The sequence below is a fragment of the Magnolia sinica genome, chromosome 14 (assembly GCF_029962835.1).
Source record: "Magnolia sinica isolate HGM2019 chromosome 14, MsV1, whole genome shotgun sequence".
NCBI classification, from domain to species: domain Eukaryota; kingdom Viridiplantae; phylum Streptophyta; class Magnoliopsida; order Magnoliales; family Magnoliaceae; genus Magnolia; species Magnolia sinica.
Window position 1 is genome coordinate 68017656 of NC_080586.1, and position 72089 is coordinate 68089744.

Sequence of the window (72089 nt, forward strand, 5' to 3'; positions counted from 1 at the left end):
ACACCGACAAAACAGTGGGAACAACAACGGCCATCGTTGAAACCTTCCTGGAGCTGATCATGATGTTTATATGCCATCCAAACCGTTCGTAGAAGCATTACCACTCAGATAAACTGTAGGAACAGATATCATCCTGATACAAAAATCTGACGCCGCCAACCATTCAATCCCCACCGTTTCGGATGGTACGGCCCACATGAATTTTTTATCTCCCTGATTTTTAAAATCCTATCCTATTGTAGTCATTCAAAACATATGGACGGATTGGATTTGTCACGGACATCTCTATGACCACACACAGCCCTGGTGATTGCGATCAATATGCTACCGAGTAAACTTGTGGGGTCCACCGTGATGTATGTATCTTATCTATGACGTCCATCCATTTTACGGTTTCATTTTATGGCATGAATCCAAAAATTAACCATATCCAAAACTCAAGTGGACCAAAACTCAGAAACAGTGTGAATTGAATTCATACCGTTGAAAAATCCTTAGGGTGATAAAAAATTTAGATCAAGCTGATATTTGTTTTTTTTTTTTTTGGTCCAATCATCCATGTCTCTGTGACATTATGAACGGGTTGGATGACAAATAGACGTCACTGTAGGTCTAGGAAGGTTTCAACGGTCGATGTCATTATCCCTGTCGTTTCTGTATTGTGGTTTACTTGTACACTGGATATGCTTTGATTTTGATTACATATCCTGAAATGAGCTTTCAAAACAGGTGGACGGTGTGGATAAGATATATACATCCACGGTGGGCCCCACAGACTTTATTGAGTATGATACTCAATCACGTAATCCTCTTTGGTGCTTCTACTGGTGTACATAGAGGTGGGCATCGGACTCAGTCAGATCGGATTGGGCCTAACCCGATCCTGTCCAAAATCTTGATACACTGACCCAAAATCAATGGCCAGCTCAACTTGATTCCGTCATCAGCTCGGGCCAGCTTAGGCCGAGTTCAAGCCAAGATCGAGTCGAGTTCGCCATTGAGGCATTTCCACAAACACTTGAACTGCAACTTCAAAATTCTACTGTTTTACAAACAAAGGCAATGGTTTTACAAGTATTTTCTCAAACACCTTCTAAGTAATATTAAAATAATAATAATAATAATAATAATAATAATAAGAAAATACAAAAAAACGTATTTGTTTCATGTATGTACCTTCCTTGCCACCAACCAACCTTCCTGGCCACTAGCCAAACCTTCCTTGCCACCTTGCCACCAGCCACATTTTATCAAACAGTTGGTGAGCAACATCAATGGCAAAGTAACCGCGTCATTGAACTAGTTCGATTTGAGTTCAATTCAAGCTGGATTCGATCCGAGTTGAGTTGAGCTGGGGCTTGCTCGAACTCGGCTTGAACTCATTTTCAAGCTTAAAAAATCAGCTCGACTCGACTCGAACTCAGCTTCGAATTGAGTCAAATTGAGCTTTTTCAAGTCGAGTCGAGCGAGCTAACCGAGCTAGCTCAGTTCGTTTACACACCCTAACTTCTAGCATATGGAAGCGGGTTGCGTATTGAGTAACTATGTACGGTTATGTATTTTATCCGCTTCGTCAGGGCTTGAGTCCAAAAATGAAATATATCCAAAGTTAAAGTGGACCACATCAAAGGAAATAGTGTGAATTGAACATCTATCCATTTGATTTTACGAGATAATTTTAGGGCTTAGTCCAAAACTGAAATATATCCAAAGTTAAAGTGGACCACACCAGTGGAAACAATGTGAATTGAACATCCATCATTGAAATTTTTTTGGGGCCACGTAAGTTTTGGATCAACCTTTTATTTGTGTTGTCCCTTCATCTATATCTGTGTAGTTTTATGAACAGGTTGGATGACAAATAAACATCACTATGAGCCATAGCAAGGTTTCAACGATGGAAATTATTATTCCCATTGTTTACCGTGGTATGGTCCACTTGATCTTTGGATATGCTTAAATTTTGGGTTCAACCCCTAAAAAGAGCTGGAAAAACGGATGGATGGTGTGGATAAACGAAGCAGATTAGATACTGACAGGTTGAGTGGTGAGTTGGCTAAGTGACGTCACCAAGTTCTGTGGGCCCCATTATGATGTATGTGTTGTATCCACATCATCCATCCATTTTGAGATATCATTTTAGGGCCTGATCCGAAGAATGAGGTAGATAAAAAGCTGTAGTGGAACCCACCACAGAAAACAGTGGGAAGAGTGATTCCCACTGTTGAAACTATCTTAAGGCCCACCATAATGTTTATTTGAAATCTAACCTGTTCAAAAGTTAAAAAAGACATGAAATAAGGGAAAAAACAAATATCAGCTTGATCTAAAACTTTTGTGGCCTTTAGAAGTTTTTAATGGTGGGTGTCACTGTCCCCACTGTTTTCTGTGTTGGGTCGGCCTGAGCTTTGATTTAACTCATTCTTTGGATATTGCCCTATAATGATCTATCCAAATGGATGAAAGGTATAGATACAAAACATACATCATGGTGGGATCCATGGAACTTGGTGACTTCACTTGAGTAGCGAGTCTCGCTACTCAACCTGTCAGCAGCTAATCCCTGCCCGCATGAACTACATACATTCAAGGTGGCCCCAAAAGAGTTAAGTCAGTACGCAATCCGATTTCTAAGAGAAATTGTATCTAATAAATGAGACAGCGTCTTATGTGTTACCCGGGAAACACTTAGTGGGTGTTACTCTTATGGCCGTGGGGCCTTCCTTTATGATATGTTGTATATCTACGCTGTCCATCTGTTTCTCCAGCTCATTTTAGGAAGTAGTCCAAACACTTAAGCAAATCCAAATCTCAGGTGGACCACACCACATGAAACAGTAGCTATTGCGTGACTTACCATTAAAAATTCCATAGAGACCATCATTAGTTTTTTGTAATGTATATTTCCCATCCAATCTGTTGATAATGTCAAGAAGGATTGGATGAAGGGAAAAGACAAAAATCGGCTTCATCCAGAACTCTTGCGGCCACAAAAAGTTTTTAATAGTCATTGATCACTGTTTTAGTGGCATAGTCCACCTTAGATTTGGATCTTCTTGAGATTTGAAATGGTATGCTAAAATGAGATTGAAAAGGACAACGTGGATACACCAACAATACACCAGGGGCCTCATATGGTTGGGGTAATACTAAAGTTGTATGCAAGCTCAACGAGTCTAGCTTAGTCTAACTTGGCTTGGCTCAGCCAGCAGGCTATTCCAACTTGAACTCGGCTCAGCTCTAAAGCTTGACTAGCCAACTCAGCTCAATTCAGTCAACAGCTCGAGTTGAGTTCGAGTCGAGCTTGAGCTCGATCTTCTGAACTGAGTTCGAGTTCAAGTCTACGAGTTGGTCTTGGTATCGATCCCCTAGTGGGGGTGGCTAACAATGAAGTGTGAACTGACAGTGTGTGTACTAACAAGCTAACAAAAAAAAAAAAAAAAAGAGTTTACGATTTAAGCTCAAGTTTAAATTGTCATTTTTTTTTATATAATATAATTATATATAATTTATTTAAATATATAAATATTTATGTTAAGTGAACCTGATTTGAATTGAGTCAAGTTCAAAGCTTAGACGATTCGAGCTTAGTCTAGCTCAGACTCGGCTCGAAATTTTTTCGAGCTCAAAAAATAGCTGGACTTGGCTCAAATCCAGTTTCGAGTCAAGCTTTTCCAAGTCGAGCTTTTCCGAGTTGAGTTAACCAAGCTAACTTGGTTCATGTACAACTCTCGGTAACACCCACTACGGTGTTACCCTGATAACAACTAATACGCTCCCAATTATGCTTATGATGTGTGCTCTCAACTTTTAAAAGTATACATGCGTGTTCAATTCTAAGAATAGACACCCAGATCCATAGCTCAACTGGCAGACTGAGTGGAGATACCTCGTTTCAACACTTGAGGTTTTGGTATCGATCCCTAGCGGGGGTGGCTAACATGGAGTGTGTGTACTGACATGGGTGTGTACTAACAAGCTAACCCCCCCAATAAAAAATAATAATAAATAAATAAATTCTAAGAATAGGGTGATGGTTACATAATCTGAACCATTGGCCTGTTTCAGCCCAACGCGAATGAACCATGACCCAAATCTCCCTTTCTCAAAGGTCATAGCTACCCAGGATCCTTGTGACCTTTTTAGATTCAATGAGGTCCATTACTACATTTAAATTATAAACCATTTATTTTTACCTTAAAAATTGAAAGGTTAAGATTGTCCTATTAGGGACAGGAAATGTTGCATCTGATAACAAACGAAGGGAGGCGATTAGGTGAGGCTTAGGTAACAGCTTAGTAGGTGAGGCCCTGATGATGGGCCCACCTTGATGTATGAGTTATATATCCACGCCATCCATTAGTTTTTACAGCTCATTTTAGGGCATGGTCTAAAAAATGAAGCATATTGTTGAGGGTCAAATATTGCATACTAGACCCCAGTTATTGCCTAGATTTACGAGCATGATACCGTTTAATGCCCTGCCTTAATCGTGTTTTTGATGCAAGGTATATTTAGGAGCTGGGACTGAAAAATGGTATTAAAAGAATGGATTTAGCACTTCAGAATCACCAAGGCAAGGGACGGACCCCAAGGGACTAAGATCAATGGATTTACACGTCAGAGATCCGAGAAAATTGAGAAACTGAAGCTCAAGTGGCCCTAAATTGGTCCAGAATGCAAGATCACAGGGTTCCCACCATTCATTTGGTTCGAAACTTCACATATGGCCTGAAGACCTTAAATAAGCCATACACGTTAAATTTCAGTAGTTGGATACCTGTGGAAGTGGTCCAACGGTCAGATCAGCCTGTGAATTACTAATCTGAGGCCCTCCTGATATTTCAAAAACTTGTTCACGGTTTCAATTTTACTTCTTCTTTTATTTCTTTCTTATTTTGCCTATGAAATTGTTTAGAGGTCTAAGCCTCATCATGTCTATTCTAGGCTAAACCTCTTAGCTAGGGCTAAGAGGTGAAGCTTGTAGCGTGATGGGAGAATTTATGCGTGTACCTTTTGTTTAAATTGAAGGGATTTTTGATTTAATTTTATTATGGAAATATTTTTAGTTTTTAATGGCCTGTTGTGACTGAAATTACAATGGGTTTGCAATAGCTTTGAGTATTTCTTTTTCCTTATTTTGATTATGACGTCAGGAAGCCCTGTTGTTCGCCATCGTCTCCTGGGCATGGTTGGATGGCGGTATCCTTCCTAACCTTCATAATCATCTGATTGGTTGGTAATTAGTTTAATTATGTTGTTGACTTTGTCTCCTGGGCATGGTTTAGTGATGGAATCCATTCTAATTCATATACCTTTCATCTCTTTAAAATTATATCAGAGGAAGTTCAGTTTAATTTCCATGATTTTTGAAGCAGACATAAGATCTCCCTGATCTATACAAGTGGATCCTCTGAATCCCTAGTTTCGTATCTCTGATTTCTCTTAAGTTTTAGATTAATATCTCACCATTATTCATCACTTTATATTCGATTTAGATTTCATCTCATTCTAGTTCTAGTTCTATTTAGTTTCAGATTACGTACAGGTATTAGTCCCTTGGGATTCGACCTCGGTCTCACCGAGTTTATTACTATATCACAACCCTATACTTGGGGTGTGAATAAGTTTTTGGCGCCATTGCTGGGGATTGACGGTTGCGATTCTCAGAAATTAATTAGGTTTAGAATTAGTTTAAGATTATAATTTTACTAACTTTAGTTTTAGATTTTTAATTGATTTTTAGAACTAACTTGTTTTCCTGTTTTGTAGAATCTTGACATAAACTTCTAAATTGGTAATCCCTTTCTAATTCCTCTACTTTTTCTATTTTTAGAATTAAGGTTTGAGTTTTAGAAATTTTCTAATTCTAGTATTTTTCTATTTTTAGGAAATAGTTTATTTTTAGAAACTTTCCTCTTTTGTTTTTAGAAACTAGGTTAGTTATTTCCCTTTTTAGAAATTCTTTTTGATTTTAGAAAGTAACTCATCTTTCCTTTATTTTATTTTTAGAAATTTTCTAATTTTAGGTTTGAATTTTCTATTTTAGAAACTTTCTAATTCTGGGTCTTATTTTTAGAAACTAACTTTCTATTTTATTTTTTTGTAACTGTCTAAGTCTAACTCTTTTAGAATCTAACTTATTTTGTTAATTTATCTTTAGAAATTCTCTACTTGTAGACTTTTTGTTTAGAAACTAACCTTCCTATTTTGTAGGCTTTTAAGATAGAAATTTCTAATTCGGTAAGCTCTTTATCTATTTTCTATTTTTCAGATCTCTTTTAGGAACTTACTTTCTAGTTTAGGACTTTCCTAATTTATTTTAGAAATTTTCACTTTCTTTTAGGAATTCCTTCTTTTAGAAATCAGTTTACTGCTATCTTTCTTTTTAAGTATTTTTCTTCTCTTTTTAGAATCTAACTTATTTTATTTTATTTTGCAGGTTTTTAACTTAGGGACTTCAATTTGGTAACTTCTTTCCATCCCTCTCTTTCTTTTTAGATTTTCTTTTCCTTTCTTAGGATTAGGTTTCGAATTTGATTGAGGGCTGCGAGTGTTTCATGCCCAAGTGGGCCCGTGACAACACTCGACGTCTCTTGATTGAAGGAGGATTGGTTGAGGGGTTAACTATCCATCGTAGGACTAAATACCACTCGAAATCCCCTGAGTTAATTGAAGTGATGGCTGAAAACCAACCTCTTCTACCCCAACCTAGGGTGGAGGACATTCAGGATGAGAATGAGGTGCATCAAGCACCCCCGCCACGTACTTTACGAGATTATTTACAACCAGCGGGGGTGAGTACGCCCTCATGCATGATTTTTCCTGAAAATACAGGACATATGGACATCAAGCCAGGGGTTATCCAACTCCTTCCTAAGTTCTATGGGCTTGAATCTGAAGAACCATATTTACATTTGAAAGAGTTTGATGAGATCATAGCCACTTTATATTTTCAAAATGTGTCTGAGGACACAGTCAGGCTGAGACTCTTTCCTTTTTCCTTAAAGGAGAAGGCTAAGACGTGGTTACATTCACTGCGTCCTAGATCCATTGGCACATGGAATGATATGCAAAGGGAATTTATAAAGAAATTTTTTCCACATCATAAAACGATTACCCTTAGAAAAGTAATCATGAACTTCACCCAAAAGGAGGATGAAACATTTTACCAATGTTGGGAAAGGTTCAAGGATTTGGTCAGTTCATGCCCACAATACGGCTTTGAAACGTGGCGCATTACAAATTTTTTCTACGATGGACTGACATCTTCCTTGCGCCAAATGGTCGAGACAATGTGCAATGGAGAATTCCTTAATAAAAATGTTAACGAGGTATGGGATTCCCTCGATAGTCTTGCTGAAAAAACACAATCATGGAATTATTACCCAAAGTCGAACACCACGTCTAGGCCGACTCAATTAAAGGAGAAAGGTGGATTGTATCTCTTGAAAGAAGATGATGATCTCAAGTGTAAAGTGACTACGTTCATAAGAAAAGTTGAGGCCATGGAAGAAAAGAAGGATAAGGTTAATAAAAGTGTTTGCGGCATATGTGATTGCAACATTCATACAACTGAAAATTATCCTACGATACCCGCCTTTCGAGAAGTATTGAATGAACAATCCAATGGCGTAAATAATTATCAAAGACCTGTCAATGAACCAACCTCTAATACGTACAATCCTGGTTGAAAAAATCATCCAAACTTTAGTTGGAGAAATGGACAAACTGCTACCCCTCAAGGTTTCTTCAATCAAAATCCAAATAAGGGGAAACCTCAAGAAGAATCGGTTCAAAATTCCATGCAAGAGCTGACCCATGCAATGCGAGACTTTATGCATAAGATGGATTCACATATGACGGTTATAGAAAAGGGGATGCTTCTTGCACAACCGCTCCCCAATCCTAAACCGCAATACGAGATAAGTGATCCCAGCTCTTCAAATCAAATGGGGCACGTTAAATCTATCACCACTCTTAGGAGTGGGAAGATCATTGATAAAACCCTCCCGGTTAGGCCCGAAAAGCCTCAAAGAACCAAAAGAGGACAATAATAATGAATCTAGTGAGACCCCACAAAAATTAGAACCGGAACTTCTAGAAAGGCCAGTTGCTCCATTTCCCCAACGGTTGGTCGCACCAAAACCTCTCTCTAACTCTCAGGATATCCTAGAGGTGTTGAAACAAGTGAAAGTCAACATTCCTCTACTTGATGTCGTAAAACAGATACCTTCATATGCCAAATTCTTGAAAGACTTATGCACGACCAAACGACGACAAAATATTCAAAAGAAGATCTTTTTAACCGAAAAAGTGAGTGTCATCCTAAAGCAAGACGTGCCATAGAAATTCAAAGATCCCGGTAGCCCAACCATATCATGTGTAATCGGGGACCATCGAATTGATCATGCACTTCTTGACTTAGGAGCGAGCGTCAATCTGATTCCCTACTCGGTATACAAACAGTTAGGTTTGGGTGAATTAAAACCCACCCTAACCACACTACAACTTGCTGATCGCTCTGTTCGTGTACCCAGAGGGATAATTGAGGATGTGTTGGTCCAAGTTGATAGATTTTACTACCCTGTAGATTTTATCATCCTGGACACCGAACCCATCAATAACATGAGCACTCAGATTCCCGTCATTCTTGGTCGCCCATTCCTTGCCACTTCAAACGCAATTATCAATTGTAGGAATGGTGTCATGACTATGTCCTTTGGGAATATGACATTGGAGTCAAACATCTTTTTCAATAACGGCAGAAACTTAGAGGATGATGACGATTTCCACGACATTAACATGATTGCCTCTTTAGTGGAAGATACGACACCTCTGACCTTATCCTCTGACCCTCTAGAGACGTGTCTGGCCCACTCCCATGATTTTGATGATGACATGATTAAGGAGACATGTGCCTTGCTTGATACTGCACCGGTACTTAAAGTTAACCGGTGGAGGCCACAATTTGAAGAGTTGCCCCAAACTGATGTAGTGCCTCTATCGTCTAACCTCAAGCCATTGAAGCTTGACCTAAAACCTTTGCCTTCTGATTTGAAATATGTCTATTTAGGTCAAGATGAGACATACCCGGTGGTGATCTCTGCCCACCTGGAGAAAGAATAGGAGAGTATGCTCATATCTACTCTCATTGAGCATAAGGGAGCCCTTGGATGGACGAAAGCAGACCTCAAGGGAATCGACCCCTCGATTTGTACTCACCGCATTTATCTTGAGGATAATGCTAAGCCTGCTTGGCAATCACAACGTAGACTAAATCCAAACATGAGGGAAGTGGTTAAGGTCGGGGTTCTTAAACTATTAGATGTGGGTATCATATACCCCATATTCGATAGTCAATGGGTGAGTCCAACTCAGGTGGTTCCTAAGAAGTCCAAGATCACCATCGTAGCCAATGCCAATAATGAACTCGTGCCAACTAGAGTTACTACTGGTTGGAGAATGTGCATTGACTACAAGAAGCTAAATACCGTCACGAGGAATGACCACTTTCCTTTGCCCTTCATTAATCAAATCTTGGAAAGGCTAGCTGGTCATTCCTATTACTATTTCCTTGACGGGTATTCGGGCTACAATCAGATTGAAATCGCCCCTGAGGACTAGGAAAAGACTACATTTACATGTCCCTATGGCACCTTTGCTTACAGAAGGATGCCATTCGGATTATGTAATGCCCCTGCCACCTTTCAGTGATGTATGATGAGTATATTTTCTGACATGGTGGAAAAATGTCTAGAGGTCTTTATGGACAATTTCTCTATTTTTGGTTCATCTTTCAGCGAGTGCTTGGAGAGTCTTAAATATGTGCTGAGAAGATGTGAAGAAAAGAACTTGGTACTTAATTGGGAGAAGTGTTATTTCATGGTTCATAAGGGAATTGTCCTTAGACATATTATCTCGTCCAAAGGAATCGAGGTGGATAAGGCAAAAATCGATCTTATCTCTAACCTACCTCCACCCAAGAACATTAGAGACGTGCGATCCTTCTTAGGACACGCAGGATTTTACAGGCGATTCATAAAGGACTTTAGTCTCCTCTCTCGTCCTTTGTGTAATCTACTTCAAAAGGATGCACCATACGAGTGGACTGAGACATGTCAGGAAGCTTTCACTAAGCTTAAGGGCATGTTGACTAGTGCACCCATCATACAACCACCCGACTGGGGCATTCCTTTTGAACTTATGTGCGACGCGTCTGATTATGCTCTTAGGGCCGTTCTAGGCCAGCGAAAAGATAAAAAACCCTACGTTATTCATTATGCGAGTAAGACTCTAAATCCTGCCCAAGTGAACTACTCAACTACGGAAAATGAACTCTTGGCCGTAGTGTTTGCTTTGGACAAATTTCGGTCCTACTTGATTGGATCCAAGATCATTATTTACACTGATCACGCGGCACTCAAGTATCTTCTGTCTAAAAATAATGCTAAGCCCCGCCTGATACGATGGATTCTCCTACTCCAATAATTTGACCTAGAAATAAAAGATAAAAAGGGAGTAGAGAACGTAGTGGCTGACCATCTTTCTCGCCTTAATCCCTCTGATTCCCTTGAAACGACACATATCAATGACATGTTCCCTGATGAACAATTGTTTAGAATCTCCCATTCACCTTGGTTCGCTGATATTGCTAATTATCTTACCACAGGTTCCATACCGACACATTGGACTGCGCAAGATAAGAAGAAATTTTTCACCAAGGTACGCAACTTTTTCTGAGATGATCCATATTTGTTTAAATATTGCCCAGACCAAATCCTGAGGAGATGTGTGCTAGACGATGGGCATCAGAGTGTCATCTCCTTTTGTCACTCGCAGGCCTGTGGTGGTCACTTTTCTGCCAAAAAGACCACAGCCAAGATTTTGCAGTGTGGCTTTTACTGGCCCACTATGTTTCGGGACACTCATGAGTTTTATAAAGCTTGTGAATGTTGTCAGAAATTGGGAGCATTGTCCTGTCGAAATATGATGCCCTTGAATCCCATTCTTATCATCGAGGCATTTGATTGCTGGGGCATTGATTTCATGGGACCATTCCCCTAATCTTTTGGAAATCTATATATTTTGCTCGTTGTAGACTATGTCACTAAATGCGTTGAAGCGATTCCGTGTTGGAATAATGACCATCGCACGGTCACTAAATTCCTAAAAGAGAACATCCTTTCCCGATTCGAACGCCTCGAGCTATCATTAGTGATGAGGGCTCACACTTTTGTAATAGGCCATTTAAGAGTTTAATGAAGAAATACGATATCTCTCATAAGGTGAGCACCCCATATCACCCACAGACAAGTGGGCAAGTTGAGATTTTCAATAGGGAGATCAAACACATTTTGGAGAAAACAGTTAACCCTGACTGTAAGGATTGGTCAATCCGATTGACTGATGCCTTATGGGCTTACCGTACTGCGTTTAAAACCCCTATTGGAATGTCTCCCTTTAGACTTGTCTATGGGAAGGCTTGCCACTTGCCTGTGGAGTTGGAACATAGAGCCTACTGGGCAATAAAAAAATTGAATTTCAATCTGGACAACGCTGGCTCACTACGCAAACTTCAGTTGAATGAACCCGAAGAAATTCAGAACGATGCATACGAGAACTCGAGAATTTATAAGGACAGAATGAAGGCGTTTCATGACCAACGTATTCTACGAAAATCATTCACACCTGGTCAGAAAGTCCTTTTGTATAATTCTCGATTACATCTCTTTCCAGGAAAGCTTCGATCTCGTTGGACTGGCCCTTACATTGTGGTCACTACGTGTCCTCATGGGGCCGTTGAGATAAGAGATCCAGACAATAGAAAGGAGTTTAAAGTAAATGGACATCACTTAAAGCCATTTGTCGAGAAAGTTGATTCAAAAGACATGTCCATACCTCTGACTGATCCTGTTTACCAAGATTGATCTCCTAGTCTGATGGAGGTATAGGTAGGTTTCCTGCTTTCATAGGACTAGGGTTGTTTGTTTGTTTGTTTTATACTGCTTTAGGATAGATGGTAAACTTCGCACTCCTGGCAGGCAACTCAGCTTTTCATTCCATTTCATTTTCCTAGTTAGTTAGTTCAATGTTTGTGGGTAACAATGCTGCAAACCCTCACGAGACTACAACTCGTCCACTAGGGGCAACCTAGGGGTTTAAAGGCTTGTTGCATATGCTAAATGCAATCGAGAGCACTTACGAAAGTGGTATAGGTGAGATCTTCTTTTTGTAATTTTATTTTTGTTATTTTGTTTTTATTGATTACTCTCTTGTGCTAACTCCCTTTTACGTTGATATTTTTGAGAAAGCCTCTTGATTCCCCGTTCAGGTTCTATTTTTCCATCACTCCTCTTTTATTTTCGTTGTCCCATGTGCATTGTATGATTATTTCTTTTACATTGAGGACAATGTAGGTTTTAGGTTGGGAGTGGGAGATTAGGCTACCTAATCAGTATTTTTATGATCTTGAGCAAAAATTGTGAAAATTTTTAAATTTTTTTGAAATTTCTTATGAATTTGAAGTGATTTTAATAGTTATCTTAGATTTAGAATTAAAAGAGACGTAATGGTGGTAATTTATGATTCTTAAATTCAGTTGTCTGTTAGATTTCACGATTAAGTTGAAGTGTTAATCCAGAATTAGAAGTTATTAACATTGATTGAATCATGATTTCACATGTCGCATCCCGCTTTCATATTAAGGTTTCAGTTTGATATTGAAGGGTTAACTTGGTGATCATTAAGCATGGAAGGAACCAACCTAGGGAATTTGCCCGTCATGATCAATTAAAAAAAAAAGATACTTTTGGAAAGGGTTGGGCGAATAATCTTCACCATAGGTTTGCTCCCTATAGGTGTAGATTTGATTCCCCATGGATGATATGTGAAAAGGGTTGGGTGTACGATCTTCACCATAGGTTTGCTCCCTATAGGCGAGGGTTTGATTCTCCCTCTTGACGTTACTTTTAATAGAAAAAATTAAAAGTTGGAAGAGTGAAAAGATGATCTGTGAGGCAAGTTTTGGTTATCATGAATTCTCTCATTGGTTACCAATGATATCCTAAAATAGAGAAGTGAATTTTAATGATGATAAGCGAGATTACACTATACCCACATGGAACTCAATATTTAGAATTTTTTCTCATTGATGGATTAATACTTTGAACTTGATTATGAAGTTTACCGTGTGCTTGATCTAGGAGTGAGTAATGCCCAACATTCATGAATCTTAAAATTCTAGTATCTGGTTTGTTTTTCAAAAATCACTCGAGTACATAGAAATTTTCCTGTAGTTCTCAACTTATCTTTCGCATACTTTGCTCGGGACTAGGAAAATGCTGGTTGGGGGCTGTGTTGAGGATCAAATATTGCATATTAGACCCCAGTTATTGCCAAGATTTACGAGCATGATACCGTTTAACGCCCTGCCTTAATCATGTTTTTGATGCAAGGTGTATTTAGGAGCTTGGACTGGAAAATGGTATTAAAAGAATGGATTTAGCACTTCAGAATCACCAAGGCAAGGGACGGACCCCAAGGGACTAAGATCAATGGATTTACATGTCAGAGATCCGAGAAAATCGAGAAACTGAAGCTCAAGTGGCCCGAAATTGGTCCAAAATGCAAGATCACAGGGTTCCCACCATCCGTTTGGCTCGAAACTTCACATATGGCCTGAAGACCTTAAATAATCCGTACACGTCAAATTTTAGTAGTTGGATACCTGTGGAAGTGGTCCAACGGTCAGATCAGCCTATAAATTACTGATCTGAGGCCCACCTGATATTCAGATATGCTTTAAACTCGGGATTTATCCATTAGATGATATGAGAAAAGACATGGACGGAACGGATTTCTCCCGACCATTATGATGGTGGCCCATGAGCATCGTGTGTATAGAGAGTATACGTGCACTCAATGTGCACCGGATGGAGAAACCCGGTCAAAGTCGGTATTGACCGACTCCTTATGCAAAACGGCAACTGCCGTTATAGCGAGGATCCGCACCAAACGTTGGTTGATGTTGTGGGCCCCGTCCATTGTCCATATGGACAATCCAAACCATTCACCAGATTCGTAAAGTCCTGCTCACCAAGTCATAGGTGATGATTTTTGAGGAAACAAGGAGGATGGGATCACAAACATCCAAAAGGAAGACGGATGGTGGAATGAAATCATCCATGGGCCACCAAGAAGCTGATCCAAAATAGGTCATGTCCGACCGATTTTTCGAGAGGAAGCTAATGAACGGACTAGATCTCCCCACCGACGCTGTTCATGGGTCCCACTGACGCCGGAAGGATCCCTTTCGGATTCCTTATGCGTTACGCACCTCCGGAGAAACACGGACGATCCGGGCTGTTACAGGATCTTGGAAGGGATCGGTCTGTCCATCTGGACTGTCCAAAATATTCCCAAGGTGGGATCGACCATGCTCAAGGAGACTGAACCGACCAGATCCTGAAAACAGGTCGGCTATTGGTGCCGAACGCGAGTCGAACGTAGGTTTGCTGCGCATGATGCGAATTGCATTATCCACCAACTTCTCCACTCCACCGCCTCCAGATTGTTATAAAGAAGAAAGAGAGATACGTGGAGGGGGATCGGTGGGTCGGAGGTGCATCAAAGAGAGGATGGTGAAGACGGTTTCAATTTTACTTCTTCTTTTATTTCTTTCTTATTTTGCCTATGAAATTATTTAGAGGTCTAAGCCTCATCATGTCTATTCTAGGCTAAACCTCTTAGCTAGGGCTAAACGGTGAAGCTTGTAGTGTGATGGGAGAATTTATGTGTGTGCCTTTTGTTTAGATTGAAGGAATTTTTTATTTAATTTTATTATGGGAATATTTTTAGTTTTTAATGGCCTGTTGTGACTGAAATTACAATGAGTTTGTAATGGCTTTGAGTATTTCTTTTTCCTTATTTTGATTATGACGTCAGGAAGCCCTGTTGTTCGCCATCATCTCCTGGGCATAGTTGGATGACGGTATCCTTCATAACCTTCATAATCATCTGATTGGTTGGTAATTAGTTTAATTCTGTTGTTGACTTTGTCTCCTGGGCATGGTTTGGTGATGGAATCCATTCTAATTCATATACCTTTCATCTCTTTAAAATTATATCAGAGGAAGTTCAGTTTAATTTCCATGATTTTTGAAGTAGGCATAAGATCTCCCTGATCTATACAAGTGGATCCTCTGAATCCCTAGTTTCGTATCTCTGATTTCTCTTAAGTTTTGTATTAATATCTCACCATTATTCATCACTTTATATTCGATTTAGATTTCATCTCATTCTAGTTCTAGTTCTATTTAGTTTCAGATTACGTACAGGTATTAGTCCCTTGGGATTTGACCTCGGTCTCACCGAGTTTATTACTACATCATAACCTTATACTTGGGGTGTAAACACATATCCAAATCTTAAGTGGACCACACTACAAGAAACAGTGGTCATTGAACGCTTATCATTAAAAGATTCGTTGGACTCACCATAGTATTTATTTGCCACTAGACCTGTTAATAAGGTCACGCAGACCTAGAGGAAGGGAAAATACAAATATCAGCTTGATCCAAAACTTAGCCCTGTGAACTTTTTAATAGTAGGCATTCAATCCCTTCCATGTGGTCCGCTTGAGATTTTTAGATTTGCTTCATTTTTGGAACCATGTTCTGAAATGAGCTGAAAAAATTGTTGGACGGTATGGATATATAACACGTACTTCAAGGTGGGGTGTGGATATACAACACATACATCAAGGTGGGCCTCATGGTCAGGGTTTCACTTATTAAGTTGTTACTCATGATTACTAAACCATGGCTGAGATATTAATTAAAATAACCTTCAATTATTACGTCATAAAGGCACTGGCATCATAATATAAAGTTATTATTATTTTAGTAACTTGGACACTTTTTGTGTTTTTAAATAACAAAAATGTCCCGCTGCTAACCATCCACTCGTAGGCGTTAGCATGTCGCGGAAGTCGAGAGCGCTTTTTGAGAATGGGGTATGAGCCCCACTAAATCAATAATTGAAGCCACTCCTCAGCCAATCTAATTCATTTACCTTAATCTGATAGTCGTGAACCCACAGTAAGATTATTTCAAAAAAATTTAGAGTTCTTTGGGCCCACAACTACATGAGCGTTGTACTTTAATTCTGGAACGTTTCCACTGGTTTGAACGATCGTTCATGGGTTCTGCACTCAAACTTCATCATATAGCATGAAATTAAAATCTCTTTTCATGTGGACAACTTAGAATTATTCCGAGACAAGCCAGTGGACCCCACATAAAACTCAGGATGGGTTTAATAGGTAGGGCCCTTGGGTGGGAAAGGCCAAAATGGCATTTTCTTCTCTCTCTCTCTCTCTCTCATTCTTTAGATCATGGACCGCACGAAAAGGGGACCACCACGAAGTGTCGAATCACCATCGATGGTTGATAGTTATACGGACAGGACAACCCACTCTCGGTGATAATGACAAACTCCGGCCAATTTCCGCGAAACGACATGGAAGTTCTGGGTAGAAAAGAAGGGTTTTTTTTTTTCTTTCGAAGTTATTCGGTCACATTCTCTAAAAGCTATAGTGCCCAAATATATATATATATATATATATATATATATATATATATATTTGTTTTTTTTATTTTTTTTGTTATTGTTGGTGGCTATCAATGGTAGGAGTTTGTGAAATGGAGGAGGGTGTGGTGATACCCATTGTAGTTGTTTTTTGTCTTCTTTTTAAAAAAAAAAAAATCTTTTTCATGTTTGAATAGTTGGAGTTTATGAAAGGAAGGAGAATGTGGTGTTTGTATAGATAATATGTGTATGTTAGAGAGTTTAGTGGTCATCGATAAAGACTGTGGATCATTAATATTATATGAGGTTCGTCGATAAGTTCAGGGGATTGCTAATACACAGTGACTATCGACAATCCATAATTAATATCAGCGATCCACATTTAATATTGACGATCCACGGTCCTTGCACATTTAATAAATTACAAATGATGTCTTCGTGTAAATTGGTGTGATTACATATAAATCTATTTATTTGCCTTTTAAGCACTACAAATCCTTGTTCTTGGAGAGAAAACCCAGTGCTTGTTTAGAATACTCCAATACAAATGTACTTTAGATCGTTGATACACACTGGAGTTCGTCGATGCTCATCGACGATGCTCATCGTGGTTCATTGATACACAATGTGGATTACTAATACTCACTGCAGTTCTCCTATACAGGATACAATATCTAATTTTAAAAAGACATGGTCTTTCGACTACCTTCAGTAGTTTAGAAAGACTGAAAAAATAAAAGGTAAATCGATAAATACTAAAGAGGTGGAAGATGAGGTACATATTGCTGAAGAGGTAAGAGATGAGGTTTAGGTACTAGTTGCAGTACCACCCATTAGGAAACTGTTGAGTGTCAAATATTGCATATTTTCCCCTATGTATATCTTGGTTTTATGAATATGATAATGCTTAATGGTATATTTTATACATGTTTGTGTTGCAAGGTGAGTTTAAGAGCTTTGATTGAGAAGAATGTTAAAAGTATGGATTTAATGCTCAAGAATCACCAAGGCAAAAGAATGGACTATTTGGAGACCAAGATTGAAGATTTCAAGACCCTAAGAGTCAAGAAAACCAAGTGAAAAATGAAGGAAGTACAAAAATTAGTGTAAAAATTCGTAGGATTTGAGCTTAGATGACATCGAACTAGTTTCAATGACATCGAAGCCAGTATTCGATGACATCGAAGTTAGTCTTAGATGACATCGAAGAATTACAGGATCAAGTTTGGTTGCTGGACAAATTGGATGTAGTCTTCGATGATATCGAAATCAGTTTGATGATATCGAAGCCAGTCTTAGATGACATCGAAAGCAGTTCGATGTCATCGAAGGGTTTACGCGAAGCCTACGCGGAGTGAGAAAATTTAAGACAATTTTCGAATTTTTCAAGTCGGTTTGAAGGAGAGAGTTCTCCACTTATCAATAGGGCTTTCCAGGGCATTCCTAAGCATCATTCAGAGCATTCAAGGGCAAGATTTAAGATTTTTAGATCTTTACAAGTTTTTTTTAGATCTTTCTTAATTTATTTTCTTGCTTTCTTGTTGCTTTTCTATTTTGCAATTTAGTTATGTTTTTCTAGTTCCCTCTAGCCTAAGCTAGAAGGGAAGCACATTGGTTTAATGATTTTATAAATTATGATGATTGATTATTTTTAATGATGAGATAATGGTGTATACATGTTATCAATTATCTAGGTTTAGGTTTTTGATCCTCATGTGAGATCCATATTAATAAATAGGCTTAACTTGAATCAATTAGATTTCTTAGATGAGAGATGTTCTCAACTTACTACATTTCTTTGATTTATTATCTCATGGATATTGAATGCTTAAAATCACTGGCGTTTGAGAATATATGTTAATGGTGCTAATCCATGATTCTCTAATCTCTTATATCATTTACTAAAAATATTTGAACTGTTTTATTTTCCGATTAGGCCGGCCATAGTGCTCAGATCCTAATTGTGTTATCAAAGTCATCATGATTTATGGATTATTAACCTATGTATGGAACTTTGAAGCTTGGGTATTGTTTTTAATTTAATTGAATTCCATTTAAAAGTCATACATTTAAAACTTTTAAAATCATGGCATCCGTTTAGTTTCTATTGCTTAGTTTTGCATTTGATTTTCTCATTCTCATAAATCATCTTCCTATGGGATCGATCCTGTATTCATAGGATATTACTTACGAACCTATATACTTGGAGGCAAGCAAACAGAAACCAACCTCATAAAGATTCCGCTTTCGAAAGAGGGTAGTAGAAACCAGACCCGTGAAACTAAAAACCCGATATATGAATCCAAAACGTGATTTTGTCAAGAAAAATTACAAATTTAACAAGCCAAAATGCACCGATGTATTGTTATTTTATTATTTTTTTAATTTGAGTGACAAATGTTTGTATGCATGTTGTAATAATTCATTCATTTATATTTAATACTTCGTTTTTTAATTTGAGCAATAAATGTATATATGAATGTTGTGTAAATGACGAATGTTGAAATGAAAGAATATTGTGATCATTGATACAAACTTTGGATTGTTGTTAAACATGGTGGTTCGTCGATACATGCTGGGGATTGTCGATAATGACTGTGGTTCGCCTATAGTGATTGTAGATTGTCAACAATGATTTTGGTTCGCCGATAGTGACTATAGTTCACTGATAGTATCTACGATTGACAATCGACAGTGACTATCGATGATCAACGATGTTAATATCAGTGATCTACTGTTTATATCGGTGATCCTCAGTGAACATCTATGAACTTTATAGTTTATATCTGCGTTACACATCCACATTCATTTAATTAAAACTCAATATTCACATTTACCCGCACATCTTCAATCATTCAACTCATTTTCACATTTTTCAAAAAATAAAATATGCATATACAAGAATTATATATAAGTGATGAACATTACTTTACAAAAATCCTTATAATAAACATATACACGAAAAATCAATTTTCATTTACGATAGGGAAAAGGTGCATGTCGTACGATTATAACTCGTTCGCTTGCACCTTGAGCATTTTACGGTTGACCTGTATTCTCCTTGGCTACTAATTCTATTCTTTTCCGTGTTCTCATTTTTCTCTTTTGACTCAGGGGATGAATTTTATCATATATTACCCTAACATCTGTAATGCCCCGACTTTTCAGGACCCGAGTATATGACCCGTTTCCCAAAAACTCGAGTGTTAACTTATAAAGAGTCAAAGTCCACATATATTTTTTTTCCTTTCATCAGAGTAAGCAGATGAGCGTAGTATGGACAAATCAGACATAAATGAAAGTTGCATTATCATTTAAATATATAAGAAGCTGCTCATAATGACTTATATAAACCAATGTCCTCATTCTTATAATACAAAATGAAATAACATTACATGTGAAACAAGGTAAAATGCAACAATCTTGAGCTATGAAATCTTGTAGCGGACCTTAGCAAATACAATCATGCACACTTGTCAACCATAACCTGCTCCTCACCAATATGAATGTGAACATCATCTGGGCCACCTGTGCTACTTGTACAGTTGTATATTTGATGGATGAGTGGCTAACTCAGTGTGAATTTTCCTCAAGATTACACACCATCGCATTAGGTAAGCATAATTATAAATGAAAGCATACAAAATAATACATGATACAGGTCTTATTAGATGCATGGATGCGTGAATGCAGTCACGCCCCAAGGATGCTCATCTGTGCAGAATTTGGGCTCGTCACCCATGCAAATACGCAATCAACGCCCCGGGGTCAATTGTGCAGAATACAATCATCGACCTGGGAAAAACATCCAGTCGGACAGGGACTAGTCGTCAGCGAAAGCATACTAAGTGCGACGTAACGACTGCTTAGCGTACATCACGTACGTTAGCGATAGACGCTGGTCTGTGCCATGCATGCATGATTAGCCAAACTATTATTACTCCAAGTATAATCAGTCATTTTAAGTAAGCTCAAGGTCACTATGGGGGCTTAACACCAGCGTAAGCTGACAGCTCGGGCATAGGTCCCATACCACCATCCCCTGCTCATGAGACTACCATCTTAGAATGTTCAATAGAAACCTGTCGACTAGTGGTCAATCATATTACAGTATATGGGGCTTACCATCGCATGCTTGCATGATATAAAACATCGAGCACATATAGGAAAAATACCAGAACAAAGCCACATAGGGCGATATCGAAACAAGCCATATAGGGCAATTATCAAAATAGGCTACATACGGTGAGTATCAAAACCATGCGATAAAATACCAACCTTGAAAACCATTAGACACAACAACCCTGGATGGTAGGCCCACATCAATGGTCAATTTAAACCACCATTCAATAACCACTAAGCCGAAGATCTATTACAATCACAACCAGTCGGGTTACATCCCAAGTATGGGTGTACATTTATAGGTGGGGGTTTTCCACTGATGTACTAGTTTAAATTCCATAAGCAATCCACAAAAAGAAATCCACAAGCTGAATAATTATACAGGATAATCATTAAGCATGTAATACAACAATTCAATTTCCACCAGCTAACACATGTGATTATAAAATGGAGAAATTAATTATAAATTTAAAATGCAAACTATAACTTAAGCTAATGGAAAGATGGAAAGCTCAAGGGGAAGAATCATCACCTTGCTTATCCACTTGCCTTCTAATGTTATTAGGAAGTGCGCACGCCCTTAGACTTGGGTCCTATCTTAAGTTATGAGATTGTACCATTAGATCCAAATTTAACTTTACCATTTATGTTCAAAGTATTGTCCTAGGGTTTAGATTACTTAGGGTTTTAATGCAGAACTAGGGTTTTAGCCCTAGACTTAAATTTCTAGGATTTGAATTGTAATGGGTGTACACTACATTACAGCGTTAGTTTTAATAACTATAAATGATCATTAACCTTAGTTCATAATCAATGTTAGTTAACATTGTGATAACAATAATTACGATTAAGGATACTATTTATGAGAGTTAAATAAAATACTAGTAATTGATAATTATAATTTTGTTCATAGTGACTAGTTTCAACATAAATGACCTAATAATGCCTAAGCATATACAATATCAAAAGTCTCCATAATAAGGGTGATGTCAATAGTAAAAGGAGCCTAAATATTTAGAGAATAAACCCATCAACATAGTTCTCAACCTGATGAAAGAAAGTGAATCAACTCGAAGGGTCAAATTCAAGTTTTATATACTATCTATGGTTAGGATCATAACCTATGGTTTAGGTTACTTAGATTTAGAGTGTATCCATTAATCTAGTTTTAGGCTTCGCCTTAGAGTTCAACTCTAGGTTTAGGTTTTTAGGTTATAGAATTAATTGATAAACGATTGATCGAAATGTTAATTACAAATTTGCTATTAACATTAACAACGTAAATAATATTAGTTATCATGGTAATAATGATCATTTTTATGGTACCAAGTAGCGTGATCTATTATTAATGATAATATTTAGGAATAATAAATAAACACTAATATCTAATATATAACAATTGTGGTTTTGATTTTAATAACTAATATTATCATAAATAACATGCTAATGGCTAATTACCTTTAATAATTGAATGTTTATAGGAACACAAACGATAATACCAAATCAAACCATTTGTTTTGGGAGAGAAAACTTACTCACCTTGCTAACTCGGTTTGAAACTGAGTTGACTCGGCCTTCTCCCTCTCTCCCATCTCCCTTTTCTTTTCTCTTTCTCCCATTTCTTTCTCCTCTATTTCCTCTCCTTTCCCTGGGCCGAACCAGCAACACCCTTGGTCACATTGAGTCCCCCAACGAGTTAGCGGGTTGACTTGACAGAAACTAAGTGAAGGTGGCAACATCCTTCCCCTTTTACTCTCCTTTCTCTTTCTTATTTTCTTCTCTCGTATCTTTTTCTCTTCCTTTTACTGAAATGTCCAACCACACATGGGCTAGACTCAAGCCCAGCTTAACCCCAACTCGGCCCAACCGAACTGGGTCTCAACTGAGTTGACTCAGTTCTAGCCGCAACCACCCACCTATCCTCTTTCACCCCTTCTCTCTCTCTCTCTCTCTCTCTCTCTCTCTCTCTCTCTCTCCACATCCCTTCCCATTTGCTGGAAGTCCAGCCGGCCTGAACTCAGCCCAACACGCTGTAAGACTCGACAGTGAGTCGGGCTGCAAACCACCAGCCCCGACCCGACTCAGTGCGGCAGCACAGTCACTCTCTCTCACTCTCTCTCCGATTCTTTCTTCCTTCTTTTATCATTTTCTCTTTTTTTGCTTCTCTGCCCCTCTTTCTCTTTCTTCTAGCTGGGAACGTCCAGCCATGGACGTCCGGTTTGGACAGACTCGGTCCGATCGGCGGGGAAGATAACGGCCATTAATGGCGTCCTTGGACATGGAGCTCCTTTCTCTGAAATGAAGGCATTGGAGGGCTTAAATCGATGTGAGAGAGGTAGAGGACGCTAGGTTTCGAAGTTTAGATGAGGTTTGAGTGGTGGGTTCGGAGTGAGGAAGAAACGACTGCTCTCTCACTCTCATCCTCTTTCTTTCTCTAAAAACTTAGCTGGGACGATCAAGATCTCTCCGTCGGTCTAGATCGGCTCTAGCTGGCTCACACGGATCGCCAAGCTATCAAATGAAAGGAGAAACGGAAGCTTTCCGTTTCGAAAAGTATGTGTTTGTAGGACTGTTTTGCGCCGGTTCTCGTGTGCCCACACGTACCGGGAAAACTGTTGTAATAGTTGGGTTTTGGTTGAGCCCATCGTATGAATCCGATGTACTGTTCAGATCTTGAATATGGGACCACGTGGTGGGCCATGGACATTTTAAACGTTCGTCTGCCCGTCTGCTGTTGGAAGACAGAAACAGGGGTGTTTCTCTGTTCTGGGGAATTTTCATGCCAGCACTGGTCGGCCGGGCTGGCACGTCTGGTCAGCCATGGTATACGTGCACTGCAATATAGGGCCCACAGTGATGTTTTAAACTAATCCATACTGTCTATTCATCTTGGAAGGCCTCATTTGACCAAAGATCAATCCGATGAAATGCCTAGGTGGGCCACATGTTGTAGGGTCATGAGGGTGGAAACCGCCATCACTTTCGATTTCATTGTCCTCTGTTTCAGCGTGCGAACGAATGTTTCTCCATGTTGCCGTTCAAAATAGGTGGGGTCCATTTGTGGTTGCATTCTTAAAAATCTACTCCCTTCACCACCTTTGTCATAATGTATTGGCACATGGGTCAAAGTACGAATCAGATCTGAGTCCTACATGCGCCACACCTTCAATAAGTGTGTAAATTACTCACACTGTTGAAACCTCATGCACGTCTATGTGAGAATTTGTAATTCCACGTGAATTAATTTATTTTGTGTGGAGTGAATTTTACTATTTTTAGTCTCACGATCCGCTCTGTTCATTGTGTCAAACGCACCCTGATAGGATAAGGGTCTAAAAATATAACAGATCCGTTGATCGGGTGGGTTGCGTGGTATGTTTTAGCTTCAACGGTGGTGTGTAATGAGATTGAATATTTACAATCTTACCATCCATTTCTCAGCCAGCTTCCGACGTCTATTACGTCAGAGTGCGCCGCCCAAATTTCTTGAAATTTGGCGGGCATTCTTCATTTTTCGTGTTCTTTCTATTTGTCCAGTTTGGGCCTCGATCTCCCAAGGATGTCCAGGATGCTCCTTTAGTGGCTTACACACTCTGTAATTCAAAATAACATTTGTACACCTCCGATTGACAAGTTATCAGGTAGTTTGGACTTAAACCCGAAGATCTTCATAATGACCGATTCATCCTGATATTCGGATGGCCCATTTGGCGGATCCAAACCTAATGGATGGTCAGGTGACTTGTTAAAAATAAGGAAGCTTTATGGTTAGCACTCTAACCATGTATATGGGTGGATGTATGGTCAGTTTTGTGAATGGGTGAACACAAAGTGGGTTTTCGGAGTGATTAGGGGTATAGGTCAATGGCATTTTCGTATTTATTGCTAATCTGTGAGTTTTGAAAAATCTAATGGCCCCACGTGGTTATAGGTACGTTTCTAAGCAATTCTTACAAAAGAACGTATATCTAACTCATTATGGATATGGAGTTTATTCATCATTTTGTTCAAGGGAAAGTACTTAAGTCAAATCACGTGATGAATGGCCTTGTTTTGAAATTCAAGGGTCAGATTGCTTGATCTATAAATGGAGATCATTCCCAATGGATAGATTCGTGTCGGGGAATGGATGTAAGGTTAGGATAGGTAGGTTGGTGTCGTACACATGTATGTATCAAGTTAAACTTCATGGTAACACTCGAGGACTTTCAATACTTGGGTATTGAAAAGTTCGGAGTGTTACAACATCAGTCGGCGTATCTCATTGGTTAACATCAGGGACTGGATACAGGGATTCTTGTTATATATCAGTAAAATGGTATTGAGTAGAAGGGGGAACAATAATTATAACAATCTTTTTCATACTTATCATAGGCTGCAATTACATGCATGCAAGGCAACATCATTGCACTGAACTCATCACATCCGCAGTTTGCTTCTCAATTTCACAACGTCAGTACACTCCCCTGTCGTTACTTGATACTTATCTGCAGATATCACTGTACATGATGTCCTCCTCGCCTCTCTTGATAGTTTCAATCATATATGCATCCGTCCACAGAGTTGTTTTTCCACAAAAATCCTTGGCATCTTCTCTTCTAACCACAAAGGATTCTCTTATTTTATGTCTCACATCATTCAAAAGTTTCTTAATTGAGTGTTTTTTAGGGTGTTTCTACAACGCATTGCCACTCTCAATTATATTTATTATTATGATATTGTTGCTCCTAGCCGGAAAGAATGCAGATGCCTATATTTCTCGATCTATATTATTGAGCCAGTAATATGCGACAAGATTGGCCAATGCCATACAATGCATGAGACCTTCAAATCTGCTTCTCCTGCATGTCTTAGTAGTTGCCCAATAGTACTTGCACAACATCTGATCCTTGCATGCATGCATCATTTTTGTTTATATATAGTTGCATAATATCCATGCACTGCAGAAGGAAATACGAATTTCACTCCGTTGATCAGATCTGCATGACTATCTGATATAATAATGAAATCGTCAACTTGTTCAACAACTTGTCACAATTTTTCAAGGAACCAATTCCAACTGTTGTTATTCTCCGCCTCACCAATCTCATAAGCTACCATTAGGATGTAATTATTCCTGTTTGGAGACATACTGGTGAGCAATACACCTTTATACCTCCCCTCCAGTTGAGCTTTGTCCATAGACAATACCTTTCAAATATAGAGTCGAAAGTTTCGAACGCATTTTTTGAGTGCGATGAAGCATCTCTTAAAGCAGTTAGTTTCACTATTTATTTGTAAATCCGTTATCGTTTCCTAGTTTGCCTTTGATAGCTCATGTAGATAGGTCGACAGCACAATGTACGAATATTTGAATGAACCCATAACCTCAGTATTTGCGATTCCCTTGCCCATATATGCCTTTATATAACTGATATCAATCATGAACTCCTTGTGCATTTCATGTTGTATATCGCTTCTCTTACATGCTAAGCCCTTATTTGACTAACGTCAATCTCGTTAAATATCTCACCGGTTGCATGTCGATGATGTTTTCATGTCCCTTTATAAGCTGCTTTACGTTTACCATTCTCATTCTTATTCTCTGCAAACTGTGCTCGGAAAACTGGCTATATTTGTTTTTGGTTTGGTATATCTTTATTTTGAACGTACCAACGTCTTTCACCCTTAATGCATGTAACCTCCAACCACAACTTTCAACTAAACATTTAATCGTGTATCTCCACTTGTTTGATTTCAATATCTTATATTAGAAGTGGTTTCGCATCGCAAACTTACAAAGCGTCAACTTTAGCTCCATATACATTTGTCCAATGACTATTTCACTAGGATTGTTAATAAAAGCCGCATATCCATGAAATTCCGTATTAACAAATGCAGTGTTGACTTCGTGAATATTAAGCGGTGACATTTCAGATCGCGTGAATATGACATCCACTATAATAAGACTCCGTGAAGTTAATGGGCGCTCCCAATTGTCGAATCTTGGATCTCAAATAGGTGAATTGGTTAATGGGTTATGGATGTCTACACAATCCTATGAAGGAAAGTTCGTGCAGTCTTGTCTATCAATCCATTTGAAAAGTTGGTGCATCAAAACTGTTGAATATTAGATCTGGAATAGGTGAATTGGTTGATGGGCTAGAGATGTCTACATGATCCTGTGAAGGGAAGTTCATGCAGTCTTGGCTATCGATAAGTTAAAAAGTTGGAGTGTTAAAACTGTCGAACCTCAAATCTTGAATATGTGAATTGGTTGATGGGCCAGAGATATTTGCACAATCTTGAGAATGAAAGTCCATGTAGTCTTGGCTATCTATCAGTTGAAAAGTTAGAGCGTCGAAACTGTCGAACCTTGGATCTTGAATATGTGTAGTAGTTGATGGGTCAGGGATATCTGCACAATCCTGAGAACAGAAGTTCGTGCGGTCTTCTCTATGTACAATGGTATCCACAATTGTTTCTAATGCATTTAGATATATCACCATGAGCTCTTTTGTAGTCTGACTTTCTCCACAAAACATAGATGTCTAAATTTTGATGTTCTAAGCAGAGATGACATCATCATTTTCTATCATAATTTGTAGACCAACTAAGATTGTGCCATGCATAGGGTAAATAATATTCATTCTAACATCGCATTCATTGAGTGTTGTGTCATAATCTTATGCACTGTAGATAGTAGCTCATCACATCTAATTTCGTTGCTCACAAGTACCATCTTATTCTTGCCACCTTGTAATCCAATTTTCCTTGTTCATATACTAGCTCCCCATCATAATGGCATTATATGAGCTGAATAGGCATGATGTTCAAACTTTGTTATACTTAAAAGGAAAATTGCTTCGTCTGTTAGCGTTGGAATTACAATATCCACATATTCAATGGGCATCTCTATTTTGTATTTAAAGTAGGATCGCCGTTGGTTAGGATCCGCGTATACCAAAAAACATAAATACATGTTACCCAAATCCCACAGAAACTATTTAAAGAGTTGTCGAAAACTCGCCAAAATGGAAGTAATGACGACGAATGCACGCTGTCAGCTTGTTAGAGTAGATCCCACGAAGGTGGCACCAACTGTCCTAATTACCTTCTAAGGTAGTGGTCTACACTCTCTAAAATAACTTCTGCAATAATTGAAATGGGGCCTTCTTGTCTTACATGCACCTTTTGAGATTATTTTGTTGGGGGCCATCATGCATCTTCATTCAAATCCACACCAACCATTATCTCGTGGAAATAGTTTTAGGGCATGGCCTAAAGCTTGAGGGAATAAGACATCAAGGGTGTAACACATCAAAGAAAATAACTCCGATCAAGTTCATCGATCTCTATTACAACATCAAAGCCGACTTGGATGAAGATGAAATCAACATGCACCGATATCCCACGATTCTCTGAAAAAAGTTAATGGATCAGATCAAGTAAGGAGTAGGACCTATAATCACATCTTTTATTTTACTTCCAAGGCAAGCCAATGCATTAAGGAAGAATGAAAGAGAGATAGAGAGAAGTCATGACAAGTGGATCACACCAGTGGAAACAGTCTGAAATTAGTACACAATACTCATGCAGTTGTGAGCCACGGACAACTCTAAAAAATTTTAAAATGACCTTACAGTGGGTTCAGTGTTGTCATGTGTGATGGCACATTCGCATATGTGCACATTGAAGCATAAATCGCATACACGACAGTGGCATATGTGATTTTTACACATACTCGATCGCATACACCACATGCACGAGAATATGTGATCATATATGAGATGTATGCGATCGCATACAACATATGCCGTTGCATATTCGCCAACGGTCAGAAATCTAGCTGTTTTCTGACCATCGGAATTTTTTTTAATCTTGATTTTTTGTCTATAAAATGAGATTTTAAATACTCTTATGTGCACTTAAAGTTCAAACTCTCTCTATCTCTATTTTCTACTCTCTTACATAATTCCAAGCCCCAAACTCCACTCCATCCATATTTATTTCAAGTTTGAAGTCTCAATCAAGGAACAACTACAACTATAAGGATTCAAGAATCAAAATTCAAGAGACAAGACAACCAAGCTCCATCCATTGAACTCTCTTTCTAATTTTTCCAAGTTCTAAAGATCATAAATTCAAAATCATATTCACACACCCACCACTCTCTCTTTTAAAGTTTCTTTACATTTAAGAGACTCAAGACAAGAGTCAAGAGATTTAACTTACATTACAAGTTGCGAGTTTAATTTATTATAGTTTTAGTTTCTTCCAAGTTCTAAGTTCTAACATTTTTTTCTTTTAGTTTGTTACTTTGTTACTTACAAGTTACAAGTTACAACACAACTTACAAGTCTACAATATTCTAGAATCAAGAGTCAAGACTTAAGGGTCAAGACAAAAGTGAAGAATTTATGTTTTTGTAAATTTGTAATTGTAACTGTGTTTGTGTGTAAATCTCTCTCTCTCCCTTCTCTTTTACTACAAGTGTAAGTGTAACTCTCTCTCTCTCTTTCTCCTTTTCTTTTTCCTCTTTTCCCTTTCTATACTAGTGTAAGTGTAAGTGTAACTCTCTCTCTCTCTCTCTCTCTCTCTCTCTCTCTCTCTCTCCCATCTTTTTAGGTCCTTACTTTACTTTAGTTTTTATTTTATTTTTTAGTACTAGTAAGTAGCAACTTACAATCAATACACACCACCAACACAATGTCTTCTTCCCAATCTTTCTCTTTGAAACCCAAGTTGAATGACCCGGTTAGAAGTATGGGCACTATCAAAGTGTTTTGGATAAGACTCACATAGTATGTGAGTTATGTGGGTACGTGGGTTCTGTGTCATTGTAAGACATAAACAACATCTTGCACATTTACCAGGGTCAAATGCAAAAGCATACGACAAAATTACTCCACATATCCGAAGGGAGATCATAGAGTATATGGAAAAACAGTCAAGAAAGAGATGCGATTGTGCCCTACGTCACAAGAAATATTTTGAACAAGACGCATATGAAGATATAAACGTAGTTAATATAGATGAAGCTAGTTTCACTCCCCCTACTTTGACAGGCCGGTTTAGACCACGAGTACAACCAACGATCTCGAAAAGAGCCTGAGGACATGAGCCCATGGATATATGCCACACCCCGAGGATGTGATCGACCAAAGGGGTCAAGGTAAAGAGCAGACTCAAACAACTTTAGAGAATCAGTATAAATGAAAAGATAGAAAAATCATTATTCAATATATTGCTAAGTGGTTTTACCAAACCGACATTGCTTTCAACGCCGTTAAATCGAGAAACTTCAAAAGTAATGGTTGAGGTTATAAGTCAATTTGGACCTGGGCTTAAACCTCCATCATATCATGAAATGAGAGAGACATGCTTGAAAATTGAAGTTGAATATACACGATCCTTTATAGCTGAATATAAGGAATCGTGGAAAATATATGGGTGTTCGTTAATGGCCGATGGATGGACCGATAGATCCGGTCGGTCTCTTATTAACTTTTTGGTAGATTGTCCACTTAGGACAATGTTCTTGAAATCCGTTGATGCATCGGGTCATTCACACATAGGAGAATACTTATTTGGCTTACTAGATAATGTAATTGAGGAAATAGATGATGAATACGTTATACAAGTAATTACAGACAACGCAACCTCGTATGCAATGGCCAGTCATCTTCTCATGGAGAAGAGGCGTTGTTTATTTTGGACCCCCTGTGCGGCTCATTGTGTTGATCTTATGTTAGAATATATAAGTAGGTTATTTATAAATGTGATTGCAAGGGCTAGAAGAATCACAGTCTTTATGTACAAACATGACATTCTTCTTAGTCGAATGAGAAAATACATTGGGGGTAACTTGCTACGTTCAATAGTTACCTATTTTGCTACAACCTTTTTAACACTACAAAGATCATATAAAAAAACAGAACTTAGAAGCTTTGTAGTGTTGGCCGATTTTACAAGTGGGACTTGGTCAAAGATGCCTAAAGGGAAACAGGTTCAATAAAACAATTCTTTCACAAAGTTTTTGGACACAAGTGGTAAATGCGCTAAAAGCATCCAATCCCTTAATTACTGTATTGCGATTAGTGGACGTGGACGAGAAGCCTGCAATGAGTTATATATATGATATGATGGAGAGAAGGAAAAATAAGATAATGGATCATTTTAACTATAAAGACCATGATTACAAGCCAATTATAGATATTATAGATAGAACATGGGGCAGTCAAATGTCATCTTCATTGTATTTGACTGCTTACATCCTTAACCCAGCATGTTTATTCACTTTTACTGATCCAACAGAAGCACTTACTATGCATATGGTTGGATTTATTGATGTGTTGGAAAGAATGATTCTAAATAGAGAAGAATAGGATAGGATATCAACTTTATTGACTTTTATACAAAGAATGAGGTGATATTCTCAAGGGATATCGTCGTCAGACATCGGACAATAAAAGTACCCAATAAGTACTAAATGTCAGTCTGAGTATCTTACAAATAATTATACACACACACACACACACACACAATCTAATCTACAAAGTGACCCTAACTTACTTAAATTGTTTTTCTCAGCTGACTGGTAGGCTGCTTATGGAGTGAACCCGAATAGGAAGGATGCAGTTCTAAAAAATCTGGCTATGAGGATTTTTGGACTCACGTTTCTGTTAGTGGTTGCGAGCGTAATTGGAGCACATTCGAGGCGGTAAGTTTAATAATTGTAAACTTTAATTTTTTAGTGTAAGGACTAAGACGCAAGCTAAATTAATTACTTAAATAGCTAATGCCAAATGCGCTTTCTTTCATACAGATTCATACCAAGAAAAGAAATTGCTTGAACAAAAAAAACTCAACAATTTAGTTTTCGTCCAATACAATAAAAAATTGCGAGAACGATTCTAAACTAGGAAAGAAAAGCCTGATTTCATTGACCCTATCTGCTTAGATGAATTGAATGCAGATAACGAGTGACTCGTAGAGACGAAGGACCCGATATTTGTTGGAGAGGACCTGACACGGGCGCAAGTTGAAGATGTTGCACACAAATTGATACCTGGAGAAGGTACCACTTGAAGGCAAAGGATGGGGGAGCCAGGGGGCGAGTAGTAACCATCAACTCGTTGAAGAGATTGAGGAGATAGAAGAAGGGGATGATAATAATCAAGCTAAAGATCCACCATTAGTTAGATGTTGATGAATTATTAGTACATACAGATGACGAAGCAATGGAAGAAGAAGAAGTGTATGTGGAAGAAGGAGATGACTCGATGATGATAACGATGGTGGTGGTGATCAAATGCCATAATGGCAAATAGATCAATATATATAATATATGATTAGATGAATAATAAATAAATAACTTCTTCATTTTGTTTACTTACTAAGTGTGTTGATGTTGATTGTTAACTGTACTGCTGAATGTTAAATGCTGATATTTGTTAACTATATTGTAGAATGCTGAATTATTGATGAATGATGATTTAATATTTAATTCATTATATAATTGATTTTATTTTACTTAAATTAAATGTATTGCAAGAGCCAAGGGCATATAAAATTATTTATCTATTAAGTTAGGAAAGTTCCCTTACTTTTTTAGATTTCTTTTTCTTAATTTCTCCCTATTTTTCTTATTATTATTCTTTTTAATTTTTCAAAAAAAATTTATATTAAAAAAATAAAATGCGACTGCATATGTGATTGTGCGATCACATATGTGCACAGGCATATACAATTGCATACGATCCCATATGCGATTTGACAACATTGAGTGGGCTCACGGTTATTAGATTAATTTTGAACGAATTAGATTGGTCGAGGGGTGATCCCAGTAGTTGATTTAGTAAGACCCAATACCACATTTTCAAAAAGCCTTCTTAACTTTCACGACACGCTGTCACCGTGCCAGGAGATAGTTGGCAGGGGTATTTTCATCCCGAAAATAGTTGAATAATGCATCTGGGCTAGAATAATAATAGTTGGGGCATATTCATTCTGAAAATAGTTGAATAATGCATATGGGCTAGAATAATAATAGCTTTAAATTCAGATGTCTTTACAATATTAGAATTGAAAGTTATTTTAAGTAATATCCTACCATACTCGTCACACCAACCCACCTTAGACAGTGCGGCCCTTACCATGGAGCCTGCCTTGATTTATGTATTCTAAATCCACGCTCTCCATCTGGATCATTTCAGGGCATTATTCCGAAAATAAACTAGATCCAATTATCAGGTGGGCCATGCCACAGGGAACAATGGTGATTGACCATTAATGGGATACAAAGGTTTTGAATCAAGCTGATATTTGTTTCTTCCCTTCCCCCCTTCCTCCATTCTGCACTCGGATTACGTGGCTCTGTGGGGCCCAAAGTGATGTAAGTGTTTTATCCACGCCATTAATCATTTTTCTCATATCATTTTAAGGTATGATGAAAAATATTAGGTAGGTACAATTCTTAAGTGGATCACAAAGTGGGGATTGAACTTCCACCATTAAAAAGCTCCTGGGAGCTAGAGAAGTTTCGGATCAAGCTTATATTTGTGTTTTCACTTCATCCACCTCTACATGACCTTATTAATAGGTTGAATGGTAAAAAACATTACAGTGGCCCTCGTAACGGTTTCAACGGCGGGTGTCATTATCACTGAAGCTTCCTTTGGTGTGGTCCACTGGAGTTGTGGACCTGCCTCGTTTTTTTGGTCATAATTTAAAATGATCTAATAAAAGCGATTAACGGCGTGGACAAAATACTTACTTCCCTTTGGGCCCCACAGAGCCCTGCCCAGACGGATTACGGTCCGGGCGGGGGTAGGACGCAATCCGCGTCCATTCTTACGTGACCTTATCGACAAATTGGATGGAAAATAAACACTCCGGAGGCATGAAGACGCTAAGCAGATTTTAATGATAAAACGTTCAATTATCATTGTTTCCTATGGCATGGTCCATCTAATGACTGGATCTGCTTCATTTTTGGAATAATGTCCTAAAATGATATGGAAAAACGGATGGACGGCGTGGATTCCGTATTGGGTGAGTCCGGGGTCTCACCTAATCCGCTCCTGAAAGCTGGAAAACCCGCGTATAACGTGCATATCCTCGGTTCGAGTTTCGAATGTAAATAAATTCCCATCCTCCGTCGTGGAGTCTCCTCGCTTGCTCCCCGGGGGTCTTCAACACGTTAGATCTGCTGCAGAGAAGAAAAAAGAAAAAAACGAAAAAAAGAAAAGAAAAGAAAAGAAAAATGATGTCGAGCGGCTATACCAGTCTCGACAATCAAAAGGTTTCCGGATCCGTACCTGTAAGATCTTCTTTCTCTGTCTATCTCTGTCTCTGTCTCTGTAATCAGATCTCATCAGATCGAGTTTTCTATGTATGAATTCCTTCAGATCTTAGAGATGTGGTTCTTTTATCGAAATTGATTATTTATTTATTTATTTATTTTTGCAGGCAGTTTCGGGTCAAGATCACGTCGCCGTGAACTTCACAGGTTGGGATTTCGTTTCTGGAATTCTCGATTCCGAATGGTTGCCTTTGGTTGGTTGTCTGTTTTGTGATTTTTGTTTTGTTTTGGGAATGTGCAGAGTCGAATCTCCAGACGTTTCCGCCTTCTTCTGAAACACAGGGGAAGATCTCCGGTGCATATCGACCTCCAAAGGATGCCGACGGTATTTTGCATTCTCCTTTTATTTTTTTTTTTGTGATTCTTTTATTTTCCCTTAAATTTAGTTGAGCGGATCTTGAATTATTGGAATCTTTTAAAAAAGAAGAAGAAGAAGAAGAAGAAGAAGAAGAAAAGAAAAGAAGAGGGAGACTTGTTTAATTGAAAATGTGTGGATGTTGGATCTGTGCTCTTGGAAAGCTTTTAGTGTTTGTTTTGGATTCTTAATCGAAATGAATGATCAAAGTGGAGGTGGGTCACTTTGATTTGTAGCTATCATAGAACACTATACCATGCTTTTCAAGTTAGATCAGGAAAGGATGTAATTCCAGTTCAGGTGGGTAGTCCTTGATGCAACCCAAAAGGAAATGCAAATGGATCAAAGAAAAATAAACAAGATACGGAAGAACCTTGACAATCCTTTAGCGAGATCATGGAAATTCCCTCTCCAAAATCTCTACCGAATCAAAGAAACACCAAAACTAAAGAGCATTTCTTTCATCATCATAGTAAAATAATCCGATACACCCTCATATAGGTGTAAACTAAATAGTGAAGTCCTAATAATAGAAAATGACTAAACTGCCCTTGAATTCTGTTACTACCATATTAATCGTTGTGTAAATGGGCCATAACTTAAACACCCTTACAATTACATGATCCTGGGCTTATTTAAAAGTGGACTCAAGAGGCTATCAAATTGGACCAATTTCATGTCATTCAAACACCATTTAGTGCCCCAAAAGTGACCAACCAAGAAAGTGATCACATTCAAAGAGTAAGGATCACTCTCAAAGCATAAAAACTTCAACTATTCATCAAAGGCACTTTCACATGTATATATGCTTTACCCTAAGCAAAAGACATCTACTTGAATCATTGTTATTCATTAATTCTAATCCTAACCACCTATTTCAATAAAAAAAAAAAATAATAGTGACTAAGGGGTCGTTTGGATGCCTGTAAACAGGTGACACTCTGTGTTTGAATGACCTTTTTTGCCTGTAAACCGCCATCTCATTTACAGGCAAAAAGTTCGGATTTCATTTATAGGCTCTCCATTTACAGCCTAACAGCTATAAATGGAAAGATTGGCTCTCCATTTACAAGACTTAAACAATTTATAGGCTATCCAAACACAGACAATCATTTACCTGTAAATCATTTACAGCTTAAAGCCAAATAGGACAAGCTGAAAATGATTTATACCTGTAAATTATTTACAACTTAAACCATTTATAGGTATCCGAACGACCCCTAAAATACACCTTAATCCTCACAAACACACATCACTTCTTTAGTTGGCCATAATATTGTTAATCATGTTGAAATCATGGTTACATAGATCTGGATGAAGGAAAAACACAAATATCAGCTTGATCAAAAACTTCTGTGGTCCTCAAGAAATTTTCAACGGTAGGCGTTCATATCCCATTTTTTCCTGTGATGTGTCCACTTGGGCTTGGGATATACTTCAACTTTGGTCTCATGCCCCAAATGAGCTGGAAAAACGGATGGGCGACATGGATAAAACACAAACATCACGGTGGGTTCCACATTTCTTTGAATGCTTATTTAATAGGCCTTCAAATTCAGACCACTTTCATGTTCATTCCGATGTATTTTAGCACCTAGAAAAAGTGCCCTAAGAAATAAATGAGGAAAAAGATAGGATCACAAGAAGTTGGCACCTTAAAGCTTTCTCCGCTTGTTCTCTTTTGCCTCTTTAGTGCTCTGGCATCTTGCTATGCTTGTCCTTGATAAGGCTCATATAATGCCTTCCTGTTGGATATTCGTTGTAGGATCTTCCAGTTGGGGAGATTTTTAAGGCATGGTTTGCTTCAGGTGGGGGCCTATCATGGCAACAAGTGTATGGATTGTTAAACCATGGGCTTGCATTTATGTAAATGGAAAACTCAAGATCTTATGCATAGGGCTGAGGATCATATAATTCCTCTTTGCTGAGTGGTTAATGTGGTTAGTGATCCGATGTAGGGTGGATGGAATTTCACAGGAAACTAGAGAAGAGAAGAAGATAGACTACTAGTCGCTAATATCTTCATTTGTGTCTTTCCTTGCTGCTGTTGCCTTCCGTCACTCTCCCTCTGGTTAGTGAGACCTTATATTGCACTGAAAAAACAAAAGGAAAAAAAAAAAAAAAAAAAACAAGTGCCTTGCTAGATAGGGCTATTAGGAATGCCATATGAAAAACTACTGAGCATGCTAACGCGTTTTACATTAGAGGCCTGTTTGATTTTCTAAAGTAAACGTAATTGCATTGTAAATAGGTAATAATTATTTACGTGTAATTACGGCATCATTTTCTAGGATTGATTTGACTCTTACTTTTCTCAACGCTAAAATCAAGGATACTGCCAAATATTTGTGGGGCCCATCGTGATGTATGTGGATTATCCACACCGTCCATCTGTTATGCCAACTAAATTTAGGGCATGAGCCAACAAATTAGCCAGATTTAAAGTTCAAGTGGACCACACCACAGGAAAAAGGGAATCGAACACCCACCGTTAAAACCTTCTAAGGGCCACTGTTTACTTTGGTGTGGGCCACTTCAATGTTGGATTTGCCTCATTTTTCAGCTCATGCCTCAAAATGTCATAGTAAAGCAGATGGACAACATGGATATGTCATATACATCATGGTGGGGCCCACAAATTTAAGTTAATCCTTTTGGACCGTTTTCTCAGGCAGAAGTACCTGCCTATTTCCAAATAGGGTGAAATTGTAATAAGTAGGTATTTACAGGGCATTTACAATGAATTTAAAAATCAAACAGGCCCTAGTAATAATGATGTAGGACAATTAACCACTTGCTGTAAAAGCTCGAACTTTTAAAGCAAGTGGTTAATTGTCTTACATTAAATTGGTATAAAAAAAGGATGTCTTGTGTTTGAGACTCCTCATCGGGGGTGATTAGTGCGGGGGCATTTTCACACCGGGCTCGAGTAGGGTGGCTTGTGGGATGCATGGGCATACTCGATGTCGATGGCCCACGGAACTCATGGATTTGGGGCCCATGTGAGGTGGAACCCATGGATTTGGTGCCCACGAGGAGGGTTCGTCTGAGGACTTAACCAATGGATTTGGGGCCTGGGTTATGAGATAAAGGGATTAAATCGCCATGCTCTATCAATTCGAGCTTTTAGAGTGAGTGGTTAATTGTCTTGCATCAAATAAGCTTTGAAGCTAGCTAGCAAGCCTCAAAATGTATGTGTGCACTAGCGTGTTTTACGAATAGGCTTTGAAGCAGCCAACAAGCAATGACTTGTGAAAAGCCATTGCATGCTAGCATGTTCAGTAGTTTTCAACATGGCTTCAAAGCTGTCATGCGCTAACATGCACATGCAGCTGCAGAAACAAGTGAGGTTTCAATTATTGTACATTGAGCCCATATTGGTTATGGATGAGTTAACGAGGAATTTAAAGGAAGAGATCCCGTGGTGCATATTGTTTGTAGATGACATAGTTTTGATTGACAAGACAAGGGGTTAAAAGCAAAGTGAGAACTATAGTAGGATGCTTTAGAATTGAAAGGTTTTAAAATTAGTCGGACAAAGACAGTATATGGAATGCAATTTTAGTAACAATAGGAGTGAAAGTGAGGAATCAGTTAAGATTGCTGACCAAGAGGTAGCCCCAAAATGACTATTTTCAATATCTTGGGGTCGCGGAGAGATTGAGAAGGATGTTGCTCATAGAATTAGGGCTGGCTGGATGAAGTGGAGAGATGCGCCTCTGGAGTTTTATGTGCCCGCTGCATACCAATGAAATTGGAGGAAATTTTATAGGATAGCTATAACACCAACCATGATTTATGGGACAAAATGATGGGTGGTCAAGGAACAACATGTTCATAGGACGAGCATAGTAGAAATGATGATGTTTAGATGGATGAGTAGCAAGACAAGGATTGAAATTTGAGAGAAACTAGTAGTACCAATAGGTAATAAATGAGGGAAAGTAGACTTGGATAGTTTGGCCATGTGCAACGGAGACCGAGAACCTCATCGGTTAGGAGTTGGTTCAAGTTGAAGGCTCTAAAAGGGCAGGGGGAAGAGCCAAAAGACTTGAGGCACTACAGTTTAATATAGGATATGAAATGTGATAGAGAAAAATGGCCTAACAGGATTTGTGTAGCTGATCCTAGTTAATTGGGAAAAGACTTTGATGATGATGATGATGATGATGATATAATAGAGGAATTGATAGATGGGTTTTCACACCCTCTGCAAGAGAGTAAACTTTTGTAAAAAGTTTTTTTTTTTTTTTTTTAACTTGTTCATTCACTAGTGAAAAAAAATTCCTATGGCATTTATGGAAGTCCCTCTTTATATATGTATTTTCCTTCCACAATGCACATGAATACAAAAACTGCAAGATATCATATACATACTCTACTTTTCTATTTCAGTTATGACTTAAATAGACTAATGCACGACCACAAAAAAGGTTAAAATACCAACTGTGTAGCTATAACACTTCAACTTTTCCCTTTTCTTCTTCTTCTTTTTGTAGACTACTGCGTGAACACAAAAAAGGTTAAAATACCAAATGTGTATGTATAACACTTCAACTTTTCTTTTTCTTTTTATAGGCTAATGCATGAACACAAAAGGTTAAAATACTGTGTAGTTATAACACTTCAACTTTTCTTTTTCTTTTTAAATATCAGTATTAGGAGGTCTATGAATTGGACCCAAAAACGATGTGAAGGGGGGTGTATTGGACTTTGAACCATTATAGGATGATATAGGCCCACATTGGCCAATTTTTTATTTTTTTATTTATTTTTGGCCCAAAAAAACTTGAAAATTTTTGGAGAACAGGAAATAAGAAAAAGCAGGTAAAACACCAAAATCTACCATGTTTGCGTTTTTAATATGCATTCGGTGGTCCATCAGATAACTTTTTTATAAGAATGTTGTTTGTCAATTTGACCTATTGAAAGTCAAATAGATAGGTCCTCAATTGAACACAAATCAAGCATTATTTTGTGGATTATGGCACATTACATTGAAATACAAAAAACGAAAAAGAAAAAAGAAGATGATTTTGCTAATTTGTAGATTATTTCCATGATGGTCCAATTTCATTTTGATTTGTTGTGTCCCACTTAAATCTTTTGTTGTGATCTTCAAAATAGGCTTATGTTGATGTAGGCCTATTGTCATGCCCCAAACTCGAAAATCGGGCTCCGAATCCGGCACCGACAGCCTCCGTAGTACCCCATTTTCGGCTCTCGGCACCCATATACCAGGTTCTGATCCTGGGATCATACAAGGAGAATTTTCAAGATAAATTTGTTTCATAACAAGCATAACCCACGAACAATAACCAGAACACCATCACAGAATCTACTATAATAAAAAACTTTAGATACAATGCGCATAAAGGGAAATACAATAGATAACAAAAGGCTTTGGAAGCTCTGTTGCACACTCCTGCTCCTGCTCAGCTACGACTGCGTCCTGGCATCACCTGCATCAATCTATCATGCATAAGCTTGTAGAAAGCTTAGAGGGTGGTGAAAGTGTGTGCGTAATGTAGAAATGTAAGTATGCAATATCAGAGTAATGCGGAAACATGCTAATTAGTCTATGAATATTATCAGCCGTATCAAGGTTATGCGATGCAAGGCATGAATGCCATCGGCCATACCAAGGCCATGCGATGCAAGGCATGAATGCTATCGGCCACACCAAGGCCATGCGATGTGAGATGTAACTCAAGCATACCAATCCTCATCTGAATCCACATATCAATACGGCTCATCTCTGGGATATCACCGGGGTCGAATACACTATACACTAGACTGCCGATCTAAACCACATGATGCTATGCTATCACATACTCATAATCGGCAACGATAATCGGCCTATATACAAGGCGGAGTCCATAGAAGGACAACCGATCTAAACCATAACATAAAGATCGGTCATCAACTGTGGATATACTAAATCCGATAGCACGGATCCCTTCGTCTACGGCGATGATGAACTTTCCTTATATCAAGGTTAGGCCTAGGTGGCGTACCTGTAATCCTAAGGATCTGGAATGGGTTTCCTGTTCGGTACTATCATATGGCCTACTAGATGCCCTAGGGGGTCCAAATAAGTCCTAAATGGACTCCAAGATTAAAACAATCCTATTAGCAACCAAGGGGGGCCCATTATTAGACCCCGGTGATATCTTCCGCTTACATGGTTGTGCGTCCAGTGTGGGGTGACAATCTGGTGTATGTTGTATTAGACTCCGGTGATATTCTAGAGATGAGTTGTATTGATATATGGTTTCAAATGAGGATTGGTGTGCTTGAGTTGCATCTCGCATCGCATGACCTTGGTGTTGCCGATAGCATTTATGCCTTGCATCGCATGGCCTTGGTATAGTCGATAACATTCATGCCTTGCATCGCATTGCCTTGGTACGGCTGATGGTATTCATGGACTTATTAGCATGTTTCTGCATTACTCTTATATTGCATACTTACATTTCTACCTTATGCACACACTTTCACCACTCTCTAAGCTTTCTATAAGCTTATGCACGATAGATGCATGCAGGTGACGCCAAGACGCAGTCGTAGCTGAGCAGGAGCAGGAGTGTGCAGTTGAGCTTCTAGAGCCTTTTGTTATCTATTGTATTTCCCTTTATGCGTATTGTATATAAAGTTTTTTATTATAGTGGATTTTGTGATGGTGTTCTGGTTATTGTTCGTGGGTTATGCTTGTTATGAAACAAATTTATCTTGAAAGTCTTCCTTGTAGGATCAGAACCCGGTATATGGGCAATGAGAGCCGAGAATGAGGTACTACAGAGGCTGTCGGCGCCAGATTTGGCAATCGGGAATTTTGTAAGCCCGTTTTTCAAGTTTGGGGCGTGACCCCTATAGTCCATCATGGGGCCAACATGTGTTGATTTTGGGCTGTTTGTGTCGAGAACAAGATATGGAGCCTAAAATGTCAAAGATCACATTGCCATTTATGGAAGATATGATTGAAGAATTTTGGGGTATTTAGGGATTTTTTTTCTATTTTAGGCCAAATATTTGTTGATGGAATTTTTATTATCATAAATAAATTATAAATTGATTTGAAATCAATCTAATGACTTTTGTGGATTGTCTTTAAGGCCTCTTTTCCCGGGGTTGTAAGGGAAGAAGTTCGAATATCAGTTTAAAGTTATTTCTCTCTACTCAAATATTTCTTCCCGTGTTGGTCTATATTGGACTTGTATGAGGCAAGTTTTTTTTTTTTGAAGGGGGGGAGGGGGGCGGCTATTGAAAAATAGGAAAAAAAAAAAAAAAAAAAGAAGGTAAAATACTAGAATCTATCATCTGTGTTTTTAACATGCATCCAATGGTGTATAAAATCATTTTTTGATAAGAATGTTGTCTATTGATTTGACCTACTGAAAGTCAGCCAAATAGGTGTTAATTGAACACAAATCAAGCATTATTTTGTGGGTTAGGGCTCATTACATTCAAATTCAACAAAAAGAAGAGAGAGAGAGGGTTTAAAGTTTTCCCCTTCGATTTTTCTAGGACGTTCCAACTCCATTTTGCTTCATTAAATCTCAGTATGAATATCATTATAAAGTTATTTCTTCCTCTCTACTTAAATATTTCTTCTAAGTGTATCTGCATCGGACTGTATTAGACCTGTATCAGCTTGGTTTTTTGGCCTAAAAACTATTGAAAATGTTTAAAAGATAGGGAAAAATGTAAAATACTAGAATCTATCATTTTTGTGTTTTTAATATGCATCCAATGGTGTATCAGATCCTTTTTTGATAAGAGTGTTATCTATCGATTTGACCTACTGAAAGTCAGCCAAATAGGTCCTAATTGGACACAAATGAAGCTTGATTTTGTGGATTATGGCTCGTTACATTCAAATACAACAAAAAGAAATCAAAGAAAGAAAGAAAAAAAAAAAGTGATGGTTTATGATGCAAGGACATGTGATGGCCTAACCATATATGCATATATAATCAGGTTGTAAAGATTCAAATAATAAAATTAACTAACTAACTGTTATCAATCACGTCAATTAAGCAAATCTCAATACAAAGATGAAATCATTTCGTCAGGATCATGCCCGTTAGCATAAAATCATGTAAACAGTAAAAAGAGAGGACCTAGAGATAGGAGGATATCCCTAATCTAGCATAAACCAGTCCACAATCAAGTTTGGATCCGATTCTCCTGACTAGCCATCCATCTTTTTTGTTCAAACCAAAAAGGAATATCCCGAGAGGAATGAAAGAGATGAAGAAGAGATGGGTTCGAGATGAAAGAGAGTACAAATTCTAGGGCATCAAAGAAAAGAAGACGGTTGATTCTTACATTTTCCTGCACCTCAAAGATCTAGAAATAAGAAATATCTGAAACTGGAGTGGAATCCTCAACACCCAACGGCCAATCCTGAAACCCTAATCTCTTTGGTAGAAGATGAATAAAACATACGAATTCTCATTCATTCACTAAATAAAATAGGGTTTCTCACAGTGTGTATATATAAATCACGGAAAAACAAAAAGTACACTAAAGCCCCTAAAAACAAGGAAAATAACAAAAAGACGAAAAAAAACAAAAAATACACTAAAGCTCCTGAAAACAAAGAAAAAGAACAAAAAAATGCCTAAAACTAAAACACCCGTGTGACAAGGTGTGAAATCCGCCCCATGGGCCTGCGGTCACTCGTAGCGCATCAAAGAATACGTCCAATGAACTTGACATCCATCCACATCAACTCCTCTGCGTTGGTACTCTGTCGGCGACGCCTCCTCCTCTGGTACACTCTAAAGGGTGCATTGATGTCTGCATCAGTTTACCCCTTCTTTTGATTTTTCTAGGATGGTCCAACTCCATTTTGCTTCGTTGAATCCCATTTTAAATCTTGTGTTTGGATATGCATAATAGACCTAGATGTAGTCTAAAATGACTTTATAAGTTTCTTCTATGGTTGAAATAAAGAAGTGAAAGAAATTTAAAATACAAAATTTAAATGGCGCATCTATGGCTGTATGACTTCCCCTCCCAAAAAAAAAAAAAAAAACCCACCCCCAAAAGGAGAACAAACTTCTCTGTGAAATATAATTGATTTACTGATAATATATATATATATATATATATCAATATCATATGGCATTTAAACTGTGTAGCTATAACACTTCAACGTTTTCCTCAGATATATCCTAAAATATAACTACTAACCAACCCAAAAGTTACAACTTTCAGCTAACTAGCTAACCAGTGCTTCAATTGGTAAGTGCATAGTACAAACCAAGTCAGCAAGGATCTTTACCAATACCATCAAGGTTTTTAATATCGATATCAGGTGGTCGATGGACTGACCCATAAATGATATGAACAGGGTGTACGGGACCGTATTGGACCTGCATTGGACAACACGGCCCATCGACCAGATTTTTTTTTTTTTTGGGGCCTGAAAAACTCTTGAAAATGTTTGGGAAATAGGAAGAAAAAAAGGTTAAAAGTTAAAACTAGAATATATCTTTCTTTTTTTGTGTGATTTTAATGTGTATCATATCATTTTTTGATAAGAATGTTGTCTGTCAATTTGACATACTGAAGTCAACCAAATAGGCCCTAATTGAACATAAATCAAGCATGATTTTGTGGTTTAGGACCCAGGATGGTCCAATTCTTTCTTGAATTGTTAAATCCCACTTAAATCTTGTGTTGTGATCCTCAGAATAGGCCCAGAGATTTTCTCAAATGACTTTCAAGCTTCTATGGTTGAAATGAATAATTTAAAAGTGAGAGGCATTGAAAATATAAATTTCAAATGGGGCATTTATGGCTGTACCAGCCTGATCAGCCAATATCACACAATTGATCTTTCTCAACAATAGTGAGGACTTCTATTAAGATTTTCTGTTAAGTAATGCTTGAAATGGTTGAGAAATCTTTTGCTACACCCTTCGTTATTGTTTATTTTACCTACCTGTTATATTTAATTTATTAACAAGTCAAAATAACTGCATACTTTTTTTTAACATCTGGTGCTAAATGCCAGATGAAATGTTGTTTCCCCTTGTATTTTCAGTGTTTTGGCTGTAATTGCAATATGTTGAATCCTCTACAGATACATTCTCAAAACCAGCAGCTGGTAGTCCTGATGAAGCTCAACCAACTGGTTGGATGCGAACATTCACAGTAGCAGCTTACAAGCCATACTTTGATGTGGACACTTCAGATGTTCTCGAAAGGATTAAAGACTCACTTTTTCCTTTTAAAGGAACCTTCTCTGAAAAGACTGCTAACAATCCAGACTTGTAAGTTGTCTTTTTGTAAATTATCTTTGTTTTGATTAAACATTTAATTACATCTTTCATTCAACCCATATTTGGTATACGTGAGGTCCACCTTCTCAAAATTGAATCCATTCACCCCTATCCAATACCAGCCATCTGATTGGTGGCTTGCAAATGGGGTGTTACAACTAATGGTCCACATTTAACAGGCTGAAAGATGGGCCAAGCTGAGAGGATTATCAGATGGGTGAGATTTTTTTGGGTAATCTCCTGTCCAAGATGGGGTCTAACATTCAGAAATTTGGGTCACTATAATATGGAATCCAAATGTACAGTTTGTTTGGCTGAGCAAAATGCTTGAATGAACTTTTTATATCTCCTCACACATTACATGGATGGAGAACATGCCTCACTGTTTTTATTACAATCAATGGAATGCAGGTATGGTCCATTTTGGATATGCACTACGCTGATATTTGTTGCCGCATCTATTGGCACGTTTGTCACATACTTGGCACACAAGCTGCAGAAGAAAGCGTGGGACCTCGACATAAACTTGGTCACATGGTCAGCTGGCTTGTTCTATGGCTATGTTACAGTTGTTCCTCTTGGCTTGTACATCCTTCTTAAGTACTTCTCGGTACCATCTGGGCTCGTCCAGCTCTTTTGTCTCTACGGATACTCACTCTTCATATTCATTCCTGCCTCAGTAAGTTCTGAATTCAACTCAATATGCATTGTGGTTTCTGTTAGTGAATCATTATGGGTTGTTAAAAAGGTGAAATGAAGCCACTGACTTCTTTACATTTGCTGCAGTGTCTCTCTGTTGTGCCATTGGAGATCTTTAGGTGGGTCATTGTGGGTGTTGCAGGGTTCATGTCAGCAACCTTTGTTGCCCTTAATCTTCGAACCCACATCAAATCGGCAGGGGAAAGATGGTTCCTGATTGTGGCAGGGATCTTTCTACTGCAGTTGGCTCTGGCCGCTGTGCTGAAGCTCTATTTTTTCACCATAACGGTTGGGAAGTAATAAGGAGGAAAATAGCCTTCATCAGTGGCATGAAGAGTATTGTAGATCATAATACAAAGAGATAGAGGGAGGGATTATATTCTTTGCTGGTATGTTTTTTTGTACTTGCAACCTTAATAGAATCCATGACCTGTATTCTTTCAATTTTTGGCAACGTTACAAAAACTCATGTATTCTGTTTCTCGTTGATAGTTGCATATCACGAGTCTTGTTTCCCAGCAACCATACTTCATCCTCTGCGATCCATGAATGATGATTGGTAATTCGGTAGTGTTCATACCTGGGCCAAGCAAAATCAAACTTTTGTTTAGGTCCAGCCCACAAACAGTTCAAACATGCGGCGTAGCCCACGTGTAGTCTGGGTGCAGCTGGTCTTTGGTGTCCTCCAAACAGGACAGGTTACAACCCTTGTTGAGTGTATCCATTCCTCTCGCAGGTCTTCTGCATCAGTAGTAAATATCCTTTGTTAGCATTTGTTTGTACGTGGCCTAAGTTGAAATCACACCAAGGAGCCATTTTCATCTTTGTTGTGTTGAATACATTTTCATCTCGACCTCCATTTTTTTCTAAATACCACCCACCCCCTCCAACACACACACACACACACACATTACATGGGCACTCGATCACATGATCTTAGTGTTGAAACAGAGTTTGTCTACCATTGAGCCATGGAGCTGGACCCAAATCTCGACCTCCATTTGAAGATCATTGTCCATATCTATAGGATCATCCACTGGCATAAGTTTCAACCGTGGGCTGTGGATGGACTGGACCTCTTGATGGATGTTCCGGAACCACTGTCCCACCTGCCATGTGGCCGTTATTGGGTGATGGAACATACCTTGCTGATCCAGCATGTTGAAGGCAAAACACCTCTTCTCAGGAGGGAAATAAAAACTCTAGAGCCAGAGGCCCTGTTTGGTAGGCGCCTAAAAATCTCATTCTAGCTAACTCTAATTATACATTAGAGATGCCAATCTCTAAGGGGCCATTTGGGAGTAAATGGAGGTAAATGGTATTTGGGGTGGTGTTTGAATGGAAGTAAATGCAAGTGAAATGAAGTAGGAGTAAATGTGTATGTAAATGAAATCCTCTCTTGATTTGGAAGTAAATGGGGTGAAATGGGCATGAGTTAGTTCAAATTTAGGTTTTCATACACACACACACAAAAAATATATTTATACTAAGTGAACCCGATCCAAGTCGAATCAATTTGAACTGCGCTTAGATCTAGTTCCGAGTCGAGTCAAGCTTTTCTGAGTCGAGTTGAGTGAGTTAACTGAGCTAACTCGGTTTGTGTACATCTCTAGCTAAGGGCATCATTTGGTATAATAAAAAAATTTGATGAATATTTTGGTAAAAAATTAGCAGAATATATTAGGAAAATTAGGAATGTGTCCATCTTTGTCACATGAGCGGAACATTCAGGGTGCCAAAAAATATGGGCAGATGGTCGAGTGAAAAGTTCATGCTGGTTCATTCATTAGGTGGGCCACGCTTGTACATTGTGTATCCATTGGTCATCCTTGTTTTACCTTACAGCCACATGGCGAATGGATCAGCATGTTTGCAGCCTCCCGGGCATCATGGAATTTGTTGTATGACTTTGGGAATTGCATGGTATTAGATGGGATGGAATTGCATTTGTAACATCTTAATTTCACCTAACATTTGACATTTGGGGAGGATGGGAAAGGTTGGGATCAGGTGGGATGGAATTGCATTTGGGATTCCACATTCATGTGAAATCCAACAAAAAGGTGTTGTTGCTATCATCAAGACCTATGGGTCCCACCATGATGTATGGGCTATATATACACCATCCATCCATTTTTTGAGGTCATTGTAGGGCATGATCACATGATCACAAAAATCAGGTAGATCCAAAACATCCAGTAGACCACACCTAAAAAACTAATGGGATTTGAAGGCCAACCATTGAAAACTTCTTGACGGCTAGAGAAGTTTTGGATCAAGCTGATATTTATGTTTTCCCTCTATCTAGGTCCTTATGAACAGGTTGGATGGCCAATAAACATCAAGGTGGGCCCTAGGAAGGCTTCAATGGGCGTCATTGTCCCCACTCATTTCCACGGTGTGGTCCATGTAAGCTCTGGATTTGCCTCAGTTTTGGGCCCACGCCCAAAATGAATGGATGATACAGATACAAGATATGCATCACGGTGGGGTCCACAACAGTTGTTAACTCATAACACTAAAATGGTCGGTTGCGTCATCACAACATTAGAAAGGTTGGTTGCCTGTGATTTTTATAAACACCAGTATACTTTCTGGGATGGTGGTGGATTTTCATTGCATTCATTTGGTCAATCCAAATATAGCACGCAATGGAATACAATGTCCTTTGAAATCAGAGATTTCAAGATAATTCTTGACAGTAGATAATAACTGCATTAAAGCAATTTTATTCCACCAAATTACAATTAAATACATGCACCAAAAACCCCATTGTCCACTAATGAACTTGAGCCATCTTGTTCTTGTCAATATCTCAGCGTGGGAATTTCTAAAGAGATCTTTAGATTTATTATTGTTATTATTATTTTATTAATTTCTCACTGTATCAGTGAAAATATAATATTAAAATATTTATTATAAATTAATGAAATAATTTTAAAAATATTAAAATTGGGTAAGAATGAATTTGTTTAAACTTTTATTTATTTATTTTGTAAAAATTCAATAATTTCACGATAATTTTACCATGTGAAGTTTAAAACTGTCAAGATTTTTAAAATTTGCATTATTCTTCTGACAATATTGTTTAATGATTTTTCAGTGATAAGAAAACATCAGCCATATTTGTGGGAAGCAGATTGCTTACTGAGTAAACCCTGTGGGGCCACTGAGGATGTATGTGTCTTATCCACACCGTCCATCCGTTTTTCCAGATAATTGTATGGCATGAGCTCAAAGTCGAACCATATCCAAATCTCAAGTGGACCACACCACAGGAAACAGTGGGGATAATGACGTCCACCATTGAAACCTTCCAAGGCCCCACGGTGATGTTTATTTTTCATCCAGCCTGTTCAAAAGGTCATACAGACATGTATGAAGGTAAAACACAACTATCAGCTTGATTTAAAATTTCTGTGGCCCCCAAGAAGTTTTCAATGGTAAGTGATCAATTCACATTGTTTCCTATGGTGTGGTCCACTTGATCTTTGGATATACGTCGATTTCAGGAAATTTCCCTAAAATGAGCTTTTAAAATGGATGGACAGCATGGATAAGAAGCATACATTACAGTGGGCCCCATATTTGTCTCTGCTCTGTCTTTGGGCGCCATTACCGGCAAGACTAATCTATCAGCTTTTGAGTGGTTGATCGACAGTTACGAATCATTTCATACCAAGCTGGTGATCCGGTAGGTACCGTGATTTTAGGAATAGGTGATGATCGGAATGGATGATTCAGGTGGGCCACACATACAAAAGGTGGGCCAGGTCATGAAGATCATCTGGATTTAAAAACAAGATGTTTCATGCATCACACGGGTTGCATCTATAAATCAGCCGATGGTTTGGCTTAATGAACGGTTTCCAGATTGTTACAATTCTCACTCTACCTAATCTTCATGGTGCGGTCCACATTTTCGATGGGTGTACCATTTACGTGTGGTCCACATTTTTAATGGCTCGGATGTATCACTCGATGTGTCACACCAGCTAAAGTAAAAAAAAATTAAAAAATCAGCTGTTAAAGTCAAAATACAGTTTTTTAGAGGATGAGATGACTGTCATGCCAAATAGCTGCACGTACAGCTAGTTGGCATGTGAGCCACCATGCTTTTTGTATGACATCCGGCCAGTAAGGTTGTCCTACCCTGAAAGATGATGCTTCAAAAATCAGGTCCATCCAACCATTAAAGGGCCCCACATGAGTGTAGAGATTTTTTTTTTTTTGGGTGATTATTCATTATTTTCTATGGTGTGTGCCTATAACTGGGCATCGAGTCAAGTCCGACCGAGTTAGGGCTGATTTGACTTGATCCGGTTTTGAAATAGACCTGACCCGAACTTGATCCGAGTCTAGTCTGGCCTGGACTGATCCAGACTGAGTCTGATCCGGTCAGAAGTACCGAGTCGGGTCGAGTTGGCACCAAGTAGGATTGAGAGATGAGGGAGGGAGAGACAGGGTGGAGAGGAGAGAGGGGAGGATGAGGAGGAGGGTGATGGTGGTGGGTGGTTGCTAAGCTTGGAGGGAGGGAGGGAGGGAGGGAGGGCTTGGAAGATGAGGAGGATGAGGGAGGGAGACAGATTTTGGGATTAGGTCGAGGTAGGGTGCGGCGGGTAGGGTTAGAGAGTTAGGTTTTGGATCGAGTCAGGTCTAACCGGATCGAGTTTCGGGTTGAGTTAGGTCGAGTTACTAGATAACTCGAACTCGACTCAGTTTGAGTTCGGATTGGGGGAAGCCTACTGGGTTTAGACTGACTCACCCATTCGGTTCGGGTCGAGTCGGATCTGAACGAGTCCGACGAGTCGAGTTAGCCGGATCGAGTTATCCGGTGCCCACCTCTATGTGTGCCCCACTTGCTATTTGGGACATTTTAGATAGGGCAAGATGTCATATAAACATTATGGTGGGCCTCATACATTAGCTAGTTGGACTTATAATTAATTATGCATAAGCAACTCTTATTTAAATAACCCATTTGTCTTTAATGTCACGCAGACGTCACGGTGGGACTGAACATGCGTGGGGCATAGCATGGTGACATTCGAAGAGGATAGGAACGAACGTGTGTGGGGCCCAGCATTTATTATTTATGTTTGAAAATTCACACCTATTAGAAAATTTTATCCATCTGATCTGCGGCCATTAAAGGGACCGTGTCAAATAAAGAAAGCTAAAGGTCAAGTTAGGAGTGAGATAAATTGCAGAAAAAAGCAAAGGATAGGACTGTGGCAGGTTCTATTTTTAAAACTTAAGCCATCAAGGGCATCCAATATCTCCAAAAGCCTTTTCAAGGAAGATAGGTGGGGTCCATCATAATGTTCATGAGAAATTTATCTGATCCGTCGGTTTTGAGAGCTCATTTTAGAATATGTGATAAAAAATGAGTCAGATGCAAAACTCAAGTAAGCCACACGAGGAGAAATTTTGAAAAAAAAAATAAAAAATTTACTAAAGTTGAAACCTTCTTGGGCTCTATCTAGATGTTTATATACCATCCAAACTATTTATAAGGTCATTCACTCTGCAATGAATTGAAATCACACACACAAATATAGCATGGTACAACACTTTTGTGGCCATATGAATGTGTTAACGATGGGCCTTTAATCCCCACTGTTTCCTCTTGTGTGGCCTACTTGAGTCTTAGATCTGGCCCATTTTTATCTGGATGTCTTAAAATGAGCTCATGAAACAAATGGATGGGATGGATTTCTCACAAACATCACGGTGGCCGTACCTAGCTTTCAAGCGCAGGACTTCCCGGGAAAGGGTTTAGGAGGAAATCCACGTCCGCCTTGTGTACTGTGTCCCATTTAGATAAAGAGTGGCCATAGCTCATTCATCTCGATGGGATGCGGATTGCCTGTCAAAGGCTTTTGCAAGAACTTGCTACCGTCTGAAGCTAAGTGGGCCGCTATGATGTTTGTGAGAAATTCAATCTGTTCATTTGTTTTTTCAAATCATCTTAGAATATGGGTCCAAAAATAATGCAAATTTAAAATTCAAGTGGGCCACATGATAAAGGATTGAATGTCCACCATTGAAAAGTTTGTGGGGCCACACAACTTTTGCGTAAGGCTATTTTTTTTTTTGTTTCAATTCATGCCTATAGGAATGACCTTATGAACAGTATGGATGGCATATAAGTATCACGGTGGAACCTAAAGAGGTTTCAACCCTATGCATATACCTATGCCCCTTTTTTCCCTAGTGTGTCCACTTGAGTTTTGGATTTGCATCATTTTTTAGCTCATTTCCTAGCTTAATCCTGGAAAAATGCATGTAGGGTGGATTTTCCACAAACATCACAGGCGGTCCCATGTAGCTTCCATCCTCATAGGGAATCTACTTAGATGTTATTTTAATTGATGCAGATGGGATACTACCCCCACTAGGACCTAGCTACAGACGGACAGTCTTGTTAGGTCTTCATAGAATCCACTGTGGTGTATATGTTTCATCACACATTTCAACTATTTTGATAGATAATTTTAGGGCATGAATCTAAAAGAAGGTAGATTGTAGGCTCAAGTGAATCACACCACAAGGAGTAGTGGGGATTAAATTCCTACCATTGAAAATTTTCTAAGGCCCATGTGTGATGTTTATTTGCCATCCAACCTTTCATTTATGAAGGGAAAACATAAATATTAGCTTGATGCAAAACTTATGCGCCCTCCATGAGGTTTTTGATGGTGGGCTTTCAATTCCTACTGCTTCCTATGGTGTGGTTGATGGTGATTTTCTCCTCATGGGTCGAGGGTGGTGCTCGACCAGTCGAGTGGCGCTTGACTCAAATTCCAGCGACCAATTGTGTTTATTCTTCCTCGCTGTTCGACTAGTCGAGGAGTCTGCTGAACCGATTGAGGACTCTACTCGACCAGTCGAGGTTACACAAATTCATGTCCGGAAGTAAATTGCCTAAACTATAAATAGGAGTCCCTAAGGCTTTTCTAAGGCATTGAGAAGGCTTTCTAAAGCTATTATGTTAAGGGTTTTTGATGGCCAAGGTGAGAGAGAGAGAGAGAGAGAGAGATGAAGCTTGTGAAATGGAAATTATGCTCGTAGTTGTGATCTACTTCGCAGTCGACGTCTTAGCGCTTTTACGTCCTCGTGATCAATGAGATTTCTCTGTTTTCTTTTATTCTTTTATTATTTATCCACTCCTACATGAGTGAAGAAGGTTTGATCCAAGTGGTGTATGCTTGTGATTCGTTGTAACGTTCTACTTCATAGTGGATTGTTGCTCTGGACGAGGTCCCGTGGTTTTTACCTCTTTGAGGGTTTTCCACGTAAAAATCTCTTGTGTCGTGTGGTTTGTACTTTGATTTATTTTATTGCTTTATTATCCCATAATTCTGGTGTTTTTGGGAGGCTAGATCCTAAGGTTTTGTGCAACGGCCCCAGGCAGTGGTCCACTTGATCCATTTGTTTACATCTATTTTTAGCGCATTGATGTGAACTAATCAAAGGTTGTCGCATGTTGACATTACAAGGTTAGTATCAAAAAAAATTATAAGACCCGTAACCTCGTGAGACTTTCTGTATGCTTCAATTTTGACATCGGCATATTCTAGGTGGACCAAATTGACGAGTTTTGATCGCAAGCCTATTGCAATACTGCAACACCCCGAAACTTGTACCATAGCAACTGTGCAGGCGCTATGATTCCAACGCCGCGTGACATGCCCCATTATGATACCCAGATTAGAAGTTGCAGTTTTGACACAATTTGAGGTAGGCCGCTCAACACATGCGGGCCTCATTTGCACAAATTCCAAAGTTGTCTAATCAATCAATCTATCTATCAAACCATCAATCAATACATCACCCCTCTCTCCCTATTAGTCAAAGCAACCCATGCCCTTACCTATGCTACCCTATTTTACCCCTCCAATTGCTCCTAATCCCCTATCTATCCTAAAAATTCTACCACAAATCCCTTAACCCTTCTCATTTCCAAATATTTCCTAGCAAGAAAGTAGAGAAAGATTAATAAAAAGAAAGAAATTAGAGATATTAGGGAGAGATCAAGAGAGAGGGGGGGAAAAGAAAGAAAGAATAGAGAGATGATTTGAGAAAGAGAGAGCTCGATAGAGATTAGGGAGAGATCTAGAGGTTAAGAGTAAAAGATAAGAGAAAAGAGATATTAGAGGATATTAAGAGTAGAGATGAGCTTGTTGGACTGTCCGATCGTCAATCCAACCATCCATCTACGTTGTGAGTGCATGGGAGGATAAAAATCCTCTAATTCCTTTATGTTATCCCATTTTGGTCGGTCCACAAGGGCGAGACCCACCTTGTTCATCTATGGAGTGTATGGTGGACCCAATAGTAGCGGGGGACACCTCGATGGTTGAATCTTCCTTCCATTGCTTTTTCTTTCCCTTTCTTCTTCTTTTGATGGTGTTGTGAGGCCCAGAAGTGGGTCACGCTGTTGAAGAGCATGCCCTGCATGCTATGACAGCCAGCGTGGACCACCTTGTATGGCCCGCTATGATATTTATTTATCATGCAACATGTTGATTAGATCACTTAGATCTGGATGAAGGAAAAATGCAAAGATCAACTTGATCCAAGCTCCTTGGGCCCATCCCGAGATGGCCAAGTAGATGGATGGAGTGGATTGTCTAATCGTGGACCCACTTGTATAAAAAAAAATGAAATAAAAAAGGAAAAAATATATGGTTTCTGGTGTCTGGATGCTGACTGTCCAACGACCAAAGGCGAACCAAGGGCCCACTTCATAGGGCCATCATGATGTACATGTTTCATCCATTCCGCCCATCTACTTTGCCATATCATTTTGGGCATAAAGCCCAAAACTAAAGCCGATCCACATCTCAAGTGAGCCACACCGTAAGGTGCAAGGGGCTGGAAAGCCCTAGCATCATTGATGTTGTGCATGCAAGTAGCTGGGGAGTAGGTTCCCACTTGTGGGATCCACCTTGATGTATTTCCTTGATCCACACCATTCATTTGTTTTCCCAGGTTATTTTAACCCTTGAGCCCAAAAATGAAACTAATCCAACCCTCGGGTGGACCACACCATAGGCAACGATGGGGCTGGGAACCACTACCACACTATCAACATCTGACCATGCAATGTGGCATGGTGGCGTCCCATCCGTGGGCCCCACCTTAATGGATATGACCCATCCATGCTGTCCATCCTTTTCTATAGGTCGTGTTAGGCCATAGGCGCAAAGTTTCGACCAATCCTCACCTCAGGTGGGCCGCACCATAAGGAACTATAGGGGTGGAAACCCCCTTAGATTTGGAATTTCTGGATTTCGGAATCCCTTGGATTTGAAAATTCCTAGTTTAGGCATCCCTTGGATTTAGAGTCCCCTGTATTTGGGATCCCTTGGATTTGGAGTTCCCTTAGACTCGGGATCCTTGGATTGCTAGAATCCTTTGGCTATGTTTGACACCCTATATTCAAAATCTCTATAATCTTAAGGTAATATGTGTAATATATTTACAGGGGTTTGAATTTAATTATTAGATCAATTTTATATCTCTAATTAGTGTACGTATGTAAAGTTGACACTATGGTTGTAATAAATCTGTTGAAGCATATACTTTGCCTGAAATGATGAAATCCCATGACTCCGATGGGCCATAAGCACAGGATCACATCCTAGTGATTAACCAATGATCTGTAACCATCGATTTACATCAGCAATGTTCACATGGTGCAAATCATCCGATTACAGTAATTATAGTGATGCAGTTGAAACTCTAATTGTTTCGGGATATCGTTGGTGGGCCATGTGCCCAATAGATTGATAACCTAGTGGCACACATGTTGCACATACGGGTGTCTACCCCAGGTCATTCCTAGAGGGCCCCGCCTTGACATATGTATTTTATCCATGACTTACATCCGGTTACTAGACTTTTTACATACATGATACACGAGGAGCCGATGTTAGTCTAATATGGGCCACACCACATAGACCTCTACATTCCTGGTGGGGCCTGTCATTCAGGTCTCACTCTCTGTATATGATGTGCCAATTAAGGCCGATTATCACATAATATGTCTGATAATATGTTAGTGTACTTGGCCTGATAGGACACAAGTGTAATGGATATCATGCCTCGTTATATGCCCATACACATCATTTGTATGCCTGATGTGGATGATGATTGTTCATAGCATATGCCCTTTGACTTGAGACACTTAAGGGACTATATGAGATAGGGTCGCCCCACATGATTGCACGATATGCTTAGTTTTGGTGCATGACTTGGATAGCATGACTCATGTATTTCGCATCTTATATGTCACAATCACTTTTACACCCTAGCGACATTGGGGTTGTGGCCTCCATAAGCATACCGTGGATGGCCTAATTGGATACCAGAAATATGTGTTTTAGCACTTGGGCACTATGGATGTCTTTAGGTAAAAGTCGTTAAACCTTATGGTACAAGTAGACTGCGTCTCTCTCTATTACAAGGTCAATTGGAAAGGTGTGTGACCTTATCCGCCCGATGGTAGGGGGTTATAAGCTAGGTTGAGTCTGACCTGCTCGTGAAATGGGTTTGCTATCGACAAGTCGGGTGGGCATTGGCATACCATTGACGAGGTGGATAGTGAGGTCTTCTCCACTCACTTAGTCATGCACGCGATGGGTGGAAGCCATTGTTGGAGTGTTATAGACCCCAGTGATGTTTCCAGTGACGAAGCGTTCTAATATGTGCACTAGTTGAGGATCGACATATTTGTGTTGCATCTCTAGCATATGACACTCGGCCACGTGGGCCTTACATTGTATAGCTTTGGTATGGCTAACAACATTCATGGACTTGACAGCTTAGCCTTCCATCATCTTCCGCATACTCTGATATATGTATTCTTGTCATATGCATTACGCGCGCACGCACACATGCACTCTACTAAGCTTCATAGGAGGTTATATACATTTGTTTACACTTCAAGTGATGCTAGGGTGTACAATAGCAATGAGATCGGAGCATGAGTATGATCTTTTGAGTTTTTAATTATATCTTATATTTCCCTTTCCAGCATTGTACTTAAAGATTTATTAATGGATATGTGATGATGATGTTTTTGTGACTTTGGTACACTTATGGTTATGCTCCTTTATAAAAATAAAAAATAAAAAATAAATTACCCTGGAAATCTTGCTTGTAAGATCCCAGCATTGGAACCTGGAGTATACGAGGTAGGAATCGAGAATGGGGTACTACGGAGATTATCGACATCAAATTCAGCAGCCGAAAATTTAATGAGCACGGTTCCCAAGTTTAGGGCGTGACGGAAATCCTACTCTCGCATGAAATATCTTCGTTTGATCTTTCATCAGTGTTACGCATTATGTTATTAATGCGGAGGCACAAACCTTTACACTTGCCTTTATGAGAGTAAATCGATGGATGCTACATGGCCACGTTTATCGTGCAAATTAATAAGGAGCGTGCCTAGCATGTCAATAAGAGAGCCGCCGGGAGAATGGATCTTATCACGTATCTAACTATTATACATTGTGCAAATCCATCTCTCACGCTCCTTCCAAAATGATATATATTTTCGAAGGCATTTGGAGAGCTTGTAATGTTTATCGTGTCAATTAATAAAGAGCCTGCCCAGCACGTCTGTAAGAGACCCGCCGAGAGAATGAATCTTATCACATATCTAACTATAATATACTTGGAAAACTCATCTCTCACGCTCCTTTTAAAATGGGAGATAATTCCAGAGGCATTTAGAGAGTTTGTAGCATTTATCGTGCCAATTAATAAGAAGCGTGACCAGCACGTCTGTAAGAAACCCGCCAAGAGAACGAATCTTATCACGTATCTAACTATGATACATTTGGCAAAGACATCTCTCACGCTCCTTCCAAAATGGAAGATCTTTCCAGAGATATTCAGAGAATTTTTAGTGTTTATCGTGCAAATTAATAAGGAGTGTGCCCAGCACATCTGTAAGACACCCGTCGAGAAAACGAATCTTATCGCATACCTAACTATGATACACTCGGCAAAACCATCTCTCACGCTCCTTCCAAAATGGGACATCTTTCGAGAGACATTCAGAGACACCCGCCGAGAGAATGAATCTTATCACGCATCTAACTATTATACACTCTGCAAAGCCATCTCTCATGCTCTTTCCAAAATGGGAGATCTTTCCAAAGGTATTCGGAGAGTTTGTAGCTTTTATCATGCCAATTAATAAGGAACGTGCCCAGCATGTCTATAAGAAACCCACTAAGAGAACGAATCTTATCACGTATCATACTATGATATACTTGCTAAAGTTATCTCTTACCCTCCTTCCAAAATAAGAGAACTTTTCAGAGACATTCAAAGAGTTTATAGCGTTTATTGTGCTAATTAATAAGGAGTGTGCACAGCACGTCTGTAAGACACCTGTCGATAAAACGGATCTTATCACATATATAACTATGACACACTCGGTAAAGTCATCTCTCACGCTTCTTCCAAAATGGGAGATCTTTTCAAAAATATTTAGAGAGTTTGTAGCGTTTATCGTGCCAATTAATAAAGAGCGTGCACAATACGTTTGTAAGAGACACGCCGAGATAACGGATCTTATCACGTATCTAACCATGATACACTTCGCAAAGTCATCCCTCACGCTCCTTCGAAATGAGAAATCTTTTAAGAGACATTCAGAGAGTTTGTAACATTTATCATGACAATTAATGAACGTGCCTAGCACGTTTATACGACACCCATCGAAAAAACGGATCTTATCACGTATCTAACTATGATACACTCGGCAATGCTATCTCTCACACTCCTACCAAAATGAGAGATCTTTCCAAAGACATTTGGAGAGTTTGAAAGGTTTATCGTGCTAATTAATAAGAAGCATGCCCAGCACGTCTATAAGACACTCATCAAGAGAACATATCTTACCACGTATCTAACTATGATACACTTAGCAAAGCCATCTCTCATGCTCCTTTCAAATTGAGAGATCTTTCCATAGACATTCGAAGAGTTTGTAGAGTTTATCGTGCTAATTAATAAGGAGTGTGCACAACACGCTTGCAAGACACCCATCGAGAAAATGGATCTTATCACATATCTAAATATGACACACTTCGTAAAGTTATCTTTCACGCTTCTTCCAAAATGGAAGATCTTTCCAAAGACATTCGGAGAGTTTATAACATTTATCGTGTCAATGAATAAGGAACGTGCCCAGCATGTCTGTAAGACACCTGTCAAGACAACGAATCTTATCACGTATCTAACTATAATATACTCGGTAAAGCCATCTCTCACGCTCTTTCCAAAATGAGAGATTTTTCCAGAGGCATTCGAAGAGTTTGTAGCGTTTATCGTGCCAATTAATAAGGAACGTGCCCAACATTTCTGTAAGAGACCCGTCGAGAGAACGGATCTTATCACATATCCAAATATGATATACTTGGCAAAGTCATCTCTCACGCTCCTTCCAAAATGAGAGATTTTTTCACAGATATTCGATGAGTTTGTAGCGTTTATCGTGCCAATTAATAAGTAGCGTGCCAGCATGTTTTTAAAACACCTATCGAGAAAATGGATCTTATCACGTATCTAACTATGATACACTCGGCAAATTCATCTCTCACGGTCCTTCTAAACTTGGTTGTGCCACGAACCATCAAAAAGTTTATTCAATTTGAAAAGAACTCCGTAACTACTCTTCCCATTGTACACAGTACTATTACTGGAGTGAGAGAATATATCTTATCGCGTGTCTAATTATGATACACTTGGTAAAGTCATTTCTAACGCTCTTTCCAAAATGAGAGATCTTTCAAGAGAAATTTAGAGAATTTGTAGTGTTTATCATGCTAATTAATAAGGAGCGTGCCCAACATATTTTTAAGAGACCAGCTAAGAAAATGGATTTTATTACGTATCTAACTATGATACACTTAGCAAAGTCATCTCTCACGCTTCATCTAAAATGGGAGATTTTTTCAAAGACATTCGGAGAGTTTGTAGTGTTTATTGTACCAATTAATAATAAGCGTGACCAACACATCTATAACACACTCGTCGAGAAAACAGATCTTATCACGTATCTAACTATGATACACTCAGCGAAGCCATCTCTCATGCTCCTTCCAAAATGAGAGATCTTTCTAGAGACATTCAGAGAGTTTGTAGCGTTTATCGTATCAATTAATAAGGACCGTGCCTAGCACATCTGTAAGACACCCGCCGAGAGAACAGATCTTATCACGTATCTAACTATGATACATTCGGCAAAGCCATCTCTCAATATCCTTCCAAAATAAGAGATCTATCCAAATGTATTTAAAGAGTTTATAACTTTATCGTGTTAATTAATGAGCATGCTCAGCACGTCTGTCAGACACCCGTCGAGAAAAGAGATCTTATCACGTATCTAACTATGATTCGCTTGGCAAATCCATCTCTCATGCTCCTTCCAAATTAGGAGATCTTTCGAGAGACATTTGGAGAGTTTGTAACATTTATCGTGTCAATTAATAAGGATCGTGCCCAACGCGTCTGTAAGACACCCGTCGAAAAAACGTATCTTATCACGTATCTAACTATGATACACTCGGCAAAACCATCTCTCACGCTCTTTCCAAAATGAGAGATCTTTTCAGAGACATTCGAAAAGTTTGTAGCATTTATCATGCCAATTAATAAGGAGCGTGCCCAGCACGTTTGTGAGACACCTACCGAGAGAAAAGATCTTATCACGTATTTAACTTGATACACTCAGCAAAGGTTTCTCTCAATCTCCTTCCAAAATAAGAGATCTTTCTAGAGGCATTCAGAGAGTTTATAGCGTTTATCGTGTTAATTAATAACGAGTATGCCCAGCACATTTGTAAGATACCTGCCAAGAGAACGGATCTTATTACGTATCTAACTATGGTACACTTCGCAAAGTTATCTCTCACGCTCCTTCCAAAATAAGAGATCTTTCCATAGACATTCAGAGAATTTGTAACATTTATCGTACCAACTAATAAGTTACATGCCCAATACATCGGTAAGGCACCCATCGAGACAACAAATCTTATCACGTATCTAACTATGATACACTCGGCAAAATCATTTATCACACTCCTTCCAAAATGGGAGATCTTTTAAAGAGACATTCAGAGAGTTTGTAGCATTTTTCATACAAATTAATAAGGAGCGTGCTTAACACATTTGTAAGAGGCCCGCCGAGAAAATGGATCTTATCATGTATTTAACTATGATATACTCGACAAAGTCATCTCTCACGATCTTTCCTAAATGAGATATCTTTCCAGAGACATTCAAAGAGTTTGTAGCGTTTATCCTGCCAATTCATAAGAAGCGTGCCCTACACATCTGTAAGAGACCCATCGAGAAAATGGATATTACCACGTATCTAACTATGATACACTCGGCACAACCATCTTTAACACTACTTTCGAAATGGATCTTTCCAGAGATATTCAGATAGTTTGTAGCGTTTATTATACCAATTAATAAGGAGCGTGCCTCGCATGTCTGTAAGAGACTTGCCGTGATAACGGATCTTATCACGTATCTAACTATCATACTCTCAGCAAAGCCATTTATCATGATCCTTCCAAAATGAGAGATCTTTCTAGAGGCATTCGGAGAGTTTGTAATGTTTATCATGCCAATTAATAAGAAGCGTGTCCAACACTTCTGTAAGAGACCCGACAACAGAACGAATCTTGTCACGTATCTAACTATAATACATTCGGCAAAGCCTTCTCTCACGCTCCTTACAAAATAAGAGATCTTTCCAGAGGCATTCGGAGAGTTTATAACGTTTATCATGCTAATTAACAAGGAACGCGCCCCCACATCTCTAAGAGACCCGTCGAGAGAACGAATCTTATCACATATCTAACTATGATATACTCGACAAATACATCTTTTGTCACACCCCAAATTCGGAATCTGAGTTCATAAAATTCCCGATCGCCGAATCCGGCGCTAACAGCATCCTGAGATCCTATAAGGAGAATTTTCAACATCAATTTGATTCGTAATAAGCATAATCCACAAATAATAACCACAAGAACACCATCACAAAATTCACTATGATCGTCTGTAAGAGACCCGCCGAGAGAATGGATCTTATCACGTATCTAATTATGATCTTGGCAAAGTCATCTCTCACACTCCTTCCAAAATGAGAGATCTATTCCGAGGTCATTCAAAGATTTTGTAGCGAATGAATGCCCATATCATGCCAATTACGATAAGGCAACATGCCATCGACACGTCTATAAGAGGTCTGCCGAAAGAATGATTCTTATCACGTATCTAACTATGATACACTTGGCAAAGTCACATTTCACGCTCCTTTCAAAATGGGAGATCTTTCCAGAGATATTTGGAGAGGTTGTAATATTTATCATGGCAATTAATAAGTAGCGTGACAGTATGTCTGTAAGACACCCGTCGAGAAAACGGATCTTATCACGTATTTAAATATGATACACTTCGCAAAGTCATCTCTCACGCTCCTTCCAAAATGAGAGTTCTTTCCAGAGACATTCAGAGAGTTTGTAATGTTTATCATATGTAGCATTTATCATGCCAATTAATAAGGAGCGTGCCCAGCACGTTTGTGAGACACCTACCGAGAGAAAAGATCTTATCACGTATTTAACTATGATACACTCAGCAAAGGCTTCTCTCAATCTCCTTCCAAAATAAGAGATCTTTCCAAAGGCATTCAGAGAGTTTATAGCGTTTATCGTGCCAATTAATAACGAGTATGCCCAGCACATTTGTAAGATACCTGCCAAGAGAACGGATCTTATCACGTATCTAACTATGGTACACTTCGCAAAGTTATCTCTCATGCTCCTTCCAAAATAAGAGATCTTTCCATAGACATTTAGAGAGTTTGTAACATTTATCGTACCAATTAATAAGTTACATGCCCAACACATCGGTAAGGCACCCATTGAGACAACGGATCTTATCACGTATCTAACTATGATACACTTGGCAAAGTTATTTATCACACTCCTTCCAAAATGGGAGATCTTTTAAAGAGACATTCAGAGAGTTTGTAGCATTTTTCATGCAAATTAATAAGAGCGTGCTTAACACATTTGTAAGAGGCCCGCCGAGAAAACGGATCTTATTATGTATTTAACTATGATATACTCGGCAAAGTCATCTCTCACGATCATTCCTAAATGAGATATCTTTTCAGAGACATTCAAAGAGTTTGTAGCGTTTATCCTGCTAATTCATAAGAAGCGTGCCCTACACATCTGTAAGACACCCATCGAGAAATGGATATTATCACGTATCTAACTATGATACATTCGGCGCAGCCATCTTTAACACTACTTTCAAAATAGAAGATCTTTTCAGAGATATTCATATAGTTTGTAGCGTTTATTATACCAATTAATAAGGAGCGTGCCTCGCATGTCTGTAAGAGGCTTGTCGTGATAACGGATCTTATCACGTATCTAACTATCATACTCTTAGCAAAGCCATTTATCACGATCCTTCCAAAATGAGAGATCTTTCTAGAGGCATTCGGAGAGTTTGTAATGTTTATCATGTCAATTAATAAGGAGCGTGTCCAACACTTCTGTAAGAGACCTGCCAACAGAACGAATCTTATCACGTATCTAACTATAATACATTCGGTAAAGCCTTCTCTCACGCTCCTTACAAAATAAGAGATCTTTCCAGAGGTCACACTTGTCCAGATGGACGGTGTGGAATACAAAACATACATCACAATGGATTTCCACAGATGGATGGACGGTTTGGATAAACAAAAACATCAAGGTGGGTCCACGTGGTGGCCCACCAGATTTTAAATCAATCTGATATTTGTAATTTCCCTCCAGCAGCAGGCATATACAGCACACATACCATCTGGGCTCCACATCCAAGCCATGGATAGTGTGGATGTTACTGGTAAAACGTACATCATGTGGGACCCCAGAACTTGTTGACGTCAATTAGTATGGTGGGTCCCACGTGATGTACGGCTTGGATTCAATACATACATCAATGGTGGCTTCCACCGTCCAAGCATCTGGACGATGTGGCTACAAAAATACATCACGGTGGTCCTCACCGTCCAGATCATTGGACAGTGTGGATTCAACACATACCTCATGTATGGGTCCCATAGGACCGTCTAGGCACGTACGGATGGCCTGGATATGAAACACATATATGATGGTGGTCCCCACCAACTTGCTGATGTCAATACATCAGTTATATAGCTGATGTAAGGTACATCAGCTAATTGGCTTCTCCAGCGGTGGGTTCCCATGTGGGGCCCACCATCACACACACACACACACACACACACACACACACACACATATATATAATATCACATATATTATTATATATATATATGTGGTATATGTATATATATATATATTCTTTTTCTTTTTTAAAAAAAAATGACTGTTGTGTTTTACAGTCCAGCACATCCCATGTATGGATGTAATACATTCATCAACGTGGGGTCCACGTACACGTGGCCCACCAGCCACATACACTGAGGTGGCCCCATATACACGTGGCCCGCTGATGGACTGTGTGGATCTAATCCATTCATCACGGTGGGGTCCATACATCCTAAAGTGGACGGTATGGATATAATACATATGCCACATGTGGGTCACTCACATCATCATCACCACCTAAAAGAAGAGAGAGAGAGAGAGAGAGAGAGAGAGAGAGAGAGAGAGATGGTGTAGTGGAGGGACCCCGCCACTATGGCCCCCTCTTTGATCACACACATACATCAAAATGGATCCCAACATAAGTGGGCCCTTAAATGGGAATCAACGGTGAATCACCAACCTATCGACCTTCTTCTTTAGCTCCTTGGACTCCTAAGCTCCTTAACTTCGATCTTGATGGAGGATGATGAAATTTTGAGGGTAGGGATGAGACATTAGGTGGTAAAGAAGTGGGCCACACTTGGGTTGCTTGGGAAGCTTAGACGTTGGGTGCTCTCTTAGAAGTTGCTTAGAATGAGAGAGAAATGAGAGGGAGAGGAGTGATGTAAGGAAAGACGGATGAGTGTGTAAGAAGAGGGATGGGCTTGGTTGAATTTTGGGTGAGAGAGGGATAGGTGGAGAGAGAGAGAGAGAGAGGAGAGTTGACTTTGGGTAAGGTTGTGTAAGAGAGGGATGATTGCTTTTACTTGTGATAAAGTGTGTACTTGACTTGATTGATTGATTGATTGATTGGATATGTTGTAAAGATTCTCTCCAAATTCGTACGTGCGGCATTTTTCTCAAAATGAACGCGGGCCCACATCTTAGATCTACGGGTTGCAACCTAGGATTGCGCACAAATGTCGATTATTAGTCGAGGGTTACCAGAATTAGACGGAAATGACCGCAGAAGCCTATGGAATGGTACGGTGTAAGATATGGGTCTTACTTTTCTCACGCTCCTTCCAAAATGAGAGATCTTTCCAGAGATATTAGGAAAGCTTGTAGCGTTTATCGTGCCAATTAATAAGGAGCATGCCAAGCATATCTGTAAGAGACCCACCGAGAGAACGGATCTTATCATGTACCTAATATTGATACACTCGGTAAAACTATCTCTTACGCTCCTTCAAAAATGGAAAATCTATCTAGAGGCATTTGAAAAGTTTGTAGCGTTTATCATGTCAATTAATAAGGAACATGCCTGACACGTCTATAAGAGGTCTGCCGAAAGAATGATTCTTATCACGTATCTAACTATGATACACTTGGCAAAGTCATATTTCACGCTCCTTCCAAAATGGGAGATCTTTCCAGAGATATTTGGAGAGTTTGTAATATTTATCATGACAATTAATAAGTAGCGTAACAGTATGTCTGTAAGACACCCGTCGAGAAAACGGATCTTATCACGTATTTAAATATGATACACTTCACAAAGTCATCTCTCACGCTCCTTCCAAAAAGAGAGTTCTTTCCAGAGACATTCAGAGAGTTTGTAGTGTTTATCATGTTAATTAATAAGGAGCGTGCCCAGAACATCTGTAAGACACCCATCTAGATAACAGATCTTATCACGTATATAATTATGAAACACCCGGCAAAGTCATCTCTAACGCTCTTTCCAAAATAGGAGATTTTTCCAGAGACATTTGGAGAGTTTATAACGTTTATCGTGCTAATTAATAAGGAGCATGCCCAGCATGTCTGTAAGAGACCCGCCGAGAGAACGGATCTTATCACTTATCTAACTATGATACATTTGGCAAAGTTATATCACATGCTTATTTCAAAATGAAATATCTTTTCAGAGACATTCGGAGAGTTTATAGCATTTATTGTGCCAATTAATAAGGAGCATGCCCAGCCTATCTGTAAGACACCCGTCGAGAAAATAGATCCTATAACGTATCTAACTATGATACACTCGACAAAGTCATCTCTTACACTCCTTCCAAAATGAGAGATCTTTTCAGAGACATTCGGAGAGCTTGTAGCATTTATCGCGCCAATTAATAAGTAGCGTGCCCGTGCTCACAATGAGAGACCTGCCGAGAGAACAGATCTTATCACGTATCTAACTATGATACACTCGGCAAGCTATCTCTCAATCTCCTTACAAAATAAAGGATCTTTCTAGAAGTATTTGGAGAGTTTATACCATTTATCGTACCAATTAGTATGGAAGGTGCCCAGCACGTCTGTGAGAGACCCGCTGAGAGAACGGATCTTATCACGTATATAAATATGATACACTTCGCAAAATCATCTCTCATGCTCCTTCCAAAATGGGAAATCTTTTCATAGATATTCGGAGAGTTTGTAGCGTTTATCATACCAATTAATAAGGAGCGTGCCTAGCATGTCTGTAAAACACACATCAAGATAACGGATCTTATCACGTATCTAATTATGATATACTCGGCAAAGCCATTTCTCTATCTCCTTCGAAATAAATGATATTTTTAGAGGCATTCAGAGAGTTTATATCATTTATCGTACCAATTAATATAAAGGGTCCCAGCACGTCTGTAAGAGTCCCCCTGAGAGAATGGATCTTATCACGTATTTAACTATGATACACTTTGCAAAATCATCTCTCACACTCCTTCCAAAATGGAAAATATTTCTATAGACGTTCGGAGAGTTTGTAACGTTTATCGTGCTAATTAATAAGGAGCGTGCCCAACACGTCTGTAAGATACCCGTTAAGACAACAGATCTTATCACGTATCTAACTATGATATACTCAACAAAGTCATTTATTACATACCTTCCAAAATAAGAGATCTTTCAAAAGATATTCAGAGGGTTCGTAACATTTTTCATGCAAATTAATAAGGAGCATGCCCAGTACGTTTGTAAGAAACCCGCCGAGAGAACGAATTTTATCACGTATCTAATTATAATATACTCGGCAAAGTCATCTCTCACGCTCATTCTAAAATGAGAGATCTTTCCATAGACATTCGGAGAGTTTGTAGCGTTTATCGTGCCAATTAATAAGAAACATGCCCTGCAAGTCTATAAGATACCTATCGAGAAAACAGATCTTATCATGTATCTAACTATTATACACTCGGCAAAGTCATCTCTAACTCTCCTTCCAAAATGTGAGATCTTTTCAGAGACATTCGGATAGTTTATAGCGTTTCTCGTGCCAATTAATAAGGAGTATGCTCAGCATGTATGTAAGAGATCCGCCGAGATAACGGATCTTATCATGTATCTAACTATGATACACTTGGGAAAGTCATCTATCACGCTCCTTCAAAATGAGAGATCTTTATATAAGCATTTAGAGAGTTTATAACGTTTATCGTGTCAATTAATAAGGAGCATGCCTAACATGTATGTAAGACACCCGCTGAGAGAACAGATCATATCACGTATCTATCTATGATACACTAGGCAAAGCCATCTTTCAATCTCTTTCAAAAATAAGAGATCTTTGTAGAGGCATTAGAAGAGTTTATAGTGTTTATTGTACTAATTAATAAGGAGCATGCCCTGCACGTCTGTAAGAGACCTGCCAAGAGAATGGATCTTATCACGTATTTAAATATAATACACTCGGAAAAGCCATCTCTCACGCTCAATCCAAAATAAGAGATATTAACAAATACATTAGGATAGTTTGTACCATTTATCGCACCAATTAATAAGGAGCATGTCAAACACATTTATAAGATACCCGACGAGAGAATGAATCTTATCACTTATCTAACTATTATACACTCGGCAAAGCCATCTCTCACGCTCCTTCCAAAATGAGATATCTTTCTAGAGGCATTCGGAGAGTTTGTAACATTTATCGTACCAATTAATAAGGAGCGTGTCTAGCACGCCTGTAAGACACCCGTCAAGAAAATGAATCTTATCACATATCTAACTATGATACACTCGGCAAAGTCATCTCTCATGCTCCTTCCAAAATGAGAGATCTTTTCAGAAACATTCGGAGAGTTTGTATCATTTATTGTGCCAATTAATAAAGAACGTACCCAGCATGTCTGTAAAACACCCGCCAAAAGAACCAATCTTAACACGTATCTAAATATGATACACTCGGCAAAGTCATCTCTCACTTTCTTTCCAAAATGAGAGATCTTTGTAGAAGCATTCAGATAGTTTGTTGCATTTATCGTGCTAATTAATTAGGGGCGTACCCAACATGTCTGTAAGATACCCGTCGAGAGAATAGATCTTATCACGTATTTAATTATGATACACTTGGCAAAGCCATCTCTAACGCTTTTTTCAAAATGGAAGATCTTTCTAAAGACATTTGGAGAGTTTGTAGCGTTCATCGTGTTAATTAATAAGGAGTGTGCGCAGCATATCTGTAAGAGACCCGCCGAGAGAACGAATCTTATAACGTATCTAACTATGATATACTTGGCAAAGTTATCTCTCACGCTCCTTTTAAAATGGGAGATCTTTACAGAGACATTCGGAAAGTTTGTAATGTTTATCGTGCCAAGTAATAAGAAGCGTGCCCAGCACGTCTGTAAGACACCCATCGAGAGAACAAATCTTATCACGTACCTAACTATGATACACTAGGCAAAGCCATCCTTAAATATCTTTTTAAAATATGATATATTTTCAGATGTAATCGGAGAGTTTATAGTGTTTGTCGTGCCAATTAATAAGAAGTGTACCCAGCATGTTTGTAAGAGACCTGTTGAGAGAACGGATCTTATCACGTATCTAACTATTATACACTTCGTAAAGTTATCTCCCACGCTCCTTTCAAAATGGGAGATGTTTCGAGAGACATTAAGAGAGTTTGTAACGTTTATCGTGTTAATTAATGAGTATGCTCAGCACGTCTGTAAGACATCCGTCGAGACAACGGATCTTATCACGTATCTAACTATGATATACTTGGCAAAGTCATTTATCACGCTCCTTCCAAAATAAGAGATCTTTCAAAAGATATTTGGAGAGATTGTAGTGTTTTTCGTGCAAATTAATAAGGAGCGTACCCAGCACGTTTGTTGAAGACTTGCCAAGAAAATAGATCTTATCATATATCTAAATCTGATATATTCGATAAAGTCATCTCTCACGCACCTTCTAAAATGAGAGATCTTTTCGAAGACATTCGAAGAGTTTATAACATTTATTGTATCAATTAATAAAAAGCGTACCCTGCACGTCTATAAGACACCCATCGAGAAAACGTATCTTACTACGTATCTAACTATGATACACTTGGCAAAGCCATTTCTAACGATCCTTTCAAAATGGGAGATCATTCCAGAGACATTCGGATAGTTCATAGCGTTTATTATGTCATTTAATAAGGAGTGTGTCTAGCATGTCTGTAAGAGACATGCCAAGATAATAGATTTTATCATGTATCTAACTATGATATACTCGGCAAAGTCATTTATCACGCTCCTTTTAAAATGAGTGCTCTTTCTAAAGGCATTCAGAGAGTTTGTGGCATTTATTGTGTCAATTAATAAGGAGTGTGCCCAGCATGTCTGTAAGAGACCCACCGAGAGAACGAATCTTATCACGTATCTAACTATGATACACTTGGCAAAGTTTTCTCTCACGCTCCTCCAAAACGAGAGATCTTTCTAGAGATATTCAGAGAGTTTATAGCGATAATCGTACCAATTAATAATGAGCATGCCTAAGACGTATGTAAGACACCCATCGAAAAAATGGATCTTATCACGTATTTAATTATGATACACTCGGTAAATCCATCTCTCACACTCTTTTCAAAATCAAAGATCTTGTCAGAGACATTAGGAGAGTTTATAGCATTTATCGTGTCAATTAATAAGGACCGTGCCAAGCACGTTTGTAAGAGACCCGCCTAGAGAACGAATCTTATCACGTATCTAACACTGATACACTTGGTAAAATCATCTCTCACGCTCCTTCCAAAATATGAGATATTTCTAGAGATATTGGGAGAGTTTGTAGCATTTATCGTGCCAATTATAAGGAACGTGCCCAGCACGTCGGTAAGAAACCTGCAAAGAGAACGAATCTTATTACGTATCTAACTATGATACACTTGACAAAGTCATCTCTTACGCTCCTTACAAAATGGGAGATCTTTCTAGAGATATAAGGAGAGTTTGTAGTATTTATCATGACAATTAATAAGTTACGTGCCTAGCATGTCTGTAAGACACCCATCAAGAAAATGGATCTTATCACGTATCTAACTATGATACACTCGGCAAAGTCATCTCTCACTGTCCTTCCAAAATGGGAGATCTTTCCTAGGACATTCAAAGAGTTTGTAGCATTTATCATGCTAATTAATAAGAAGCTTACCTAGCACATCTATAAGACACCCTTCGAGAGAACAGATCTTATCACATATCTAATTATGATACGCTTAGTAAAACCATCTTTAACGCTCTTTTCAAAATGAGAGATCTTTTCAGAGACATTTAGAAAGTTCGTAGTGTTTATCGTGTTAATTAATACGGAGTCTACCCAGCACGTCTATAAGACACCCGTTGAGAAAACAGATCTTATCACGTACCAAACTATGTTACCTTAGCAAAGTCATTTCTCACGCTCCTTCCAAAATGGGAGATCTTTTCAAAAACATTCGGAGAGTTTGTAACATTTATCGTGCCTATTAATAAGGAGCGTGCCCAGCACGTCAGTAAGACACACGTCGAGAAAACAGATCTTATCATGTATCTAACTATGATACACTGGAAAAGTCATCTCTCACGCTCCTTCCAAAATGGGAGATCTTTCGAGAGACATTTGAAGAGTTTGTAATGTTTATCGTGTCAATTAATAAAGAGCGTGCCAAGCACGTCTGTAACAGACCCGCCGAGAAAATAGATCTTATCATGTATCTAACAATGATACACTCGACAAACCCATCTCTCAATCTCCTTCCAAAATAAGAGATCTTTCTAAAATCATTCGGAGAGTTTATAGTGTCTATCGTGCTAATTAATAATGAGCGTACCTAGCACATCTGTAAGAGACCCGCCGAGAGAATGAATCTTATCACGTATTTAACTATGATACACTTCCCAAAGTTATCTCTCACGCTCCTAAAATGTGAGATCTTTCCATAGAATTTGGAGAGTTTGTAGTGTTTATCGTACCAATTAATAAGGAACGTGCGTAGCATGTCTATAAGACACTCGTCGAGACAACGGATCTTATCACGTATTTAACTATTATACATTCGACAAAGTCATTTATCACGTGCTTTTCAAAATAGGAGATCTTTTAAGAGACATTCGAAGAGTTTGTAACGTTTTTCATACAAATTAATAAGGAGCGTGCCCAGCACGTCTATAAGAGACCCACCAAGAAAACTGATCTTATCACGTATCTAACTATAATATACTCGACGAAGTCATCTCTCACGCTCCTTCCAAAATGGAAGATCTTTCCGAAGACATTTGAAGATGTTATAGCGTTTATCATGCCAATTAATAAAAGGGTGCTCTGCACGTCTGTAAGACACCCATTGAGAAAACGGACCTTACGTATCTAACTATGCTACACTCAGTAAAGCCATTTCTAACATTCCTTCCAAAATGAGATATCATTCCAGAGACATTTGGATAGTTTGTAGCATTTATCGCGTCAATTAATAAGGAGCATGCCTAGCATGTCTGTAAGAGACCCACCGATATAACGAATCTTATCACATATATAACTATGATAGACTTGGTAAAGCCATCTATCACACTCCTTCCAAAATGAGAGATATTTTTAGAGACATTCACAGAGTTTGTATCTTTTATCGTCCCAATTAATAAAGAGCGTGCCCAGCACGTCTGTAAGAGACCCACCGAGAGAACGATTCTTATCATGTATCTAACTATATACACTTGGCAAAGTCTTCTCTCATGCTCCTTCCAAAATGAGAGATCTTTCTAGAGACGTTCGGAGAGTATGTAGCGATTATCGTGCTAAATAATAAGGAGCATGCCTAGCACATTTGTAAGACACCTATCCATAAAATGGATCTTATCACGTATCTAACTATGATATATTCGGTGAAGTCATCTCTCACGCTCTTTCCAAAATGAGAGATCTTCCTTGAGACATTATGAAAGTTTGTAGCGTTTATCGTACCAATTAATAAGGAGTGTGACAAGCAAGTTTGTAAGAGACCCGCCGAGAGAACGAATCTTATCATGTATCAAATACTGATACACTTGGCAAAGCCATCT

The 72089-nt window shown here is 38.8% G+C and overlaps 1 protein-coding gene and 1 non-coding gene across 2 annotated transcripts; one reads left to right on the forward strand and one right to left on the reverse strand.

Annotated features, from left to right (window-relative positions):
• Positions 1-7118: 7118 nt before the first annotated feature.
• On the reverse strand, positions 7119-7225 carry LOC131226449 (small nucleolar RNA R71). The gene has a single exon (XR_009161833.1). It is a non-coding gene; the product is annotated as a small nucleolar RNA R71 (small nucleolar RNA).
• A 26638-nt stretch (positions 7226-33863) lies between these two features.
• Positions 33864-45889, forward strand: LOC131226062 (uncharacterized). Its single transcript, XM_058221733.1, has 6 exons — positions 33864-34015; positions 34165-34204; positions 34299-34382; positions 44509-44698; positions 45119-45386; positions 45494-45889. The coding sequence occupies exons 1-6, from the start codon at positions 33959-33961 to the stop codon at positions 45704-45706; spliced, it is 852 nt and encodes a 283-aa protein (XP_058077716.1). The 5' UTR covers positions 33864-33958; the 3' UTR covers positions 45707-45889.
• Positions 45890-72089: the final 26200 nt, after the last annotated feature.

Bases quoted from the DNA above. Each gene is read 5' to 3' on its own strand.
- LOC131226062 (XM_058221733.1), top strand. From the start codon at position 33,959: ATGATGTCGAGCGGCTATACCAGTCTCGACAATCAAAAGGTTTCCGGA. The intron at 34,016-34,164 runs GTAAGATCTTCT...TTATTTTTGCAG, and splicing joins AGGTTTCCGGATCCGTACCT to GCAGTTTCGGGTCAAGATCA. The intron at 34,205-34,298 runs GTTGGGATTTCG...GGGAATGTGCAG, and splicing joins CGTCGCCGTGAACTTCACAG to AGTCGAATCTCCAGACGTTT.